This window comes from Trachurus trachurus, assembly GCF_905171665.1.
Source record: "Trachurus trachurus genome assembly, chromosome: 11".
NCBI lineage: Eukaryota > Metazoa > Chordata > Actinopteri > Carangiformes > Carangidae > Trachurus > Trachurus trachurus.
The window spans coordinates 2501196-2573284 of NC_139904.1; the positions used below are offsets into that span (position 1 = coordinate 2501196).

The 72089-nt window shown below is 43.4% G+C and overlaps 1 protein-coding gene across 1 annotated transcript; it reads right to left on the minus strand.

Moving 5' to 3' along the window:
- Positions 1-414: 414 nt before the first annotated feature.
- On the minus strand, positions 415-39977 carry atp1a3a (ATPase Na+/K+ transporting subunit alpha 3a). Its single transcript, XM_083982137.1, has 23 exons — positions 39908-39977; positions 23805-23918; positions 22988-23047; positions 22664-22867; positions 20240-20353; positions 19775-19909; positions 16766-16883; positions 15316-15404; positions 14375-14554; positions 10440-10638; positions 9436-9680; positions 7905-8097; positions 7647-7822; positions 6425-6561; positions 6138-6288; positions 4543-4711; positions 4290-4444; positions 2997-3120; positions 2754-2899; positions 1807-1937; positions 986-1087; positions 636-727; positions 415-537 (listed from the first exon to the last, which is right to left on the minus strand). The coding sequence occupies exons 1-23, from the start codon at positions 39911-39913 to the stop codon at positions 509-511; spliced, it is 3069 nt and encodes a 1022-aa protein (XP_083838263.1). The 5' UTR covers positions 39914-39977; the 3' UTR covers positions 415-508.
- Positions 39978-72089: the final 32112 nt, after the last annotated feature.

A 72089-nucleotide genomic window follows, 5' to 3' on the forward strand; every position in this document is an offset into this window, starting at 1 on the left:
GAGGAGGGAGAGGAGAGGGGGAGGAAGAGGAAGAGGAGGGAGGGAGGGACCTTCTTTTTTCTGAGAGTGTTTCAGTTTTTAACAGTGAGACTGATTCTTTATTAACAGGAAGAGGAGGAGGAAGAGAGGAGGAGGAAACGGCAGTAGAAGTCTGGCAGTGAGAAAATAGAAAGAGAGAGAAAGAGAGAGAGTAAAATGAGAGGAAATGGCAGTGATTAAAGAGCTGGGTCCGGTTTTTTTCTCTGGCAGGAAATAAAAAACCCAAACACACTGGCAGAGTGACGCTGTTTAGACTTTGGTCCGCTCGTTGTCTTGGCGTTTGATTTGTTTCTTTTAGGGATGAGGAAGAGGAAGAGGAGGAGGAGGAGTAAACATAGTTTTCTTGTACAGTTTGAGTGTGTTCAGAGGAGGAGGGGGGGGGGGGGGGGGGAGGGAGGAGAAGGAGGAGAGATAGAGAAGGAGGGATGAGTTCAGGAAATGACTGAGAAGGAAATGATGCTCTGATAATTTAATAGTAGGTTTCCTTTTCCACCCAACCTGCAGGAGAGAGAGAGAGAGAGTTAACAGAGGATTCTTCATCATCATGAGTGTGTGTGTGTGTGTGTGTGTGTGTGTGTGAGCGTGTGTTGTCGTACCTCCGGGGTTTCGGCGGAGGATGAGTTTTCGGATCTCATCATAAACAAAGATGAGGAAACTGTACGGGAACGCAATGAACCACCAGCTGGGCCTGAGGAAGAGGAGGAGGAGGAAGAAGAGGAGGAGGAGGAAGAGGAGGAGGAGGAGGAGGAGGAGGAGGAAGAGGAGGAGGAGGAGGAGGAGGAGGAGGAGGAGGAGGAGGAGGAGGAGGAAGAGGAAGAGGAGGAGGAGGAGGAAGGACAGATAGTTTTATAATTGTTAGTGATGTTTGATTTTGTTTCAGAGGAGGTAAAGATGAAGGAAATAAATATGAACTGTGTCTGTGTGTGTGTGTGTTAGTGTGACTCACTTGAGTGGATACATCCTTAGCGCCACGTCCATCCCAGGGCAGTAGGACAGGAAGGCAGCCAGAGCTGTTTCCTCAAACAGGCCGAAGATCAAAATCTTATTCCTGCAGGAGGGAAGGAGGGAAGGAAGGAAGGAAGGAAGGGAGGGAGGAAGTAGGGAAGAAAGAAGGAAGGAAGGAAGGAAGGAAGGAAGGTAGAAGAAGGAAGGAAGAAGAAAGAATGAAGGAAGGAAGGAAGGAAGGAAGGAAAGAAGAAAAGAAGGGCGGAAGGAAGAAGAAGGAAGGAAGAATGGGAGGAAATAAGGACAGAAGGAATGAAGAAGGAGGAAGGAAGGAGGGAGGGAAGAAAGGAAGGAAGAGAGGAAGGGGGAAAGAAGGATGGAAGGAAGGAAGGACAGAAGAAAGAAAGAAAGAAAGAAAGAAAGAAAGAAAGAAAGAAAGGAGGGAAGGAAGGAAAGGACAGAGTCAGTTCAGTAACAGGCTGTTTGTTCTTCATCACAGTGATGTCATCACAGAGCCGACCATAGATAAACACGTAGATTCCTCTGACTCTGACGCTGCTGCCCATTGGAACGGATCGTCGCTGCCGCCGCCATCTTGGGGGGGAGGTGAATGGGATTTTGTTATGTTTTGTTTGACCTCGTACATGCATGACGTCATCTATGGTTTTTACCATAGGAACTCCCCCCCAAGATGGCGGCCGCGACGGCGTTCCTGACAAGCCCGAATGCGGCATCTACGTGTTTATATCTATGAGAGCCGAGCAGCTCTTCATCACAGAGCTCTTCCTCCCCCTCCTCCCCCTCCTCCTCCTCAGTACTCACTTCATGCCCTGCTGGAACACTGAGTTGCGTCGTGTCTTACAGATGATGACGTCGGCCCACTGCACCACCACGATGCTGACGAAGAACGCCGTGTGACAGGTGAACTCCACGATCTTACGCTGCTCGTACGTCTACAGGGGGGAGGGGGGGGCAAGGGGGGGGGGGGGGGGGCAGAGAGAGAGAGAGAGGATCAGATCATCACAGCTCTAAACCCTAAATAACCCACATCTACATCTACATCTACACCTACATCGACCACAACAGTCTCTTCTTCCTACCATCACGGTCTCTGACCACCAGGGGGCAGCGTTCACTTAACCTCCTGTTGTCCTTCTCTTCCCTTCCTCCATCCTTCCCTCTTTCCTTCCTTTCTCCCTTCCTTCTTTCCACAATTCTTCCTTCCTTGACCTAATCTGTTCCCTCCCTCCATCTTTCTTTCCTTCCTTCCTTCCCTCCTTCTTTCCCTTTGTCCTTACTTCTTCCTTCCTTTTTGACCCAATCTGTTCCCTCCCTCCATCTATCTTTCCTTCATTTTCCCTTCCTTCTTTCCTTCCATCTTTCCCTTTTGTCCTTCCTTCCTTGACCCAGGAGGACAACAGAGAGGTGTCCACCTGAGGACACACACTGGCACTGGGTGGACTCTGTGTTGTATTGTGTGTGTGTGTGTGTGTGTGTGTGTGTGTGTGTGTGTGTGTGTGTGTGTGTGTGTGTCTGTGTCTGTGTCTCTGTGTGTGTGTGTGTGTGTGTGTGTGTGTGTCTCTGTGTGTGTGTGTGTGTGTGTGTGTGTGTGTGTGTGTGTGTGTGTGTGTGTCTGTGTCTGTGTCTCTGTGTGTGTGTGTGTGTGTGTGTGTGTGTCTGTCTCTGTGTGTGTGTGTGTGTGTGTGTGTGTGTGTGTGTGTGTGTGTGTGTGTGTGTGTGTGTGTGTGTCTCTGTGTGTGTGACCGTACCCATTGCTGTCCGTAGCTGTCCTCCAGGTCGTTGGTGGACCGGTCGTCCCAGTTGAGTCTGATGCCGACGAGCACCGACGGCAGGAAACCGTTTTCAGCCATGATGACGAAGTAGGCGAAGAATCCTCCCAGGGCCTGGATCATACCTACACACACACACACACACACACACACACACACACTGGTTAGGGTCTGATGGACGGCAGCGACATGTGACCTCAGTGAAGACAAGATGGCGCCTACCGATCTGTCCGTAGGCGATGCTGATGAGTCTCTCGTTGACCAGTTTGTCTCTGGCCGGGTTCCTGGGCTGACGCTTCATGATGTCGCTCTCTGCTGCTTCATAGGCCAGAGAGATGGCAGGGACCTGACACACACACACAGGACAGTTTTATTATTCATATCTCTCTCTGGTTTATTTTTTACTTTTACTACTTTTACTCTTAGATTTACAACATTATTAAACCTTATAATTTATTTTCTCCATGTGGACTCTCACACACTGAAACAGCTGATGGTGTGTGACATCTCTGGTCTTTGTCAGTGTGTTTGAGTGGTGGTTCCACGCTGCCACCTAGTGTCCTGTTTCTGTATCACATCCTCTCCCCAGTCAGACTCAGACTCTTCGACCTCGTGCTGCCTTCACTGAGTTCTTTTTGTTGTTCTGTTGTTGTTGTTGTGCGACGTAGAGCTGCAGCTTCAGATTTACGAGCAGAGGTTTTTTTAATTGCCTGTTTATTCGGTTTGGACGGCAGTGTTGGGAAAGTTCACTTTCTAGATGAACTAGTTCAAAGTTCATAGTTCATAATTCAAAATTTTGAACTAAGTTCACGTTTCCAAAACTGAACTAGTTCATAGTTTTTTTTTTTCAATATGTTGCTACAAGATATTATTATCAACATTATTGCCTCAGCCCATATAGAACCACAGACAGCTATTATTTTTGCAGTTTTAACCTCCTAGTTATAGTTACTACTTTACTTTCCCCAAAAAGTAACTGAGTTACAACGTGATGAAAGTAATTACCAGGAAAAGTTACTATTGCGTTACTATTTTATAAAATTCTCAAATATGTCAAATGACTTGGACTTCCCTCTCTAACCCCCGTTTATCTTTTACTAACCAAATGGAGGCTCTGCGACGCGCTGTATCACACCGCCTCTTCCAGCGCCGCTGATCCAAACAGCTGATAGCTGTTGCCACATTGGCTGGTCTTTCCGCTACATATTAACGCCTGTTTACAGTGTGTTTTAGCCACCTGCAACGAGGACTGTAGCCTCAACATGGGGCGGCAGCTCTACCAGATGAGCTAAACGCCGCCCAACGTTCGCCCAAAAATATGAACGTCATGAACGATCGTTTATTGAACGCGTTCAGGCACAACACTGTTGGGCGGCGTGCCTATGTGTTCCCACACTACACGCACAACTTGTTGCTTAATGTTACATAAGAGATTTGGTTGGAATGCCCTTTAGTGGACATGGGACGTATGATATAGGTGTATATGATGAGCGTGTGTGTGTGTGTTGTCCTCACCATGTCGGTTCCCAGGTCGATGCAGAGGATGGTGATGGTGCCCAGAGGCAGAGGGATGTTGACCAGGATGAAGAAGAGGAAGGGGGTGATCTCTGGGATGTTGCTGGTCAGCGTGTAGGCGATGGACTTCTTCAGGTTGTCGAAGATCAGACGACCTGAGACGAGACGAGGAAACAACAAACACACTCAATCAGCAGAGGCCGTGAAGCTTAAAAACAACATTTCCCCCCTCGTTTGATTCCCCCCCCCTCACCTTCTTCCACTCCCGTGACGATGGAGGCGAAGTTGTCGTCCAGCAGGATCATGTCTGCAGCCTGTTTGGACACGTCGGAGCCGGAGATTCCCATGGCAACACCGATGTCGGCCTTCTTCAGGGCCGGGGAGTCGTTCACACCGTCACCTGTCACGGCCACGATGGCTCCCTGACAGGAAACACAACGGGCTTTAGGACCGGACCACCGAGTCCACCTGTCTGACTGTCTGACCCCCAGTTTCCACTAACCATGTTTCCATCCACATGTTTTTATTCACATTAAGCAATATCGAATTAAAACTTCCTTATGGAAAATTCGATTAAATATCATGAATATCAATAAATCATCGGATTTTCTCTTGATCCATACAAAGTTACTGTGATAAATGCTGATAGAAACAGTTCTTTGCAGGAGAAATGTGAGCTGCCATCAGTTAATTCTGCTTCGTATTCCAGCTGTTCAATGACACGGTGGAATAAACAAAGAAATATGCAGGAGAACCGGCGACAGACTGGCTTCATGTGAACTGTCACCATCTCCTAGAACTGTTATTTAAGCGCTGCCGATCACAAACCGAAGGTGACAGGTAACTAGTATAAGAATATTTATTTATGTTGGCCGACGTGCGTATGGCTCAGTGGTTTCCAGGTAACGACTCCAGCAGCTTGGCCTGTGCGCAGCCCAACCTCCGATCGGTAAAGATGAAGGATGGACGTCCTTCTATTTAGCAATTTAGTACAAAAATGAATGGAAACTATGGAAAATAAATTGCAAGAAAACAATTCGACACACCAATATGATCGCAAAACAGCACATGACGCCATTACGCACGGCTTTATATTCGGTTTAAAGGTCTCAGATGGAAACGCACTTTATATTTTTATCAATATTTAGATAATTCGATCGCCAAGTGGATGGAAACAGGTTACTGACTCCTACGCCCCCTGGATGTGTTGTGTTGCCAATCCGTCTCTGGAGCTCAGAGCAGCTGGAGACCCGAGATCACAGGAGAACTACAAACCACCGTGATAACAGCTATATGTATAAAATCAGATTAAAATGTAATCAACAGATCACTTTTGTATTTTTTCTTTCTTTCAGTTTGTGTTCTAGTAGAACGGGTGTGTTGTGTCATAATATCTTGAGGTTTTCCACCTCCATGATAAATATTTTTGTATCCATGACGTCCTTTGAGCTTCAGGTCCCTCTGACTGATCGATGAGATGTTGCCTGTGCCAGCGAGTCAAACTAATCTTGACAAAGTGATGATTTACGATCGGAAAGTTTGTCGTTGTGTTTTATTTTGAAATTTACCGGACGCTCGGTGCGTTTGAATTCCAGTGTGGGGCGATCTAATCGACGTGGATTGATGCGATGCAAAGATAGACCTGCTGCATTTTCCTGCTGGATGTCAGAGCTGTGACAGACCAGATAAGCATCAAAGACGGACTGCGGTGCATGTGGTGGAAGTGCTTTGATTGACTTTAATGGGAGTGATTTTCTGCGGAGTTAGAACGGAGCGGAGATGAACCCATGGAAATCGGGGGGTGAATGTGTGAACGTGTGACTGTGTGACTGTGTGACGGCACCGTACCAGTCTCTGGCAGCCTTCTACGATGATGAGTTTCTGCTGCGGGGAGGTTCTGGCAAAGACGATCTCTGTGTGGTTCCTCAAAATATCGTCCATCTGGTCCTGACTGAGGTCTTTCAGGTCTGTGCCGTGGATCACACAGGCCTTCGCATCTCTACACAACACATACACAACACAGACGGAGCGAGTCAAGAGGGAGTGTGTCACAAAATAAAACAACAACCAACGTGTAAACACTTCTCAGGTGGCTCACTGAAGCTGTTGTAGTTGTAGTGTGTGGTCTGTCTCACCTGGGGTTGACCTGGCTGACAGGGATGTTGAGGCGTGCTGCGATGTCTTCTACTGTCTCGTTGCCCTCGGAGATGATGCCGACGCCTTTAGCGATGGCCTTGGCTGTGATTGGGTGGTCGCCTGTCACCATGATGACCTGAAGAATGAGGAGGAACAAGATGAAGAGGCGATGGGAGAGCAGGCTAACACAGGGACCGGTGCTCTGCTCTTTAAAGGAGAGGAGGAGATATTCTGCCCCTTGTTCACAAATTAAAACAGTTCCCAGGTGTCTTAAAGATACGTCTGTGACATGGTTCGGTCCAAATCCCCCAAGGATCAAACATCACAGCTCTTTTCATCCTCTCTAAACAGCCCTGTTCAGAACGGCTGGTTTCAGTGCCTGTCCCTTTAAATGCAAATGAACCACTGCTAGCCCCGCCCCCTTCTACTGGCACCAGGTAGGAGTGGGGTTATGCAAATTCAAAAACTAGTTGTCCAGATGTTTCCTCCGTTGTCCATTGTCAGACAACTGAGGGAACATCTCTTAAAACCACATGGATTTTAATCTAGGGAGTCTGAAAATTACAGATTTTTTTTATCACTTCTTATATTTTGGGGGCCGGGTACGACGGAGTATTAGAGCCACATCAACAGATAAAAAAATCACAAAATGTTATGACTTTTTTCTCGTAGGAAATGTAAGACTTTATTCTCGTAAATTTACGACTTTATCCTCGTAATTTACGACTTTATTCTCGTAATGTTATGACTTTTTTTCTTGTAGAAAATGTACGACTTTATTCTCGAAAATTTACAACTTTATTCTCGTAAAATGTCTACCCCCGTTGTTGGTTTCTCTGTAGGTATTTACAACCTAGAGCAATTAGTAAACAAGGTTGTACGTGGGTCATCCTAGTGTCCTTCCTCTGTTCCCAGGTTTATTATGGTCAGTTCACAAATATCTCCACTAATGGAGTTAACAGGAGTGCAAACAAGGTTTTACTACAACTACTACAAAGACTACGTTACTACTCATTACCAGGAAAATACTAATCATAGCAATTTTCCACCACAACTTTATTCTCGAAGTGTGTTGAAGTGTTTTGTTTTGTTTTGTTTTTTCTCAATGTGGCCCTAATACTCCGTTATAGCCGAGAGACAAAACAAACACCTAAATATGTTAAAGAGTCTTCAAAAAGTGATATTTCCATAATATGTCCACTCTCTCCACTCGCCCCCTACCTTGATGCCAGCGGAGCGGCATTTGCCCACGGCGTCGGGCACGGCGGCGCGGGGCGGGTCGATCATGGACATGAGGCCCACGAAGCAGAGGTTGTCCGTCTGGAAGTTGACGTCGTCGGTGTCGAAGGCGAAACCTTTGGGGTATTTCTCCTCCGACATGAAGCCGTGGCAGAAACCTGGAGGAGATCAGACAGGTAAGAACAACGACATCCAGACCGCGGCTGGTTTATACAACAACCGGTCCGGTCCGGTTCTCACCCAGGACTCTCTCTCCCAGGCCGCCCAGCTCCAGGTAGGCGTTCTGGAAAGCCTCCTTCATCTCCTCGTCCATGGGCTGCTCCTTGCCCTGCATCATGATGGTGGAGCAGCGGTCCAGGATTCTCTCCGGAGCGCCCTTCATCACCAGCAGGTACTGGTCGCTGTTCTCATCCTCCGTTTCGTGGATTGAGAGCTGATGGAAAAAAGATGGAAGGGTCAGCATCCTGGGTTTAGTTTATTAAGATCCCCATTAGCTTTTGCCACGCAGCAGCTATTCTTCCTGGGGTCTTTCATCTTCATCTTTATCTATTTTCTTTTCTTTTACTTTTTTATTCTTCTTTGCTCCTGTTTTTAACTCTGTGTTTTTTGTTTTTATGTTGTTTTCTGCTGTTCTTTTTTTAAAAATGTTTTGTCTTTATGTAAAGCACATTGAGTTGCCTTGGTATGAAATGCGCTATATAAATAAAGATGCCTTGCCTTGCCTTCATGAGTGACAAATACAAACCATCAACAAACAACACATACTTAATACATAAAAACAAAAATACATACAGAAAACACATACTTAATACATACATATACAAACAAAACATCCAAGACGAACACCAAACATAAACATTACCAGCTCCTACATTGAATCCCTACACAACATTTACTATGTATCCTGTCACACAAGGATGCCAAGACCCAATTTATACTAATCAATGGTCAAAATTACGATCCAAATAATAATCTCTTAGTTTCATTTTAAAACTAACCATGTTTCTTTATTATATTGAGCTATGAAGGAGTGGAATGCCCTTCCGAATTATGTTATCAGGGTTCCTACAGCTTAAGCCAAGTTAAATGTAAGACTTTTTAAGACTTTTTTAAAGCCACTTGAAATGAAATTTAAAACCGACTTCATAATAAACACAAATGCAGAAAAAAGAGAAAAAAAAACACCACATCAATTACATAGGGTTAGGGACAATTTTACCCACTTTCCTATGTGATCCAAGGTAAAGTGACTGCTACATGAACATTGGATTGTGTCTCTTTCCAGCTGTCCTTTCAAAATAAATAAAATAAAAATAAAAAGTCCGGAAAGAAAAAAAAAAACACTGACTCGGGAGCTGGTGGCGGTGAGAAATTTAGCATTGACGGCCGCCACTAACTTCTCTATGTCAGAATGTTACCAATTATTTTGAGATTTGAGACTAATTACAACCATAAAATACCACTTATCATGTGTTAACATTTTTAAGACTTTTGAAAACATTTTTCAGATTCATGAATTCAATGCCTTTTAAGACTTTTTAAGGATCCGTAAGAACCCTGGTTATACAACACTGTACATTGAGAAAGTGCCCTGGTGCAGCATGTCGAGTTGGGTAATTATGAATTATGTACGTCTGAACTGTCAGGCCTGGTGTGTGTGTGTGTGTGTGTGTGTGTGTGTGTGTGTGTGTGTGTGTGTGTGTGTGTGTGTGTGTGTGTGTGTGTGTGTGTGTGTGTGTGTGTGTGTGAGTGTGTGTGTGCAGCGACAGACCTGGTACTTGTTGGTGGAGTTGAAGGGGATCTCAGCCACCTTCTTGTACTTGTCCCTCATGGTCTTGACGCCGCCGCACGACAGCTCGATACATTTGAGCAGGGCCGACTCGGAGGCGTCCCCGGCCACGTCGCGCTTCAGGATGGGCAGAGCGTCCTGACCGGCCTTGAACACGGCGCGGTTGCACAGCGCGGCGACGCGGGCCAGAGACACCCAGGTGGTGGAGCTCTTGTCGAAGGATGAGCCTGGAGAGACAGAGACAGAGACTTATTCAGACGTGTCTCAGCTGATTCTGAGAGACTTTTCTGCTTCTGCTCGGTGGTTTCACATCGACAGGAAGCAGCAGCAGCCGGTTTGATGAGCGATGTCACGATTACAGATGTTCTTGGTACCATAATTGTCAGAGAAATAATCACAGTCTTACAATTATCAAGATTATTAAGTGTTGCTCGGCCGGAATCTCACGCGATTTGCGGAGCCGTGAACTGGGCGTCAGTGCAAATCACGCGAGATTTGCATTGACACAGGCAAAGCAGTGAACTGAGACACTGGGAGCTTCTGCTACAAACAAGCTTAAAATATAGACTAATTTCATTTTTTTCTGAACAATTTCTCATGTCGGGGCTTCAATACAAGAGGGACATTACAGACGAGCACTATGGAGGTATTTGGATGTTTTTTGGTGTGTCTTTTTGGACAAAGAAAAGTGAGCTCCGTTCTCAACCGTCATATGGACATGCAGTGCTGCACGGAGCCCCGCTGTAACTCAGAGAAGCCACGGAGGACTGTGAAACTTCTCCCAGCCCTTAGTCCACATGAGGGGGAGGAGATAATGAGAAATTTGGTTAACTGTGAAAATAAGAAATCCAGACATCCCTATGTTTGATGCTCATGTGTGCAATATTGAGGGAAGATAAACAACAGATATATTAGATATTCCTGTTGTCTGCTGCTGAGAAGAGAAACAGTCTTGATGCACGAGAAGGAGGCAGCTCTAGTCTCACCAGACTGGTCCTCGGTGGTGTCGGCCTCGTGGATCTGGTTGTCGAACCACATGTGGGCCACGGTCATCCTGTTCTGGGTCAGCGTGCCGGTCTTGTCGGAGCAGATGGTGGAGGTGGAGCCGAGCGTCTCCACGGCCTCCAGGTTCTTCACCAGACAGTTCTTACGGGCCATTCGCTTGGCGGTGAGCGTCAGACACACCTGAGACAGAGAGAGAGGGAGAGAGAAGCCAAAAGGAAAGGATGGAAACAAAGCAAAGAGAAAGAGAGAAAGTAATCAGCGTCTATGAAAGTAAAGAACCATGACAGATGAACATCTCCAGGCACCAAATCAGCTTCTGTCCGTGAGAAGACACGTTCGTTACAACAGAAGAACCTGGAGATGTTGATCCTCCTCATCATCATCATCATCATCATCATCATCACATAGACCAGAGCGGCATCTCTATGCAAATGAGAATGACTGATGCATCCTGGGTAATTTAGGGGCAGCACCCGGCCATTTTTAAATTGCACTCAGTGGCTTTTTGTGTTTTGATGGAGCGTAGACTAACTAACAATCAATTTGAATGTTTTAATTTTGTGTTTCTTTTGTAGCACTATGTCTCATAATTATTTTGACACCCTCTTTGAAACCCACCGTTCATGCTATCTTGAAAAATTGGTGTGAGATCTCGCGAGATTAAACGCGACGATATTTCTCGTTGCGTTAAAAAATCTGTCTCTTGAGATTTTTTTTTTTTTTTTTTTATGTTAAAAAATGTAAAGCAGGGTTTCCACTACTAGTTGCCATTACTTTGCACCCCTTTCCACACAGTTATAACTCTCACAGCTGAGTTCACTAGTTCGGGTAGTGAAATGGCACTGTGGGGGGGGTCGCTGCCACTTTAAAAAATCCTAGAGGAAACACTGCACATAATATTGTTTGCACTTGAAAAAAAGAAATAAATATTTAATTTTATTTAATTTATTTTAACTTTTATACATTTTAGTTTTAGTTTCAATTTGTGGAAGAAGAAATGTATTTAAAGGGACAGTATGGGACTTTATTGGCTTTTTATTGACAAAAATCAAATATCACTTTCATAAATACGTATTTCACTGAAGTGGAATCGCGCCCGCATACAAACGAGCGCTTTCTCGTACCTTAGAATGAGATGTTACAAGTCGTTACAAACATACAGGGGGGGGTTCACCGAACCTTCTCTGCCATGTTGAATCGCCATGTTTTACGTTCAGTGTCACCGTGGCTGTAAGTAACCTCAAACTCGGGCCGCCGGAGCTTCTCGGCTCGGGGAGAAAGTTTTCCAGACAGTGCCTGTTAAAACTGTCACCACCGTGTAGCTAGTGTGAGGAAGGACGGAGGCACTGGTGTTGCCTTCAGGTGCAGTCAGACACCTGAATGACGCCGTGAGTGACGCCGTCGGCAAACCGACTGGATGTTATTTTACTCGACGAGAGAAAGCCGGTAAAACGTGGGTCAGGTAAACAATACGACATCACCATGACAACATATTGTCACGCCTGTATTGTTTTGCCTCGTGCTGGCGGACCGTTTGTTTACATAGAGGCTTGTTTATCCTGATACATGCAGCGTGTGTTGTTTTTCTGACTTCTGCCCGAGTTTACGTAAACGCAACAGCAAGAATACGTGCCGACATGCAACCGCACCGCTAGATGGGGGTAAATCTCACATACTGTCCCTTTAAAGCTCATGCTTACATCATGCATGTAAATAGTTACAATAAAACAGTTCAAAATGCAACTCGGTTAAATAAAAGTCTGTTGGTCCAGTCATATATTTTGTCATTGTAGTTTTCTTAAAATCTCGTCTCGTCTCGTCTCGTGAGATGAGTGTATCGTCACACCCCTAAAAATTACAATTAATGAATCTAGCGGTATGCTCCTTTAGCCTCCCACAGTGATCAATGACCCCACACAGTGGCCAGAAATGTCTGACCCAGACATCTACACATATTTGGTGGAATCACCGGGGAGGTTTTGGCTAAGTGTTGTCTGTAAATAGCCTGTTAATAGCCAACTTTTTGTTAGTTAGTTTGTCAAGCCAGTTAGGCTGAACTTTTCAATGGAGGGATGCCGGGCGCTGCCCCTAAATTACCCAGGATGCATCAGTCATTCTCATTTGCATAAAGATGCCGCTCTGGTCTGTCATCTCCACCTCTATCTACAGTAGCACAATGCACTAAAATAAAATAAAAACCTCCAAACAGCCCAACGAGCGATGCAGAGAGAACATGAGTGAAGCGGTGAAGCAGAGCAGCGGTGCAACTATTATTAATGTCATCATCATCATCATCATCATCATGCCAAGTACGGCAAGAAACATGGGCCAAACAGAAAGAACGAGCCAAGGCCAAGCAGAGAAGAGAAGAGAAGAGAAGAGGCCGAATTCAGTTCATGGAGCTCGTTAGTCATTATTATTATTAGCCTAATGTCATTACATCAGCTAGACGTTGTCATGGCAGCCAGCACCGCGACCGGCCTGGAAGAGAGAGAGAGAGAGGGAGGAGAAGGAGGGAGATGGAGAGAAAGAGAAAGATACACAAACACATATGGGAAGGGAACGCTTTGGGAAAGAGAGAAGAGATGGAAAGTGATACACAAACTGACAATACACCACCTTCACCACACAAACTGGTACTGACACTGAGACAATGTTAAAGCACAGAAGTACACAAATACAAATACACACAGACACACACCTACACTACACATACACAGATGCACACAGCAACATCACAAACCGTAATAAACACACACACAGACACACACGGGCACAGAGAAAAGAGAAGCAGGGACAAAAACACAGTGAGACGACATCATCAGGCCAAAACACAAGACAACACACATCTACACAACTACACAAACACACATCACACAGAGGTGGAACATCTGACACTAGGAAAACGTATTATTATTATTAATAATAATAATGTTATAAAGTGCTGGAAAACAACAGAAGACAAAGAGAAAAGAGGAAACTTGGTGCAGATGTATAAAAAGTGTAGTTTGAAAACTAACTATAAATCATTAAAGGGTCAGTGACATGATGCAAGTGGTGTGTAACCAGTAGTTCTTCCATAAAAATCTGACTATATACAGGAACATAAATCTGGACTTAAATGTGGAATACATGTTATTCACTTTTACAATGCAACACAATGTTTCTTTACAAATTTTACCTCATTTGTCACATTATTTAGAAAAAAAGTTGTGTTTTTTGGATAAGTCCTGCCCAGTATTACCAAACTAATTCAAATTTGAGTATAGAAATACAGCAAAAAAACAAAACAAAACTATGTTAATGTAATGTTTTTAGAAGAAAGTATACAGTATAATTATTTATAAGTACACTTAAATCCACTGTAGGTGGATAAAATATTAAAAATGTATCATTCGTTTGTGGTTACACCATTTGACACTTTCATGGCGTTCAGTCTGACTTTTGTTAAAAATGGTTAAAATTTCCTTCCAAATGACGTAAAACCAACATGAATACAAAATGTACATTTTAACACGTATGATTTAAGTTTTTAAGACAATTTTCAAAGATATTTCTGAATTGCGCATCTTGCCAACCCTTATTTGTCACTGACCCTAAAACAGACCGAGTGTTGTGTTGTGTTTCACAGCAGGATAAGAGCTGATATGAGCTGTTTAGTGAAAACATCAGTGGGTGAAAAACAACATTTGACTGTGTGTTATATTAATGATATTAAGTCGACAAAAAAACAGAGAGACGGAGGACGATAAGAACACAAGGACCAAACAAGGGAAACAACAAGAGCTCGAGGGAATCACACAAACAAAAACAACCCTGTGGAACAGACACACACTAGAAAACCAACTTCTCTGTTCCTCGGGCTAATTTAAAACACCAAACCGAGCCTGGAGCTTCTCCTGACTCTCCGACTCACAGTGACTGTGGCCAGCAGCCCCTCGGGCACGTTGGCCACGATGATGCCGATGAGGAAGATGACGGCCTCCAGCCAGGAGTAGCCCAGGATGATGGACAGGACGAAGAAGGTCACGCCCAGGAACACGGCCACGCCCGTGATGATGTGGATGAAGTGCTCGATCTCCTTGGCGATGGGCGTCTGAGGAGGAGGAGGAGGAGGAGGAGGAGGAAGAGGAGATACTTGAGTTATTGTGTCTAAATAAATTAAAAAAAAAAAGAAAACTTCCTAACAAGTTCAGACAGGAAACACTTTAGATACAAAGCAGCTAATAACTTACTACCAAATAATATACAAGACGTCTTTAAGGGTCGAGATGGGGGTAAATTCAATTCAGGGAGTTAAATAACTTTAAAGTCATCAGTATACGCACAAATAAGAAAAGATTTAGCATTTCATTCAGTGGAGTAAAAATATAACAGGATGTGTGAAGAATTCAAACAATGTCCAAACATAAAACAGTTCAAAGTTGAGTTTAAAGAAAAACAAAGTCTTTATAAGATACAGGGATGAAATGGGGGTGTGACTATATGTGTGTGTGTGCTCATATATATATGTTATTCTAGATTATTAAATGTTTTATATAAACTGTATATATACTATTTTATAACTTATTATAGTATATATTGAATTATTAATAATTATTATTATAAGGGGTGGGGATTTAATAAGCTTCGGCTTCTTCCCACTCCTTCTGAACATAAAGATGTGTTAAGTTTCTTTCATCTAACTTCATTCATAAGCTCATAAGCTTCATTCATAATTATGATTTTTTTTGGCTCATTATATATATAATGAGCCAAAAAAACACGTAAGAAAGCATATTTCTGGTTAGCAGCCTCCATTATTTAGCTTCTAACAGACAAAGAGTGTGATCAGATATGAGTAACAGTGAGCGTCACCTTGCCGGTCTCCAGGCCTGAGGTGAGCGTGGCGATGCGTCCCATCACTGTGCGGTCACCGGTGCACACAACGATACCACGAGCTGTTCCTGCAGACGGAAGAAAAACAAGAATATGAGATGAGATGAAGTGATGGTTGGAGGACGAGTGCAGGATCAAAGTTCAAAGTTCAAAGTTCAAAATCATTTATTAGTCTCCCATGGGAGAAATGTCTCTGGGACAGAGAGCAGTGCTGCTTCACAACAAGACAAAAACAGTACAAAAGAGGAGCTGCAGTAAAGTACTAAAAACATACAGTAAAATCATTAAAGTGCAATATGCCTCAGAGAGTAGATAGTGGCAGATGTACAGACACACAAACATTCATACACATCATCACACAAGCTGCTCATTCATAAATTTAATGGACAGAGGGATGAAGGAGTTTTTGAGGCGGTTGTGCCTGCACAGAGGGACTCGGTATCTTCTACCTGAGTTTAAGAGCACATATTGAGGGAGAAGTGCGTGCATAGGATCTGCTAGAATAGAGTTTGCCAGCCTGATGGTGGCCTGTTCAAACAGATCTTGAGGTGTACGTGGGACAGGGGAACCCAAGATTTTGCTGTAGCCGTCTTAACCCAGGGTATATACAGGGATCTTGAAGTTAATTTTAATACCTTTTTAAGACTTTTTCAAGACCTTCTCGATATTTTTTAATACCTCACCGCCACTTCAAGCTGTAACCATTTACATCAGTGACACTTTTAACTCAACAGTTTTAGTTTGTGATAAAGACTATAGAACACTATGATACAACAGAATTCAAAATAGGCTAGGATAATAAATCAAAGGCAAAGTTTATCAAAAAACTAAACTTTTCTTTTCTTTTTTATGTACCGGTTCATCTTTGGTTATTAAAATTAATAAATTCACACACTTTTACAGTGTTTTTTAGGACTCAAACTCTTGGACAGCTAATTCAGAAAAAATACCTTAAGAATGTAATATACTTTTTAAGGGTCTTAATTTTCCCAAATTTGATTTATCACCTTTTAATACTTTTCAAGACCCCGCGGATACCCTGTAACCAGATTAAGTATTTGAGATTTGGCTTTTACTGTGAGATTATCCTGGTGTAATGACACAGTGAGTCCACGAGGGGGCAGCACATTTCACTCCATCTGATCCACCCAGTGTCAGCTCCTCCTGAACACACACACACACACACACACACACACACACCGGACCAGACTGCAACAGGAAGAGGAACAGGTTCAGGGTTTATATGAGGTCAGTGATGATGTCACAGATGCTGCGTCGCACCTGACGTTTCCATCATGGACGACACGGCGTCTTTGTTTGCACTTTGACGTCTGAGCGCTGGAGCAGAGCAATACAAACACACTGATGCAGCCGTATGAGTGAACACACACACACACACACACACACACGGTTTGGGTTTGGGCCTCACCCTCGACACAGTTGGTGGAGAAGAAGGCGATGTTGCGGGTTTCCAGGGGGTTGTCATGGGTACAGTCAGGTGACCTGGTCTGTGGCTCTGATTCACCGGTCAGGGAGGAGTTGTCCACCTGGACGCAGCAGAAGGATGAAGGTGAATGAGCAGAAACTGGTTCTCTATCTGATCACTTAGTTTTACTTTAATCAGATTATTTTGGTCTTTTTTTTTTTTAACTTGAAGAATCAAGTACATACAATAATAAACAACATTATATACAAAACAATAATTCACTTTTTTCCCTACAGTTTAAAAATCCAAAACATAACAAATGTAGCTTGACCTAAAAGGTGAAGGAGGCTGAGTCCCTTCTAACATTAACAGTTTCCATCAGCTCATTTTGGTTATTTAGAAAGAACAAAACATGTGTATATTATATTACATACTGTACATTCGGCATTTTACGAGCACACTGGTGTTCATAACTCAGTTTTATGTTTATTAATAGTATTATTTTTAAATACGTTTTTGAATCTATTATAGGGGAATTGTCGATTTTTACAATCTGGACCGTATTTCTAGCATAAAATACGATAATTTACTCACCCAGATAACTTTGGTGTCATTACAAGTCGTTCTGATGAAATTCCCTGGACTCAGAGGGGAATAGCACTAGCCTATCAGAACTAAATATTGGTGAAATGAAGGAGTTTCTCTGCAGATAATGTGTTATTTAGAGGCTGCATTCTGCTGCCCTGTAGACTCCATTATACGGATATACGCGGCTCTCGGCTGGAGCTCATTTCATCATAGTGTTGTCACGATACCAACATTTTGGTACCGGTATCGGTACCAACATGTTTTTCGATACTTTTCGGTACTTTTCCACATAAAAAGAGAACACAAAAAATGTCATTATTGGCTTTATTTTAATAGAAAAATTTTGGACCATAAAACAGGAAATCAGTAAACAGTTACTGCTGCTGCAGGATTAACATTCCATCTATATTAATCTGAACTCTTCCTAAATTAAAAAATGTCTGTTTAAAAATGAACATCAACTTGTTTTCTTTGCACTATTTGAGGTCTGAAAACACTGCATCTTTTTTTGTTATTTTGACCAGTTGTAATTTTTGGGAGAAATTGTCATCAGTAGTTTATAGAATGAAACACAAATGTTCATGTTACTCAAACATACACCTATTGTTTCCCATATGTAGACCAAATTGATTCTGTTCCCCCCACCCCCATCAACGCAATATCGTTCCGTTAATTCATCTCTGCGTAGCGCTGCTTCGCCGTGCTCACTCACTCACAGAGAGAGAGAGAGAGAGAGACAGAGAGAGAGAGAGAGAGAGAGAGAGAGCATGCAGCCAGTGGTGATCCGCGGTAAAAACAAAACTTATTAACGAGGCTGTGGCGGCCGTCTCTCTCGCGCGCGGCGCACACACACACAGACACACACACAAACACAGGCACATGGACAGGTGGCGCTGTAACGGTAATGATAAAAAGCACCTTGCTTCGTTTGTGACTCGCTCTCTCGCTCCTCGCGGCTCAAATTACAATGCGGCGACTAGGGGTTGCACAGACTAGTCGACTAATCGACTAGTCGACTTTACTACTCCACAATGACGTTTTGAGCTTGACGTCGACTAGTTGCTGATCATGTAACAGTAGGCTACAAGAGTAGCGGCTTGAAACAACAGCTGAGTGCGCTGAATGAAAAAAATACGAGCGCCGTCAAGCTGGATGGAACGAGCGCGTACCAGACAGGAAGTCGGGCACAGAAAAGGCGAGAGAATCCGGTCGATTTTCAAAATAAAATAAATGATGATTAAGTTTGCTTGTCCGCCTAGATATTTGTCAGTTGCGTCTGCACCCGAGACACACATCCATACACAGCGCTAGAGACAGACCTGTAGCCTACAGACGGGTCGATGTTTGACCGGAGCGGAGAGAGCAGGAGAAGCTGCTGCTTGGCTGGTGTCAGTGTGTCGGGCTGTCGGCAATTAAAAAAAAAACAAAAAAAACAACTCCGCTCATATCGACAGCTTTACGTCGCGCACGACAACCAACAACAGCAACAACCAACCAGAAAAAAAATGTGAGTGAAACTGTGAGTGAGCAGGACTGTGACGGTGACGAGGCCTGTGTGTCGTTTTCCTCCCTAATTGTTTAACGGACAGTAGCTACAGTATTATCTTTTGCACTTGTATAGGAGTGCATGTTACAGAAAAACAAACTGATTTACAGCTTGTTGTTTATAGGCTAAAGCTGCTGTTCTGTGGACAAATTTCTGTGCATGAGCGTCTGTCAGTGAATAATCTACATATTGTTGCCAAGCATTTCCCTCCTCCTGTAATTTATGATGGGAAAAATATGAATGACGTCATCAGCGACTAGTCGACGTCGACTCGACTTTCATAACATTAGAGTCGACTTTTAAAAATCTGAAATCGTGCAACCCCTAGCGGCGACTTCACGCGGCGACGTCACCGCTGCTGGCGGCGCAGAATGAAAGTACCGGTCCCATCTAAGCGCAGTATGGTACCGTTTTAAATGCGTTAGTACCCCGGTACCAATCTAGTACCGGTATACCGTACAACCCTATTTCATCACAACCACTTGTAATGACACCAAAGTTATCTGGGGGAGGAAATGATCGGATTTTATGCTAGAAATAAGGTCCAGATTGTAATAAACGGCAATTCCCCTTTAAGTGTCACATGTTTTCAGTTCTATTTCAATTCTATCTATTGCAGTTGATTCCATAGATTGACTCCTTTAGTTGATAAACATCTTTGTTTTACATTTGTTGGTGCCTTTGGGTTGATTATGGAAACCTGTCACTCTGGAGACTGAAGTGGAGTTCCTGTGTGTCTGTGGGGTGTGTGTAACTACTGGAGTTGAACCTGTGACTGTGTCTCTGTGGGGCCTGTGTAATTACTGGAGTGGTACCTGTTCCTGTGTCTCTGTGGGGTCTGTGTAATTACTGGAGTTGAACCTGTGACTGTGTCTCACCTTGCAGCCGTGGGAGGAGATGATGCGCAGGTCGGCGGGGATCCTGTCTCCTCCCTTCACCTCCACCAGGTCTCCTGCCACCACCTGCTCAGCGTTGATCTGCATCTTCTCTCCCTCACGGATCACCAGGGCTTGCTGCAAACACAACCACAGAGAGACACAGAGAGAGAAGAACAGAGAAAGGAGGAGAGAGACTTGTTTTAGGGGCAGTAGATATTTAAATAAATCTCTTTTGATCAAAATAAAAAAAGAACTGAAGCTTCTTGCCAGAAATAACACAAATAACTGTAAAGACTATTTTGAGAAAGGTCAGAAGAGTAAAACTGAAGTAATTGGAGGATGAATAGAGGAATCAGACTGTGACAGCATGTTACTGTCGGTTCCACTTAACAAACTCCTACATATTTACATTGAGCCTTACAGAGCTGCTTCCTCTTGGTGATAATCAGAAAGCGTGTCTCGTACCTGAGGGACCATGTTCTTGAAGGACTCCATGATCTTTGAGCTCTTGGCTTCCTGGAAGTAGGAGAAGCAGCCGGTGATGATGACGACGGCCGACAGCACGATTCCCAAATACAACTACAGAGACAGAGAGAGAGGGAGAGAGGAGGAGAGATGAGACTTTTAATATTTAATACAGACATTATTAATGAAGCGTCTTCACATTTATCTAAAAATGGGAGGAAGTGAAGAGAAAACAGAGACAGAGATCATCAGTCCTGACAACTAGGGATGTGGAGATTCACAGATTCATATTGTTGGTCCGATACAAACGTTTGCGATGCGACTGCACCGGTAGATTCAGGGTGCATCGGATATAATTTATGGTTGAATTTGCGATGCATCTCTTCTAGCTTGTCTTCATCAATAAATTCCATGGTTAAATCGCGGAAGCCGAAATGTCCCGTGCACAACAAAACATCTGTGACTTGTCTCTTTTATGTTGTTTTGTGAATATAAATAAAGTTATTATTATTAAAACATAGCAAAAAACCAAAATGCAGACTTACCACCAAACAGGACTAGAAGCCCATCGGTGATGATTAAGCTGGATTTCATTTGTGTAAGTCTAGCGTTTATTTTTGAGCAAAAACCTCTAGACTATACCTTTCAAATATGATTTATTGGTTTGCCCCATAAAAATTAACCAAATATAGGCTACATCCCTCAAATTGATAGAGTAAAGCAGAATAGTGGTATTGAGGTAAGAAACCTGATGTGGGTTTAAGAAACTCTCGTATCACAACTGTATCGAACTGGATACATCATATCGAACCAAATCTCTTTGTAATTAGATAGATAGATAGATAGATAGATAGATAGATAGATAGATAGATAGAAAGATAGATAGATAGATAGATACTTTATTCACATTAGTCAGGCAGCTAAAAACCTGTTAAGAAGTAAAGTCATATCGATATCAAATCACTTTTGAACCGCATCGCATCGCATCGTTTTGTGAACAGGAGTGAATTGTATCGCATCGCATCGACAGGAGCTTCATTGTATCGTTAATGTATCGCATCGGTGGCAGCGTATCGAGATGTGCATCGAGATATACATCCCATTCCCTACTGACAACACAACATCAGTGGCTCAGCGTGGACTCAGTGACCTGGAGGTTGGACATCTGTCTGCTGTCCACATCTGTTAGTGGCTTTATGACTGTGTTTTAAAGGATCACCATTAACTGTGTGACATCACTGCTGCAGGTTTATATCCGGCGGTGTGTGTGTGTGTGTGTGTGTGTGTGTGATAGATACAGTCTGGGTCACTGGTGGTGACTCATCATTGTTGTTCCTCCCGCTGGTCCTAGTGTTTAGTGTCAGATCGGTTCAGCCTCCCTCTGCTCTCTGACCCGTCAACGCCCTCCTCTTTACCCCACATCACTGATGCCACGAGTCATACCCCCCCCCGGGGTGGGAGCCAAACTGATGCCAACAGGACGCCGCCGCCTGTCACCCTGACGACGGGTCTGTTGCCATGATTTGGACAAACGGTTGACTCATCTTTTACCGCTGACACAGCATCTTCCCTCAGGGGCAGTGACTCAGCAGATATCTGTGTTCAGATTCTCACAGCTACAACTTCCCTCAGCGCTCATGCTGTTAAAGGGATAGTTCAACATTTTGCCAAATTCGCCCATTGCCGTAATATCTATAGACATAGCAGTAGGTTCATTACCTTTAATTGTCGGTGCAAGCTGTTTTCAGATCAGCGGGGCAGAGACGTGAGCTCTTTCCCTCATCAAACTCATCAAATACACAATCCAACAACTCCACAACGCTCTGGTGGACAAGTTGTGCAGCCTGAACTACATTCCAGACACGGCTGCTGGGCGGAGGGATTTCAAAAGTAGTTCAGAGTATTTGCTTCATGTGTCGTAATGTTACAATTATACGTTATTATCTCATAGTGTGGTGAATGTGCAGGTCACAACTCCACTCACAACTGTGGAGTTGTTGGATTGTGTATTTGATGAGTTTGATGAGGGAAAGTTGGAAATACCATACAGCTCACGTCTCTGCCCCGCCGATCTAAAAACAGCATGCACCGACAATTAAAGGTAACGAACCTACTGCTATGACTATAGGGATTATGGTGAGAGGGGAATTTGCCAAATTGTTGAACTATCCCTTTAAATGCAGAGCTGACCGAACAATCTTTTTTATTCTTTGACTTTGTTATCTATTCTGCTCTCTGCATTATTTTATTGCACTTTATTGGCAAATTACCACCACGCCACGGTGGACTGTAGGAACTGAATCTGTGTCTTACACCTACAGCTAACTGACTTTTGTTTATCAGGCTGGATGATCAACTCAACATCGAACCATGTCAGGATTTATTCCATCATCATCATCCAGTCACTAGTGAAGCAGCTCTTACGTTATCTCCGGCGGGCTCGTCCTCCGTGGCGGCCTGGATGGCGTAGGCCAGGAAGCAGAGGATGGCGCCGATCCACAGCAGGATGGAGAAGCCGCCGAACAGCTGGCGACAGAACTTGACCCACTCGGGGGTGGTGGGGGGCGGGGTCAGGGCGTTGGGGCCGTCCCGGGCCAGATACTCCGCTGCCTTGGCGTTGGTCAAACCCTGAGAGACGGAGAGGAGAGACGGGTCAAAGGAGAAGAAGGTGAGCCGAGGAAACACTTCACACTCTGCTGAGTCGTTCAGGAACAATGTGAAGTGATGATAAGAAACTACACAACTCACCTGGACAATATCAGTGTTGTATTTCCTGCAGACTTCCTCAACAGACATTTTATGTTCCGTCTACAAAAAAGTGAAAAGAGAAACTTAAAAACACAATAATCGAATCACTTCAGATTTTTTATTCAAGTTAAATGACTCAGACAATGTCAAACACTAAATACTGGTGGTCACTGGTGTTGATGCGTTTTATCAAATCGATTTTTTTTGTATTTTTCAATCGTCCCTGACAGAAGCGGTAGATTTTTCCACTATTGATCTCTGACACAATGGAGACGGTTGGTGTTGGTGTGGTTTGATATCAGAGGGATATCCTGTGGGTTTGGCTTCCTGCCCCGTGTGGGAGCAAATGGATTTCCACAACAGGATTAAATTGCTGCTGACATATTAGCTGGAGAAACAGCAGCAGCAGCAGCAGCAGCAGCAGCAGCAGCAGCAGCAGCAGCAGCAGCAGCAGGACTGTGCACTGTGCACCAGCTGCTCTGGAACAGACCCACTCCGTCTCTGTATTCACTTCTCAAACAGGGAGATTAGATTACAGCCTGATGCTGGAGTCGGGCCAGGATCGACTCTCTATGAACTCGGCGCTGCTCAGCTGGGACTGTGGGGTGTGTGTTGATTCTGTCTGTGAAGATGACTGGTTGTGTTTTGAATTTAAACGAGATGACGATGCCACCGACAGACAGAGTCCAGACCCAGGGAACACCCCACAGTGTCTGAGCCTGGTGTGCTGCTGCTGCTGCTGCTGTCTGCACTGAGGTCAAACTGTTCGGCTGCAGGAAGCATCGGTGAAGGTCAGTGAAGGAAACCGAGTACGTACGATGGGAACTTCCTTCTTCAGGTCGTCCATGTCCTTGCCTCCCTTCTTCTTGGGCGACTCCTTCTCATCCTTGTCCTGCGTGGTGGCCACGCGGTAGCTGTCTGACCGTCCGTACTGCAAAACACAAACACAAGATCACTCAGTTTCATCCTGTTGTGGATTTACGTAAGTAATATACAACACTAACATGACTGCAACGCAAGAGGACGACTTCGACAACTGCTGCACAATAATTTACAGACAGACAGACAGATACAGTAGATAACCTTTATTAAGGTGTCACTCCACAACACACAATACAAACAGACCGATACGGCTTTTTCAGTCCCAATACCACTGTTGAATTCATAAACTGTACACCAAGTTTCCCCAATTAATTAATTAATTAGTTCACCACGCTATGAGATAATAACACAACGTTACCAGACAGAGTTGTTTTAGAAGGAAATTCATGCAAAACCTGCTGATGCGCGTTGACTTCAGGAGCAGTTTTTCATCAACAGTCTCTGCATTTCCCTCTAAAACAACTCTGTGTGGTAACGTTGTGTTATTATCTCATAGTGTGGTGAATGTGCAGGTCACAACTTGTCCACCAGAGCGTTGTGGAGTTGTTGGATTGTGTATTTGATGAGTTTGATGAGGGAAACCAAGAAATCCCATGAGCCTCCGTAGCGTAGCTCTGAGCAGCTCACGGCTCTGCTCCGCCGTTCTAAAAACAGCTTGCACCGACAACTCGGTAATGAACCTACTGCTATGACTATAGAGGTTATGGTGAGAGGAGATTTTGCCAAATTGTTTAAATATCCCTTTAATATCGGATCGGTGCATCTCTACACAAGAGAACTTCTACACTCTAATTTACATCAACACAAGTCGGTCTTTTTCCAGGAGTCCTGTGACCGACCGTCCTGCTCAGAGCTGCAGCAACAGTCTGTCACTCAGGACGATCACTGATCAGTAACATATTAAACTCCTCCTCTGGTGTTTCTTCATTATTTAGACTCAAAGTCAAAACCCTGAGCCTGACATGCAGAGTTAGATGTTATCCTCCCGGTGTGACGAACGGGGCGGGTGGGGGGGACTTGACACTTCCTGATTAGATCTGGCATCATTAGAGCTCTGGCCCGTCTCAACAGCTCCACTTGATCTGCAATTTACACCAGCGCTGTTTAGGCTGCTGCTGTTCACACCACACAGAAAACTAAACACAACACTGCTGCTGTCTGTCTGAGAGGAGCAGGAGCAACACACACCACAGAGAAGACTGAGAACGAAGGCCTAAGAGGCAGAGAGAGGCTCATTCAGGACACGGGACGGAAAAGAGAGTAACTGTGACGTGCATCTTGGGATATTCATAAACCCCCGTGTCCTACATTAGTCTGTATGGATCTGTGTGTGTGAGAGCCTTTTTTAATCTATGCATGATGGAGCAGCTTCCTCCGGTTCTGACTTCACTGTGGAGCTACAACCACCGAGAGGAAACACATAAAGGGATGAACACTTATCGTTGACATAAAACAGTCAACAAGTTAAAAAACTGTGATTGCCTGCAGCTTCGAACCAAAACATGTACGATCACTGAACTATAGCAGCAGGTGTTACTAAATATTAGGGATGTGAATCTTTGGGTGGCTCACGATTCGATTCGATTCCGATTTTGAGGGTCACGATTCGATTCAAAATCGATTTTCGATTCAACCGATTCTTGATTTTATTTTTGCGATTTTTAGTTTGCTTTATTAACACCAGACCATGTGAAAAAGTTGAATGATGATGATATCTACAGACTATTATATCAGAAGCCATATTTCCCCCCAAAAAATGCACATCACATGTTTCATATTTACTCAGCAGCAATATATTTGAACCATTTTAAAGTAAACTGCTACATGAAGCTGATTTTATAGGCTACTCTCTTTTCAAAAGCCTGGACTGAAGGATGTGAATATTTGGGTGTCTATTCGATTCAAAATCAGTTCTCATGCACATGCACATAGACATGTACAGTATCACCTGTAACAAAGGCGCTGCTAAAAAAAAAAAAAAAAAAAAAAAAAAGACGGCACTCCGCTCTTACGCCAGCTCACTTGCAGCCTGTCTGCAGCGCCACAGAGGAGCTGTCAGAGGAGCTGCTGCTGCTGGTCCTCTCTCTTCAGCCTGCTGTTTGGCTGCACTTTGTATGAGTTTTAAAAAAGTGAAGATCTAACGTCACCTGAGCACCGATCAGCTGATCCAGAGCGCAGTGGATGTGGCTGCTCAGCTGGAGCGCGTGTGTGTTTAATGGCAAAAAAAAAAAAAAAACAGCGATCGTCCTCTCGCCTCAATAGAGCGTCGGGTTGCTGATGTACACAAGCCTAGTCACAGACATTCAATAGAGCATTTAAATCAGATCAGTTAACGTTTGTAGGCGGTTAACGAGCGTCTTTTAGCGCCATGGCGTGCTGCAGCGCTGTGTACGGCACAGTGAGGGCGCGTATTGAGACGGAGGAAAATTAATAAAAAATCGATTTTTGAAGATTATGAATCGATTCAGAATCTTAGAGAATAAGAATCTCGATTCTTACATGAATCGATTTTTTCCCCCACCCCTACTAAATATGAGTCAGTTTATTGTTGCAAAGCTTCAGGTGTCTGGAGTGAAGGTTAAATATAATTGTGGGGAACAGGTGTGTGTGTGTGAGTAGGTACGGGGGCGACACAGAGAGTCTGAGTATAATGAGGGTGAACATCGGCCTAAAAATAATACTATGCTGCTAAGCCTTCAAATAATCATATTGGTGTGACTGTGTGTGTGTGTGTGTGGTCCTTTCTTGCTTCATGCTCCTGGGGGATTAGTCCTGTCAGACTGTTACCCAGCATGCTCGGCTCCAGGATGAACATCCTGAGGGCTGCAGCAGAGAGGCTGAATGTCAGCAGCTGCTCCACACAAACAGAAACAGAACCAGGACCAGGAGTGTGTTGTGGGAGTGAAAGGCAGGAAGTGAAACTCCTGCTCAAAGTACAACTTGTTTTTATTTCTCTGAGCTTTCCTCATGTAAAACGTTCCTGTGTGATTTCCCATTTTTATTCTTCTCCCCCCAGAGGAGGAGTTTATCAGACTGAATGTTCTTCACTTCTGTTGGCCCAAAGCAAACCCAACAACACGCAGCAGAGAAGGTTATTTTCAGGCTTTACAGGTGGTCATTTTCAGGATTTTTGGGGCCGATCACAGATGAGTGAGTTTGAATAAACCGATAACCGATCACGATCCGATCACATGACAATGCAAGTACATTTTTTATCTACTTGTGCATGTGCAGGCTGTAATTTTGTCCCCCTTTTTTTAACACGGGTGAAACGTGGAACAGGCGACTCAAAGAATCTGTAATCTGTCATTTCAGGTGTCAGGCCAATATGTGTGAGCATCATGAATGAAAATGAAATGTGAATATTTGCCTTGCAAGTCGATTTACGGTGTGCGCTCCTCAAATGTTAAGTTACAGGCCACTGTGCTCCTAGTAACAAAAGTTAGTCAGCAATATGTCGATTTAAATAACTTGTTTGTCTGCAGTCTATGCAACGGGAGCATCAGCAAAACGTTTCAACACGACAACGACGTCATTGATGATCAGATCGGTGCATTAAGACATTACGCCCCATCTCACAAGCGGCATGAAATCCCATATAGCCGATCAAGTCTCGTTATTTTACTACAATATTAAGACTTGTCGAATCAGAACTGGGTGGATATGAAAATACATCACATCCAAATAAACAATCTGATGTCACAATAGTTTCCCTCAGGGTCACTGACTATGAACAGCTACAGAAAGATGCTAATAAATATACTGTATAAGGGAAGCTGTAACTACATCAACATGCTGTGAAGGTTTTACTCTGGTCAGTAAACAGGAACACAGGAAGTCGTGTATCGATCTGAACAGTGAAACCACAGAGGGACGTTTGTGGAATCACACACACATTAAGACAAAGTTATTAAATGATAATTAGGTTTAGGAAGCAAGTGAGTAGTGAAGGTAATGAAATGAATCCAGTGCAGAGTAGGGTTGCACGGTATACCGGTACTAGATTGGTACCGGGGTACTAACGCATTTAAAACGGTACCATACTGCGCTTAGATGGGACCGGTACTTTCATTCTGCGCCGCCAGCAGCGGTGACGTCGCCGCGTGAAGTCGCCGCATTGTAATTTGAGCCGCGAGGAGCGAGAGAGCGAGTCACAAACGAAGCAAGGTGCTTTTTATTATTACCGTTACAGCGCCACCTGTCCATGTGCCTGTGTTTGTGTCATAGACTGTAAAAAGAGTGTGCGCCGCGCGCGAGAGAGAGACGGGCCGCCACAGCCTCGTTAACAAGTTTTGTTTTTACCGCGGATCACCACTGGCTGCATGCTCTCTGTCTCTCTCTGTCTGTCTCTCTCTGTCTCTCTCTCTCTGTCTCTCTCTCTCTGTCTCTCTCTGTCTCTCTCTCTGTCTCTCTGTCTGTCTGTCTGTCTGTCTCTCTCTCTCTCTCTCTCTCTCTCTCTCTCTCTCTGTGAGTGAGTGAGCACGGCGAAGCAGCGCTACGCAGAGATGAATTAACGGAACGATATTGCGTTGATGGGGGTGGGATATATGGGAAACAATAGGTGTGTGTTTGAGTAACATGAACATTTGTGTTTCATTCTATAAACTACTGATAACAATTTCTCCCAAAAATTACAACTGGTCAAAATAACAAAAAAAGATGCAGTGCTTTCAGACCTCAAATATTGCAAAGAAAACAAGTTGATGTTCATTTTTAAACAGACATTTTTTAATTTAGGAAGAGTTCAGATTAATATAGATGGAATGTTAATCCTGCAGCAGCAGTAACTGTTTACTGATTTCCTGTTTTATGGTCCAAAATTTTTCTATTAAAATAAAGCCAATAATGACATTTTTTGTGTTCTCTTTTTATGTGGAAAAGTACCGAAAAGTATCGAAAAACATGTTGGTACCGATACCGGTACCAAAATGTTGGTATCGTGACAACACTAGTGCAGAGGGAAATCTCCTCCTCAAACAGCCTGTTTAACCTGAGGAGGACTCGGATCGTTTTACTTTTACTCTGAGTCTAAACGCAGACGGATCAGTTTCATGCGTCAACACTGTTCACCACCGTGCAGCTCTGTGGAAACACACGTAAAGATTCAGATTCAGTTCAACTCCAACACGCCTGATGAGACAAGAGGACTTATTTTGGCAAAGCTCTTATGTGGATTAGTTCAGACACTGATTTGATGGCTGTTTTATGATGGTTAGCGTCTGTTTGGGTTTTTTTCTTAGTGGATGAAAAGCTGAGTGACCACACAGACAGGTTTATACAGGTTTATATAGGATGTCAAACAGCTCTGTGTGCACTCATTTAATACAAACTGTTAATTACAGATGCCTCAAAACATAAGACTTTCACTAAGATCAAACATTGGGCCTCTGGTTCTTCTTAATAAACAATTTTAACTGGGTGAACCACAGCTTCTCTCTGTCTGTATTGGGTCAATATAAACTTCTACAGGCCTTAACTCAGTGTTTTTCAACCTTTGGGTCGGGGCCCCACATGGGGTCGCCTGAAACGTCTAGTATTGATAAAAAAATTTACTGATAAAAATAGAAGATGCAGAACATTTCGAGCCACTGGGAGCTGCTGCTACAACAAGGCTAAAAACAGAGATGACATTAATGTTTTCTGAACAACTTTTTCATGTGGCGGCTTCAGGACACTTGGGTCAGTACAGACGAGCAGTATGGAGGTATCCGGATGTTTCATAGTGTGTGTTTTGGACCATTCAAAAGTGAACTCTATCCACCGCCATTATATGAAAATCTGTTGCCAGCCGGACCCCCACTGGAACTCCTAAAGCGTTTTGATGACTCGGAAAATTGGTGAATTATCGATTTTGGGTGAAGTATCCCTTTAAAAAACTGTGTTCTATACTTTCACTTTCTCAAATATAAATCGAGTTCAAATAAAATGCATCATATAAAAATATCTCGGCTGGCGCATCTTGATTGACGTGCAATATAACAACGACTTGTCAAATTGTATTGGCATGACGACTAGTTTCTGTTGAAGTGTGTGACTATGACAACAGGAAGTGGTGACACTGTGGTGATACGACCGCCAGCATCGTGTCTGTTCATTACAGCTGTGACCTGACACCGTCTAAACGTCTGCTGGCATCAGACAACAAGTCAGTTTACTTACTGCTGGTGTGTGTGTGTGTGTGTGTGTGTGTGTGTGTGTGTGTGTGTGTGTGTGTGTGTGTGTGTGTGTGTGTGTGTGTGTGTGTGTGTGTGTGTGTGTGCTGCACATTAATGATGTGCGGATCACAGTTACACCCACAGGCCCAGTGGTTAGTCTGAGGACTGGGGAAGCTGTGGATGAGTTGTAGTTGAATAATATATGAGGAAGATATTTCATTTTCATTTTTCAAATAAGAGTCTCTAGTGATTTGTAATGAAGCGATCAAACATTATTCTACGTTTTTAAACAGTTTGTGATCAGGAAGTAGCGCTGACATCTAGGATTTCAGTTGAGCGTTCAGGTTGCCGTGGAAATACCTGTTAACTCTTATTCCATCTGTGCAGCTGTGCACATGTGTATTTTCTGCCTGACTGCAGTCCGCAGCATTTCAGCACGCTTTTGTGTGTAGTTGTGTAGCTGGATGCACTGTATGTTTATGTGTGTGTGTGTGTGTGTGTGTGTGTGTGTGTGTGTGTGTGTGTGTGTGTGTGTGTGTGTGTGTGTGTGTGTGCCCTCTGTTAGGAGGTGCAGTGGTTGTGTCCAGCGGGCCGTCAGATTACTGCTGTTTACTACACTGACAGATTAACCCAGTGAACAATAATAATCCCCTCCATCTCTCTCTCTCTCTCTCTCCCTCCATCTCTTCAACAGTCTTTCATTCATCCTAACTCATTCATTTAATTACAGTCAGGATTTCTCTGGTGTAAACGCACTGAATATGTTTGAATTGATTCAACGTAAGACTGGAGCGATGACCAACACCATGACATCACCTGACACCTGAACCCTGACGTCACCACTCATCACCGCCACAACGACAGCCAATCAAAACCAGGTTAAGACGAAGCTAAAAGCAACAAAAAACATTTCACTGTTGACAATCTGATTAAAAATCCATCTCAGCTGTCGTCTGTCAGAGCAGAACCATCACACCGTCCATTCAGGACGATGAGGAGACAAGACCGTCCAGTCAAACCCGTCAACAGACTGTCATGTAGGAAGTAGAGGTGGGTGATTTATCTATGTATATTCTATATCTATATTTTCTGTTAACAATAATCTGACAATATCCTTTAAAATGTTTTGCGTTTCAGAGCAACAGCTCCTGGTTATTTTCTATAAACTTCAGCGTTCAAGAGACTCAATTAAAGGGACAACGAGGAGTTTTGGAAAAGCGAAGTGTTTCCACACTACATTTATGAGCCTCCGCACCGTGAAATTCTTTGACCGGTGCAAGACAGACTCATGTTTTCTTTCATCAAGAATTAAAGTCAGAGGTTGGAAGACGATCACATACCGTCGTAGTTCCGACCGTAAACGGCGATTCGGCGGCGTTATTCTCATGACTCGCCACGAAACCGAAAGTAAGGAAACGCTGGTCGGCTCGCCCAGCATTTCCACCACCACTAATAATAACAAAATAACCATAGAGACAAAACCATAGATTTATCGAAAATGGGCCCATTAACACGTGTGGGTAGCGTAGATTCATCCACATTAATATGAGACTTTTTTATTGTCGCGGAATTTTTCGTTCTGCCGCTGGAGAAACTCCTCGTTGTCCCTTTAAACGCCAGTGTGGAGACGTTAGATGAGTAAATATTCAGGTTCTCCGCTCTGAGCCTCAAGCCGAGACTGCAGCTTGTTATCACCACATGACTGGATCCTGTGTGGACAAATTCAGTGAATGAGTTCTTCCATGCACCTCTCCTTCACCGTCTATACGCTTATCTGTTCATTTTCTTTTTGAGATAGTACTGTATAAATACTCCATTATGTAAAATTGCACATCGTCAAAACAGCAATAGCCCAACACAACAGGTTACAGGATTACGTTACTATACTATAACAGAGCTGTGTCCCTCTGGTTTTAATGAACAAAGGGAATGGCGTGCTCGACTCTAGTGTAAAGATAAAACTGGGTGCCGGCTCAAAAATCGAAACACTGAAAAAACTGGAATGGCAGCACTCACAAAATAAACTTGAAATATTTATTCAGCGTGAGGACGCACGCTTTCCTCACGCTGAAGAAAGCCAAGGGCTGAAACGCGTCCGTCAGGCACTGCTGTGCGTTAAATAAATATTTCAAGTTTATTTTGTGAGTGCTGCCATTCCAGTTTTTTCCTCTGGTTTTAATAACACTGACTAACAGTTCTTCAGTACTTTGTGTTAACATTTCTTCTTGTTACAGTTGTACCGACATCTTTTTCTGCTTCTGGCTACAAACTTCATTATTTCGACCTCTTTTGTTTTTTGTTCCTAAAATGCGCCGAGTCTCTGGGCTCCACTGAATCACTTCCACTCCACAGGGGACAACGTGTCACACCAGCCACGTAGAAATATTTGACAAATCGATGAAAGAAATATGAGCAGGGAAATGATCTAATTATCAAGGGCAACACACTCCCTCACCAATTTAGACTTTCCTGACATGAAATGACTGGGAGGGACGTTTCTGCCCCCGAGCGGGGCAAGAGCACAGCTGGCTGCAGCGACCTGAGACCGGCTGACACATCACATCCTGACATGTTGTTATCATGGGGCTGGTTTAATGAATCTAAGAGTTGTGTCCAGTCCATGCATACAGTATCTTTCTGTCTCATCCAGATGTTCCTGGCTGAGCTGCAGGACAGATTGAGGAGGCTGAACATGTGTATGTTGGATGCTGGATCTAGTCTGGCCTGCAGGGCCGGGGACCACCGGCCTTGGGCTGGATAAACCACTTTTTAATCTGATGAAATCACCGACCGATCAAATCTCAGAGATCAAACAGGGATATTTTATCAGAGCCTCCCAGTTGATACGAGGTGGGTTTGAATACATGAAGCCTGCATTAATTAAACGCTATAGATCAGGAGATAGATACATACATGTATCTTAGATGAAGAGGCATTCATTATTAACACAGGGTATATACGGTACAGGAATCTTGAAGTTAATTCTAATACCTTTTTAAGACTTTTTCAAGACCTTCTCAATATTTTTCAATACCTCACCGCCACTTCAAGCTGTAACCATTTACATCAGTGACACTTTTAACTCAACAGTTTTAGTTTGTGATAAAGACTTTAGACCACTATGATACAACAGAATTCAAAATAGGCTGGGATAAGGCAAAGTTTATCAAAAAAAAAAAAAAAAAAACATTGCTCCACTCTCAAAAAACAAAAACAACAATCTTCTTTTCTTTTCTTATGTACCGGTTCATCTTTGTTTTTTAAAAATGAATAAATTCACACACTTTTACAATGTTTTTTAGGACTCAAACTCTTGGACAGCTAGCCTAATTCTGAAAAAATACCTTCAATATTTAAGACTTTATAAAGTCGTGAAAAGACTTTTTAATACTTTTAAGGGTCTTAATTTTCCCCAAATTGATTTATCACCTTTTAATACTTTTCAAGACCCTGCGGACACCCTGTAACACCAGTGGCTCTGAGGGAGATTTCATTATTAATGTGTGTGTTAACGGCTTTTAATTTAGTTTATGTTGTTGGTCTTGGTACATAACAGTGTCAATGTGGAGGGTTGTGTTGTGATTGTTTTTGTCTACCTGGTTGTGTATGTGTATTTAAAGTGCTGAAAATTTGCAGCTCTGCCATTAATGTTTCTTTTTGTACTTGATTTTGATCTTGAAGTGAACTCCTAATTTTATATTTCCACTCTCTCTCTATACATTCATAACCAGTTGTATCGTATAGCCAGCTGCCTCCATACTGTAAGACCTCAGTGAAATATCCACCAGCTGACCCTGGACCAGTTGGTATTTATCATGTGGTATTTAGCCTATTTCATTTTTAATCTGATTATGTTCCAGTGACTAAAATGTCACATTTCTGAATGAAGCGTCTCAGTGAGTGAGTGTGTTTTCCTCCAGAGGAGTTCAGTATCTGTGGCGAAGCTACACACACACACACAAAGAAATGGATTATCATACAGATCAGTGGGCCGACCGACCTAGAAAATACTGATAGACTGGCTGTTGAACACACACACACACACACACACACACACACACACACACACACACACACACACACACACACACACACACACACACACACACACACACACACACACACACACACACACACACACACACACACACACACACACACACAGAGTGAGAGGGTTCCTCCATCATCCATCCCTCCCTTCTCCCTCCCACTTTGTTTACATTCTCCTCCCTCCAGGCTGTCCATCTGTTCCTCAGCTCTACTCATCTGCACCGGGGCTTTCATCACGAGGAGACGCTCTGTGCCTCGTTCACTCATGATGCTCACACACACACACACACACAGATCAGTTTGTTTGGGATCTGACTCTGAAATATGAGATATAGGCCTATGTTCTGTGGTTTATTAGAAACATGTGAAATATAACGTATTTGTGCAGTGGGAGGTGTTTTTTGAGGCCGATAGAAAATGGCAGTGGTTGACAGAATGAGATTGACAGCGACTGCTTCCAATGGGATGATAGATGGTGGGGGATGCAAGGTTTCCTAGCAACATCCAATCCACTAGGTCCATCTAAATAATTGAAGTGAACTGTGGAGGGACGGATGGAGGAAGGGAGGGAGGGAGAGTATTGGAATTTTCTAATGACGTCGCTTAATGTGAAGGTGTGTTATGTAATGCTGTCGTTTTTCTCTACGCTAGTGTTGGAAAAAAAAAAAAAAAAAACTCCAGCAGTAATAATCATCAGACAGGATGTGATGTCATCGTGACATCATGGTGCAGCTCCAAGCCAACCAGAACGAGTGGCGTGATCGTAGTGACGGATATCGACTGGAACGATTACGCAACAGAATCTATGAGCAACAGAACATGTGTGGTGTCGCTACAATAACACACGTAACATCAATGAACCGTGCAGCTCATTCAGTCCCGTCGCTACACTACTACACAACTACACATCTACTGTACAGACACACACAGCCTGTTGTTTTAAAGCTGATTTACAACTCTACAAAGCTACAAACACATCAACACCACAGCATCCAGAGCACCAGGGATTCAACCTAACATGATGTGTGTTGTGTTGTTCAGTTATAGACTTTGTTTATCTTCATGACTTGGTGCTCTTGTTCCCTCTTTTGCAAGTTTGTTTTGTCTATTTTTAAATACTACGGCCTAGGGACCTAGGGATGTCCCGATCCAATCACATGATCGGAAATCGAGGCCGATAAGGGGAAAGGAATGATAAGCTATTTTATTTTTGACCAAATGTTCTTGTTGTTGATTTATGGATAATGGAATTATTTTATACCGTGGAGCTACTGTAGCTACTATTATCATACAGTGAGAGTTTGATATCATGACATGCCTTATAATACTGAAACAAAAAATGTCATGGGCTTGTTACTGAGGTATTGCAATATTGCACGATTGTGATATTGTTACACCCCCAGTAGAGCACAAAGAACAGACAAATAGTGGGATGATACAGTTAATCTACAGCTTATTTTGGTTACTGCATTGCCAAAGTATTAGCCTAGAAATCTAGCTGCACCCTAGCGGCAGCAAATCTCTTTGCTCCGTAGGTGGGTCTAGAAATGAGCCATAGGAACTTTTTGAGTCTCGAACACCGTTTGTGTTGACCAATCACAGCGCTCTATCTGTTTAGAGAGTCGTTGGGCGGCTTAACGCGATGACGAGATACATTTTAATTGGCTTGTCGGGCTAACGTCATCCTGCTCTTTGCTCTGATTGGTCGTAGCGCTACCCTATTGGTGCAGAGGCAGTTTGAAAGACAGCCTTCATCCCGCCCCCTGGATTGAGCCCAGGTCTACCGGTCGTTGCCAGACTAGACATGTTAATGATATAGTCTGGATGGTCAGGCTACCAAAGTATTGGATCGGGACTCAATATTGGCAGATACTCCAAATCAATAACAGTGATCTGGACATCCCTCCCTACTATGGCCGTCATCTCATTTTCATCCTATTTCAACCATTTTAATATTGTTATCTTTTCGTCCGCTCATATCTGCCCAGGGATAACAGGTGGAAATGCTGCTGTAACCTGGATCAAGACATCTTTTCCTGTCCTACAGGATTAATGCTTATTTGTGCATTGTCCCTGTTTTAAATAAATAATTCCTATCCTATCCTATATCACGGCCGGCAGAAGCTTCCAGAGCTTCACAGTTTCTTAACTCGTTAAACATCTGGTCAGATCATGAGACAGGAGGACACAGATACAGGTCTGAACGTCACATTGCCACAAATCAGTGTCTTTTAATCCGCAGCCTTTCATGTGATCTACTGTTTCTTCTTGTCATGGTTAAACCACGTCAAAGATAATCGGCCTCAAGATTCGACCTACGATCCAACATCTGTATCTGCAGTGAGCCTGTCCTCCATCACATAACAACACGTTACTAAAACCAGATGAATTATGGTAATAAATGTGTTTTTTTCTCTTCTTACTGCAGCTTGAATCCTGAAGTGATAAAACTAATCCATACTACAGTAATTATCATGAGGTTAATGAAGGTTAATTAACTGTCAGTGTATGATAACCTGAGACTGTGGATGGTCACATGGTTTCCTCTACTGTATTGTTATTTTTAAAGTTATTCATGATGATGATGATTATTCTTATTATTTACAGTATGAAGTGTTTGATATTGAGATGCCTTCAGACTCTCACACGTTGCTGTTGTGTGATTATGTTGAACAGGTTTGAGTCAGTTACAGATAATTACAGAGCCACTACAGTGAAGAGATCTCATGGTGTGGAGAGCTGCTGCACACACACACACACACACACACACACACACACACACACACACACACACACACACACACACACACACACACACACACACACACACACACACACACACACACACACACACACACACACACTCACACACACACACGCCACGCAACATCCACCCTCCACAGCAATTGGCTCTCCTCTTGAAGTTTCCACACCCAGTGCATTGTGGGATATCCGCAGATGAAGTCATCCTTGTTGTATCGTTTCTTTTCCTCCTTTCTCCTTTGTCTCAATTGTTCATCATCATCATCATCATCATCTCTCCATCTTCTCGTCCCTCTCTCTCCCTCCTCCTCTTTTTTCCACCGCCACGGCACACGAGCAGCATCCCAGCATCCTCTCCTGCTCTCCTCCATCTTTCCCAGTGTTCACCCTTCTCAAGGTGACTCACCACAAAGGCATCTCTCTCTTTCTCTCTCTCTCTGTCTCTCTCTCCACCTCCATCACTGTAAATCAGCCTACAGGCTCTGACCTCTGCTTCATCTCTACCCCCTCCCCCCCCCCCCCCCCCCCCCCCCCCCCCAACAACAACAACCCAATCAGCAGCAACGTCCTCTAATCAATTGATCGGCTCTGATCAAATGGGCCCAACTCACTCACTGCCACTTCCTATTTCACCCGAATCTTCTCCTACTCCACCCATCGGGACGGCAAATCACATCCTGTAACATGATGGGAGTTTCCAACCCCCCCTCTCACACACACACACACACACACACACACACACACACACACACCCTCCTCCACTGTTTGACGCAGTAGTCGTCAGAGTTCTGTGCGGTTTTTCCCCTCCGGCGGTTTAGTGGACGGTCGGTGGCGTCACAAACCGTGACAGAGTGGCACCGTTTCCACAACTCGGCCTGAATGCGGTCTAATCCCAATCCCCCCACCCAACACACACACACACACACACACACACACACCCCCACCCCAAACCCGGATGTGGAGCAGAGGAGAATCCGCTGCCCATCATACATCACTGGCAGGGATGGAGCTACAGAAATGGAGCTGGGTGGCTGCAAAAAACACTTTATAACGTAACAATATCATATAAATATATAATAAATGAATGCTGCAGCTCATTATTACGCTCCATTGAGAAAACCAGAGCAGTTTCCCCTCACTACTACAGACTGTGGACACTGGATTATGACGTATATTATACAACAGGAGAGTGGCAGTGGTGGTTTTTTCAGTGGTTGTGACATCATGGAGTCTAAATTTAGTGTCTTGAACAGGACGTCCTTCATGACCCGACGGATCTCTGAGGTTCTGGGTGGAGGTGGAAGTGGAGGTGGAGGTGGAGGGGGCGAGGGCGAGAGCGAGACGCTGCAGGTGTTGGATGTGTCTGAGTATCTTCTTCCTCTGGGACCAATCCATCAATATTTTTTAAGGGTGGATGCTGAGAGAGGAGGAGGAGGAGGAGGAGGAGGAAGAGGATCATTGCTGAGGATGAGGAACCATTTTGACGCACTTGTCTGAGCCCAGACCTCAGCTGCCTCCACCTCCATCCTCCTCAGCACCGGGCAGTGACAGTTATGTAATGTCTGAATGAAAAATGCAACAAATTGTCACTGGGGGAAAAAAAGACAAAACATGAGAGACAAAAAAAAAATCCAAGCTCTTCCCTCCATCATGGTCCTGATTCCCAGCTCCTGTCTTCTGTGGATCTTTTCCACTTTGCACGCTCATAGGACACATGAAATTACAACATGCACGACTGGAATAATTAAGAAAACACATATCACGTATGTGCTGATGAGCAGCTGCTGCAGTCAGAGAGGTGTCAGGATATTCCGCAGTCCGGGCGGCGTTGCATTTTCCTTTTTTCCCCTTTTCTTTAACCCAGCAGCAGCAGCAGGTTTTATATTCTGGTGCGTAACTGTAACTGCGCCTCCTTCTTTCACCTGCACATTATCCACAAACCGTTTCAGCTCTGCCTGCATTCAGTCATTATTATGCAGCTCTGACTAAACTAAACCCCTCTGTGTGTGTGTGTGTGTGTGTGTGTGTGTGTGTGTGTGTGTGTGTGTGTGTGTGTGTGTTTAGGGAGCTGTGAATTTCCTCAATCCTCTGCAGCGGCTTCAGCAGCAGCTGGCGCCAGATGTTTCCACGGTGTAATCTCGTTTTGGGTTTTTTTTTTCTCTTTTGGATGCAGCAGCAGCAGCAGCAGTGCATCTCTCAGCCACTTACACACAAACACACACACGGGCACAAACACACACATGCACACACACATTAAGGCCTGTTAATTATATTTGTGTTCAGATTAAATGGCTGCTTCCCATTGAGATTAGATTTGACGTTACAATATGGAAACAGAGTATGTGTGTGTGTGTGTGCTGTGATTATAAATGATGGAAACCCACTCCACTGATGCTCATCCACAGGATTTTCGCCTTGTTCACTATGATTGACAGCACAGCATCATCATATATTAATATTAATCAATTTTAGGTTTAAATTGACTGGTGCTAACCGTTACGTTACTTGTAACGCGTGAATAGTTACCACCCTGCACCTGCTGGAAGTCTCACTCTGGATAAAAGGCGGGTCGACGCATTTTACACACAAAAAAAAAAGATAATAGACGAAGCCCGGTGGGTTTAAATTGGAAATAAACCCGTTAATCTCTGATTTTCGGTGACAGTTAATGACAGAGACCTGATGTGATGTGATTCTGACAGGAATCTCCTCCTGTCTGGTCTGGGTTTAGGTTTAAACACACACACATAGAAACACACATAGCAACAGGGTGTTTTTTGTCTGTTTTTTTAAAAATAGTTTTGTCCGTTAACGGTTTCAACGGTCAGTTAACGGTCAGAGTTTAAACATACACATATAACGGCTACATACACTGCTGCGTTCAATGTCATTCGAACATCATGCCTCCGTGTGCCATTAACCCTTTCCTCAACGGCAGCCGTTAACGTAAAGCTACAGCATGCACACTGACTTTAACAGACATATATTTTTTTAAACAAACACACAAAATGAATTACCGTAAAATAAATATAATAAGCAATAGTAAATCGAAAGAAATCCAGCGTCTTACCCCCATTTCGGCGCAGTCAGTCGGGTCTCCTCTGTTAGATGAATCGCTGCTCGGCTTGATTCAACCAGAATATCTGGCTTTAAGGCAGAGAGAGAGGAGGGAGGAGGAGGAGGAGGGAGGAGGGAGGAGGGGGAGACCACGGTGGGTGGGTCGGTGGGTTGGTGGTGGTTGGGCGGCAGAATAACGTTACAGACTCTGGTAACGAAAATAAAAATAAAAAATTCACCAATCAAAAACACCAGTAATTATATCCCTTTTCTAGAGGTGAACGGGCAGAAGGTGAGTTGTCAAGGCAACGATTCATCGAGCACCTCGTTCACACAGGAAGTCACTGGGTGGTTTGTTTTGTTTTTTAATTATTATTATTTTAACGGCTAAAAATCGTAGTTGCCGTTGGTGACACTTCACTTCACCAACCTTCTCCCTGTGAGACACAAACGATGCCGGTGGAAAGTAGTCCCGGGCTTCTTCTCCTTCCTTCGGATGCCGTCTCCCTCCGCGGCTGCGCTCAGGCTTGGCCGCCGCAGCACTCAGGGTTCCCCGAGTAGGCTATTACTCCGCGGATGATACGATCGAGGAGGACCATTATTAGAAGCGCTTCATCATAGACCGGTATACTGCGATCAAATAACAAAACAGAATGACTGATTATTGATCACTTCGGTTATCAAATGATGGATACTGATCAGAAACAAAGAAAGCAAATCATATTTTCCACGCTGAAGAGTGGTTGCTCTATTTTCATCAGAATTATTACCAGATAAAGAGAAGTAGGCCTAAAGGGACCTATGAAATATCTTGAAGAGCTGAATTTCTGATCTGGATGGTATATGTCTCTATTCTGTAAACTGTAAAAATTCTCATTAGCCTACAGTAAATCCAGTGTAACCAGTTCTCTGAAAATGGATTAATACACCTTGTGTCTGTAAAACACAAACCTAAGTTAAACCACAACGTTATCTACTGTAACGATGCTGGACTTTCCTACTTAAATGTTGCAGTTTAGTAGTTTAGTTGGGCATATTCCCATATAAATGTGCATTTAAGCTGCTGTCACGCGGTATTTGCATGAAGGGGAAGTTTTAGGCCCTGGAGAAGCTGCTTTCAAAAAAATCCTCCAAGTTTCATGTCCACAAAATGTGCAAAAAACACATGTGTGCACACAAATAAGGGATATAAATCTATCAATCTGGAGATTGAAACTCCTTGATGGATGAATTATGCATCTCCCTCCTGGATTTTTTTTGTTCAGTTTGCAGCAGCAGCTGCTCCGACTGCAGTTTTCCTGTCACTGTGAAAAAGACTAAAGCACGAACAAAGTGCACATCTGCATCATCAGTGGCATCAGGGGAGAAGCCTGTCGCACACAGTCTAGTCTGCAAATGCATTAGTAAGAGGGCATCCAGTGCAAAACATGGGATTTTTTCCTCTTTTTTTTTAGACACTGTGCTGCTGACAAGTAACAAGAGTAGAAACGAGAAGCTGAGGAGGAGATTAGAGAGGAGAGAAATGATCAGAGTGAAAACATGCAGAAGACAGAGAGAAATTGAAAGAGTTTAGGCATGAAAGAGACAAGAAATGGGCTGCAGTTTCACTGGCATCACAAGATGGCTTACACTGTGCTAACACAACCCCCGGCCAAGGAACACAGAACAAACTGAAAACAGAAATCACATGGAAACAATGTGATGTTCACGGTCGGTCAGAGCAGAGCTGTGGCTTCACATGCTTTATTTCTGTGTGCACCACCTGCTGCAGAAGATTAGACAATTATACTGTTGTTTTTAGAGCCTTCAAATGGAGCAAGAGGCTATGAATAGTGTAGCTCTCTCTCTCTCTCACACACACACACATGCTGAGGTGATTCAAACACTAACACTGAGTAAATGAATGCAGGGGGGAGAGTAGCCTACTATTTTCCAAACGAGACAGTGATCAACTAAGTGTGTGCTGTGCTAGTGATGAAGGCGTGTGTGTGTTGCTATGCAAATGTTTGTATTTGTGAATGCCAGTGAGACTATGCAGACTGCCTGGTATGTGTGTGTGTGTGTGTGTGTGTGTGTGTGTGTGTGTGTGTACTTTGAGGTGGCAGCTGTGTCCAGATGGGATCAATACTCGCCTCTATTATAATTGAAGTGTGGCCTGGTTTCCGTGCTGCTTTGTCATGCCTCCAGCATGCGCCATCAATCAGGGGTTATTTTTCTAACAAATTCAGAAAGTGAGCTGGAAAAAAAAAAAATCTGTGTCATTACTCAGATGTCTGAAAAGTAGGTGGAAAAAGAGTCTGGACGATCAAATAGAGCTACGACTGCACCTATATTTTAATAGGAAATAATGAGCCTACAATACTAGAAGTAGTAGTAGGCCACATTGCATTTGCACAATATTGATCTTATTTACTCATCTGCGTTGTGAGTTACTACACTGTCGTCAGAGGATTGTTATAGACATTGTGGTAGTAGAGGCTTGTGTTGTGATTTCTAGTTTAGGCTACAGGTAGGGATATCCTAGGTTTTTATTACGTGATGCGATCCATAACCTACCCCAAAATTCTCTGTTGTGATTAATATTTTTGTTTAACATAGTTTTCACACATACAAATAAATAAAAAGATTGAATCAGAACAGTTAGCATAAACATCTTTTAGAATCGTCTGTATAGTAGGCTACGCATCTTTTCAGAATCGGGGTCTACTCTCCACACCAGATAGTTGGACCAGTCCCAGCCTGGTCAGATGCGTTATGCGTAGCCTACATGAACTGATGAAGCCTCTTGGATGAGAGGTGAAACGTCTTCCTAGACAAATAACCAAGTCCAGTTGCTTTCGATTTGAAATATCAGTTGCAGATGTAGAACTAATAGTGAACGGACTGAACTTTATTTTCTACAAAGCGCTTTAATGCCTCTCACTTACCCATTCACATGAATATAGGGTTAGGGTTAGGGCTATGCTTAGGGTTATAGCCTACGAAACAGAAAGGCACCAAAATATCCTATAGATTCTCTGATGACTATAAATAAATGTTAGTTTAAGTGTAGAGTTAGTTAGCACATTTCAAAACAGTTAGCACAGTAATTATCTTTTAGTATCTTATAGTTTAAAGCAGAAGTAGGCTAAGCGATATTTTTGTGTTAATATAAGTCTTAAGTAGTTATATCTTCCGACAGCAATCACTTAGGTTAAATAGAGTGTTTGGACTGAAACACGGGTCTGTCAGTCACTCTGCTCTGCTCTGAGCCGAGGAGAAAACTTTTCTTGTATCCTACAACCTTTATCCAATGAGGAGAGAGAACGGCATAAAGGGGCGGTCCTCTCTGTGTGTGCAGCCAAGGGATGCGCCTGAATGTGGTGACGTAGGGACGAGGACCAATAGATCCATGACGAGGGCGGGGGCTGCTAACTCCATCGGCTGACAAGATATTATGGTGCGTTCAAGGCAACTCGTAACTCGTGTTTTTCCGACCTGTGAAGTCGTACCAGTTCAATCTGGTACGAGTTCACGGGTCGGAAGTTACGAGTGGCCGTTATAGTGACTTTCACAGGTAAAACAGGTCGGAGAAACACGAGTGGGTTGCCTGGAACGCTACAAAGTCGTAAGTTGTGACTTGAAGCTGTAATTTACGGTTTCAAAAGCCTGCCTGGAACGCAGAATTAGCCAAAACGACCGGATCGCTTACTTCTGCTTTAAGTGTAGAGTTAGTTAGCACATTTCAAAACAGTTAGCATATCTTTTAAGCCGTTTTCCCACTAAAATTAGCGGGTTGACGCGGGTTTTTTAAACGCGGGTCGACCCGCTAACAATCGGCATTTGGCCCCTTTCCCATTGACCAAAATGAGCCGAGTCTGACCCCCCGCTGAGGGATCAGACAGACCATAAACCAGTCGCCCCGCTCTCATCCGCGGTGCGAGAGACACACACAGTCATGCCACAGCCGCCCGCCGCGGAGTGTCCGTCCGCCGAGGCAGACTCTCTGGCTGGCTGACCTGGAGCACCAGGACCGCGGAGGACAGAGAGTCTGCTGCGGCTGGATGACGGACGTCTGCGGCACAACACGTCAGTTAAACAGACTGTCGCTTCTTTTCTTTTCTTTTTTTCTATCGTTTTTGGTCAGTGTTCTCTGATGTTTTGATCCCAGTCTCGAGTGAGAGCAGAGCGGAGCAGAGCTTTGTTTTGGTACGTGATATGAGACGCGACCGGCGCGATGACGTAGCGTCACGTAACGTTCAGTGTCATCACGTAAATTAGCGGGTTGACGCGGGTCTGGCGTTCCCACTGCAAGCCGTTCGGAGCCGAGCCGATTAAAGGCGATTTTAACCCGCGTCGCTTGCCGAGTCGTTTGACCCGCGTCGACGCGGGTCGACGCGGCTCGGTGCGCCTTTCCCACTGCCACCAAAAGCCGATTGTTAGCGGGTTTAAACGGGTTTTTTGGCCAGTGGGAAAGGGGTATTAGAATGAACAGTTAGCATAGTTAGCGTCTTTTAGGATGGTCAGTGTAGTTGGCGTCTTTTCATTTTTCTAAGCTAAATGTTGAGAAAAGAACATTGAGCATAGTTAGCATCTTTAATTTATTTGTGTTAGCCTGTGTAAGCTTGTAGGCTAATTGGCAGTTGTTGACAGTATCTGGTTGTGCTAATGCTAACTCTGGCCGTCATTGGGCTACAGTGTATTTTGCACTGCTCCCACACGTTGACAAGAACGGCACCAGGTTTGTGAGATGTAAAACTCTGGCTGTGTGAACCTGTGTTTATGAGACATGTCATTGGTTCAAGGTGGAAACACTCAGTCAAGGTGTTAAGTCTTATTGCCCTTGTGTCTTTGAAAGCTTGTGATTTACCATTTAAACAACATTACACACTGTATTTTCCCTCTATCTACCCCTCATCTTTCACCTTTTCCTCTCTTCTCCTCCCAGGCGTGTTAAGACAATGGGCTGATGGGGGGAAAAAAAGAGCAGCTGAAATGCTCCGGACATCTTTTCATAAAGGTTAAAAAACAAAGAGAGTGTTTTTAAGGTCAGACAGAGAAAAGCTGAGAAACAGCGAGCTAGGGGAGAGGATGAGACGACAGGATGGAATGGAACAAAAACATTTCAGAGACCTGGTCACCATAGCAACGGGTGTCAGGTAACCGTGGCTCGATCCAATCATCGAGCTGACACCGAAACAAAATTGAGGAAATTAGAAAGAGGATGAATGGATCGAGGCAGCAGAGCTCGGACGTATAGTAGTCGTCCTCTAATTGTCTCTAGTGTTGAACTGTTGCTGTTGATTATGATTCAATCACCTGCGCCAGGCGTAGCGTCGTCATGGTGACTGATGGACGTGGAAATGTGTTGTGAAAAAAAAATAAGAAAAATGCTTTGTCACTGTTCCCACCAGAGACTAATCACAGAGGATCTGAGAGGATTGATCTCTGAGTCCAGTCTGTCACACAGCAGGAGGACACACTGTGGCGGGTGACGAACACACACACACATAACTGCACATCTCAGGTAGCCTATGTATGTGAAAAACACCCACATATATGACCAGATATGTTCCTATATGATGAGTTGTGTTGCCAGGCAGCAGTGATGCAGCAGTCCAGCCTTCACCTTCAGGTGCAATGTCCTCCATGTTTATCATGGCTGACCTCAGTGTGTTAACCTGCTGACATAGAGAAGCTGCCACATTACAGGCAGCAACAATAATAACTCCTGTCTGTCTCTGACATGGATGATGGATGGATGTGTCTCTTTATTAAACAGCAGCGTGACATGACATACGCCTACTTTTAGAATCCAGAAGCAGGAGGAGAAGATGGATTCGGGAGTGCGTATGCAATATGTTGCCGGTGTAGGTATAGTGTGTCCAGGCTGCCAGATTTGTCCGGGGCCGCGATTTGCGATGACGTGACACATCGTGATCGGTTGTGGTGGCGTAATGCATTATGTTTACGTGGCTACGACCATGGGATAAAAGAGATGGATGCTACAGCGGATCGGCCGATAGTAAATATATTGACTCATTTGTCACAAGACACATCTCTTCTGAACAGTTTGACACGAAAATAGCAATTTTCAGACGGACACATCAGGAAAAAATGAACGTTCAAGACCTGTCTCTGTCTCAACAACACACTCTCGCGAGATTTGGCGCAGATCTCCTAGGCACGTCTGCGCTAATCATTTTCGTCACTGCTAGCTGTGTAAATGTTTAATGTTATCATAAGAAAATATAAATAGCTCACTTCCGTCCACCCACTACTTTTATAAATCCTCACGACCAATCACGATCGCAAGTTGCAGCCCCGGACAAATCTGGCATCCCGGACATTTGGTACCTACACCGGCGTAATATTTTGATTTTTAGTATGTCTAGCCTGGGTATAGCCTATCCATGCTGCCTTGCACACAAATCTATTCACTCTGCAAGTCATCCAGGAAACTAGGGATGGGTGATCCCACACTTTTGGGATTCGATGCGATACCGATACTTTTTCTTGCATTTTCATCGATACCGATACCGATACCAATAGGCTACTGATAATTTCTTACTGGCAATTTTTTTCATTCAAAATATTATTAGGCTACATTTAAAGCAGATATCAGTGGAATGTTTTTGTTAATATAAGTCCTAAATAGTCCTATTTTCCGTCAGCAATCACTTACATGAAGTATTTCAGCCTAAACACGAGTCTCTCCGTCACTCTGCTCTGCTGTAACCCGAGGAGAAAATTTTCCTTGTGGGATACAAGTGTTATCCAATGAGGAGAGAGAACGGCATGAAGGGCTGTGTGTGCAGCCAAGGGATGCGCCTGAATGTGGTGACGTAGCACGAGGACCAATTGATGCCTGACAAGGGCGGGGGCTGCTAACTCATGGTGCGTTCAAAGAAACTCGTACTTTGTGTTTTTCCTTCCTGTGAAGTCATACCAGTTCGATCTGGTACGAGTTCACGGGTCGGAAGTTACGAGTGGCCGTTATAGGGAACTTTCACAGACAACAGGATGGTAAAAACACGAGCTACGGGTTGCCTGGAACGCTACCAAGTCGTAGTTGTGACTTGAAGCTGTAACTTACGGTTTCAAAAGCCTGCCTTGAACGCAGCATTAGCCGAAACGGCCGTGAAGCTGATATCTGCTTTAATACAGCATGTATACAAAATGTATTATGGTCAACACATAGTAAAACTAAAATTAAAATATATGACATAAATAAATATGAATGAAATAAATTAAATATGATAATATAACAAAAATGTGCACATTTTCACTTTTCTTGTTCTTTTCTTGCACTTTTCTCGTCAAAAAAAGAAAAAGAAATACTGATCTTGGTGGAAAAAGGTAAAAAAAAAAAAAAGAGAAGGCACATAGTAATTGAAGTAAGCTATTTAAAGCAGAAGTGAGTGATATATTTGTGTTAATATAAGTCTTAAATAGTTATATCTTCCGACAGCAATCACTTACATAGAGTGTTTGGACCGAAACACGGGTCTCTCAGTCACTCTGCTCTGCTCTGAGCCGAGGAGAAAACATTTATCGTATCCTACAGTTTTTATCCAATGAGGAGAGAGAACGGCATGCAGGGCTGTGTGTGCAGCCAAGGAACGCCGTGAATGTGGTGACGTAGCGACGAGGACTGTTATGGTGCGTTCAAGGAAACTCGTATTTTTCCGACCGTGAAGTGGTACCAGTTCGATCTGGTACGAGTTCACCGGTCGGAAGTTACGAGTGGCCGTTATAGTGACTTTCACCGGTAAAACAGGTCGGAAAAACACGAGTGGGTTGCCTGAAACGCTACAAAGTCATAAGTTGTGACTTGAAGCTGTAATTTACAATTTCAAAAGCCTGCCTGGAACGCAGCATTAGCGAAAACGACCGGATCACTCACTTCTGCTTTAAAACAGCTGAAAGTTATGCATGCATCCCCAATTCTTATTTTGTTAGTATCGATATTTGTTTAAGGAAATAGATGCCAAATGAGTAGCATGTGAGTATCGATATATCGATACCACAGGATCGATACGACCATCCCTACTGGAAACCATGGACCCAATTTTTCCCTCAACGAGGGAGCCAATCACAGAACAGGGGAGGGGGCAGCAAGACAATGACGACACACCGAAGTGACTTTTTTTTTTGATAGCTTGTCGATCCAACATGGCGGCAGATGCTTTCAATGCAGCGTTAGAAAGTGTTTTAAATAGTTTAGACCCCAAGTTTATTTTGAAAAAAAAGCAAACAACAACGTTACCAGAACTAACACCAGACCCGGTACCAGAACTGGTACTGGTACTAAACTCAGTACCAGAACTAGTACCCAAACTGACACCAGAACCAGTACCAGAACTGGTACTGGTACTAAACTCAGTACCTGAGCTAGTACCCAAACTGACACCAGAATCAGTACCAGAATCGGACCAGAACAAGTACCGGTACCAAACCCGGTACCAGAACTAACACCAGAACCGGTACCAGAACCAGTACCGGTACCAAACCCAGTAGCAGAAGTAACACCAGAACTGGTACCAAAACCGACAGCAGAACCAGAACCATAACCCGTACCAGAACCGGTGCCAGAACAAGTACCGGTACCAGAACTAACACCAGAACCGGTATCAGAACTGGTACTAAACTCAGTAGCCTACCAGAACTAGTACCCAAACTGACACCAGAACCTGTACCAGTACCAGAACCAGTACCAGTACCAGAATCGTTACCAGAACTAGTACCGGTACCAAACCTGCCAGAAGTAACACCAGAACTGGTACCAAAACCAGTACCATTACCAAAGTGGGTACCAGAACCAGTACCAGCACCAGAACCAGCAGAAGTACCAGCACAAGAACCAACACCAAAGCTTCTGGTAGATCGTAATTATCAGTGAAACTGCTGTTTGAAACTCCCTGCCAGTCGTTGCTCTTGGTTTGTTCGAAATGCATTCTGGGATACCGTCAGCTCTGGCGAAGGTAACTAATGTGTTCATTTGGTATCAGTTTGTACTCATTAGTGTGTAGTGTGTAGTGTAGAGTAGCAGGCAGGATGTTAGTAGGCGGTCCTGAACGCATCCCAGGAGAAGATGCCTCTAATTGGAAGGACCTTAAACCTGTGGGTCGTTTCCATGGTGATCCACTTCCTGCTCCAAAATCTGCTCCAGTCTGTTCACTGTAAAAAAAAAAAAAAATTCACTTCACTTCAGTTTTCACACTCTCCTGATGGAAAAGCTCCGTCGTCACTAATTATGATATTTAACTCTCTCCTAAATTAATTACTGTGATTTAAGTGGTTGCGTGCTCAGACTCTCTCTCCCCGCTGCTGCCTAAGTGCCTTGCTCACGGGACCTGTGTGGTGTTCACTGAGGCAGTGTGTGGAGTGTGTATGTGTGTGTGTGGAGTGTGTGTGTGTGTGTGTGTAGAGATTCAGGTCACAGGCTCTGGCCTTTAGCTCTCACACACTCTGTAAATGCCACCGTGTCTAACAGCTCTGGTGCTGCATCACTTTCACTTTAACACCAATTCAGGCGCCAGGAGGAAAAACTGAAGAATTTTAACGAGCTTGAAACTATAACAGACACTGACACTGAAATATGAGCTTTATGTTTAATATTAACTCATTGGCTGCCAGCCATTTTCAGATCAGAGAGCCCCATACTGCCAGCCATTTTAGAGCATTTTGAACGATCTTATAAGACCCACAGAATATTGTGTTCTATGACTATATAAACACCGAAACTACCAAGAGAAAAGTAGACTCTCTTTGTTCAATAGGAAAAAAAAAGTTTGTTTCTACCTTTTTCCGTTCTTTTGTAAACAGCAGTAGAACATAGGCTGGTTTCGCCAAAAACAGCAGTTTTTGACCAAAACACTGAGAAAACGAGCTTTTTGTGGAAAGAAACATGTCAAGCAGAACAGTGACTTTGACGTTGATATTTTTTGCTTTAGTGACACCTCACACATCTGAACAGTGTTTTCCTTCTATAAAACAACAAAAACAACACTGAGAAAGGACTTTTGATGGCAAAATAATAATTTATTTACAAATATCAGTAAAAATGCATTAACTTTTTTGTACGTTTGTAGCTGTCACATGACCTCTGCCCCATGGTCGACCACTGCTCGATCCACCACCTGTAAATTATAGAAATATATAGAATTACCATAAAAATACATCTCTTAGATGTAGTCAAGTGTGATGTGGAGTTTTTTTTTTTTTTTTAACCTTTCCGATCAAAGCGATCCGCCCTTCTCTAAGCAGTAAAAGTTAGCTCGCTAGCAAGTTAGTTTATTTTATTATTTTTACCATTGATGTATTATATTATTACCTTCATGTCTTTCTGGAGCGTGGGGACGAGTCTCTGCTGCTCCTGGTTGATCCGGACGGAATCGCTCGGGTCACGTCCACCGAGCCGTCAGTTGAGCTGGGCTCTGGTCTGTGGTGACGCACCGTCAGCTGCTGCTCTCACCGGCCGCTCGGCCCGGCTTGATCGCCGGTGTCCAGCGTCGGTGTCGGTCGTCGGTGTCTTTTTCAATGATCTCCGTCATTTTCTCACGATCGCGACCCTCTTCCTCTCCGAACTACCGCGACACACACGGTACATAATGTGCCGACGTGCGGAACACATAGGCTCCGTGCATAAGTTTCTTTAGCATATCTCTTGTCATCTCGCTTCTTCTTCTCATACCGTAATACATGCTGATCTCTCATCCAAAGAGGGCACTGCTGCCCCCTACAGGCCGCTACACATCTTTACACTAGTTTACAAGCCTGATATTGATGGACAAGCTCCGCCAGACCTTCCTCCAGCCCTTCCCGTTGAAAAACGCAATTGACGTCTATCGACGTCAATGGCAGTGAACGGTTGTAATTAGATTGACGTCTATAGACGTCAATGGCAGCCAATGAGTTAAACATTCAAATGTGAAATATTGACTCTAAACTGAGTTACAAAGAACAGGATGTAAAGATGACAGAATATTTATGAGGCAGTGGAGCAGCGAAACAACATTATTGACGATATCTAATTCAATATTTTAATATTCTGACGGCAGATGTTTGGCTTTATAGATCTTTTATATCAATTTATGTGGTTTCCTCTCCACTAATCTGTCAAATGTGATTTATCTTTATGCACTCTTGTAGCCTAGTGGTGTTTACAGACTCTCTCTGCTCCACACAGTGACAACAGAAAAGAAGAAACAAAACGCACAATGAACAAATGGATCTGACATCATTATGTGTTCTCATGTGCAGAAAGTCTAACATTGTGACGATTCTAATTATGTCTTGTTTAGATCATTAAAGGGACATTGTGTAACTTCTCCTGTTATCCATTCACGAAAATCGATTATTTGGTTCAAAAGTCTGTTTTTCATTAACCAGTAATCCCCCCATCAACAAAGGGAAGTGTTCCTTTCAGCTCTGAATTAGCCGTTCATATCATTCATATATAGGAATGGAGCGTTACACTGATGCTGCATTCACCTGCAGTCGGGCAGACGGCCGTCGCTAACAAACCAGATGTCATTTTAGTCACAGAAGTCCAGAGAAAGACGGTAAAACGTGGGTCAGGTAAACAATACCACATCGCCATGACAACATATTGCCACGTGTATTGTTTTGCCTCGTGCTGACGGACCACTTGTTTATGCCGTTACCTGCAGTGGCTGTCGTCCGTCTGCCGTCTGCCCGATTTCACGTGAATGCAGCATGAAAAATACGATTGAGTTGCTTGAGATATACAACCGTTAGATGGGAGGAATTCCTACACAATGGACCTTTAAGTAGTTTAAAATGTGAACAGTTAAAGCAGAAGTAAGCGATCCGGTCGTTTTGGCTAATGCTGCGTTCCAGGCAGGCTTTTGAAACCGTAAATTACAGCTTCACGTCACGACTTACGACTTTGTAGCGTTTCAGGCAACCCACTCGTGTTTTTCTGACCTGTTTTACCTGTGAAAGTCACTATAACGGCCACTCGTAACTAAAACACGAGTTACGAGTTTCCTTGAACGCACCATAACAGTCCTCGTCCCTACGTCACCACATTCAGGCGCATCCCTTGGCTGCACACACAGCCTTCCATGCCGTTCTCTCTCCTCATTGGATAAAACTTGTAGGATACGAGAAAAGTTTTCTCCTCGGCTCAGAGCAGAGCAGAGTGACTGACAGACCCGTGTTTCAGACCAAACACTCTATAGAAGTGATTGCTGTCGGAAGATACAACTATTTAAGACTTATATTAACACAAATATATCACTTACTTCTGCTTTAATACATTGTACACTGTAAAAACATGAACGAGAAAACCATAAAAAAAATATCCTGCGAGCAATAAAGGAGAGGAGTCAGAGCCACATTCTGACTCTTTATGTTTGTTGTCAAATGAGGCAAAAGCAAGAAATGAATAGAAATGGTGTGTGTGTGTGTGTGTGTGTGTGTGGTACCTGGAAGTGGGCAGGATGCCATGCACGCTCTGATGAACATCATCACTGCATCACTGAGCTCAGACAGACCCTGCAGATACAGACATGGAAACACACACACAGATATACACACACATGAGAGATAAATGAGTGGACGCAGAGCCACACTAATATGACAGGTGTTTTCATGGTACAGGTGTTATTGATTGCACATAGTCAGTGACATACAGCTACTCACCACACACAAACACACACACACACCATGTGAGAATGAGGGCCCCTTCTGGTCCTCTTAGGCCTGAAGTAGCTGGTGAGTGTTATAACACACGGACGACACACACAGTCACAGCCACAGCCTATCTGCTACAGTGAATATAAAATATACATTATCTGACGATCTAATGAAAACAAAAACTCACATAAAATGTATTTTTTGTCAACAGTTAACGCCTGTATTTAAAGGGATAGTTCAACATTTTGGCAAATTGGCCCATTGCCATAATCCCTATAGTCATAGCAGTAGGTTTGTTACCTTTAATTGTCGGTGCAAGCTATTTTTAGAACGGTGGAGCAGAGCCGTGAGCTGCTAAGAGCTACGCTACGGAGGCTCATTATGGGATTTCTTGGTTTTTCCCTCATCAAACTCATCAAATACACAATCCAACAACTCCACAACAACGCTCTGGTGGACAAGTTGTGAGCTGCACATTCACCACGCTATGAGATAATAACACAACGTTACCACACAGAGTTGTTTTAGAGGGAAATACAGAGACTGTTGATGAAAAACTGTCCCTGAAGGCAACGTGCATCAGCTGTTTTGCATGAATTTGCCTCCAAAACAAGCTCGCGGCTCTGCTCCGCCGTTCTAAAAATAGCTTGCACCGACAATTAAAGGTAACGAACCTACTGCTATGACTATAGTGATTATGGCAATGGGCCAATTTGCCAAAAATGTTGAGCTATCTCTTTAACTCAGATCTGAATCACAGCCAGTGTTTCTCTGCAGCAGCTGCTCCAGGATCAGCACCACGGACAGCTCCTGTCAGTAAAAAACATCAAATACATTAAATTACACGTGAAACCAGAGGAAACATGTTTGATGATTCATGAGCAAACTCTCTCCTCTGCACCGTGGTTCTTGTTGTTGTTACCTCAGTGACATGAAGCAGGTTTCTGGGGAGAAGATGATGAACATGGAATAAAATCCCCGCCTGTGGTCGAACATCGAACAAAATAATCCTTTCCTTATCACTTTTCAGTCACCGAGTGGAGAGAAATTGACTCTCTACTCTATCAGGTTTTATAACTAACTTTATTTATAACATGAAGATAAATCAGTTCCTGTGTCGACCACAGAAACAAAGCAAACAGAACTGACACGTGAAACAATTCGACGTTTAAAGAGAAAGTTGAGCCGTCAAAATGAGGATTAAATAGAAATCATAATAAAATATGAATATTTAATATTAAAGGGAATAAATCTACATGTTGAATTGAGCTACAGTCGATCAGATGAGGAATTTTCATCAGCTGCTCTGTTGTTTTACTTTAAACGTTGCTGCAGCAGCAAGGAATTATGGGATGGCATTTCTCCTTTCCTTTCCTACAGGAAGGTCCCAGTGTTTCCTCTGCTGAAGGAGAGTAAAACAGGAAGTGGTGAAGCTCCGCCCCCTCTTCAGGTGGAGACCTGGATGGACCAGCTGTGAAGATTCATAAGGAAAAAGATCTTTTTGACCACATCTCTCTTTCTGCCTCTTTTAGCCGTCGTCATGGTGATCTGAGCAGCCAATAGGAGTGAGACTTACTCACTGGATGGAGCGACAACTCACAGCCAACAGGAGGATCAGAGCCTGAAGAGAGGAGGAGGAATTTATAGAAACAACATGAAGTTGAATCTCAGTTTAAAAACACAAAAATTCTACTTTTTTTTTCAACATTTGTTAAAATTAAATGTCTCAGTTTAAACTGAAAGAACGAGCTGAACCTCTCTCTATTAGTATCACACTTTTTGGAAGTGCTGCACTACTAAATAAATAATTCACAGGGCAGTTTCTATTTGTGTGTGTGTGTGTGTGTGTGTGTGTGTGTGTGTGTGTGTGTGTGTGTGTGTGTGTGTGTGTGTGTGTGTATGTGTCCCTCTCACTCCTGCTACACTGCTACTCTGCCTCTTATCTCAGAATAGAAACACAATCTAAGCAGCAGCAGCAGCAGCAGCAGCAGCAGGAGTGTGTTTCTCCACACAAACCACACAAACATTTCACACAATTAAAGGGATAGTGCAACATTTTGGCAAATTGGCCCATTGCCATAATCCCTATAGTCATAGCAGTAGGTTCGTTACCTTTAATTGTCGGTGCAAGCTATTTTTAGAACGGTGGAGCAGAGCCGGGAGCTGCTCAGAGCTTACGAGATGGAGTCCTTTTCGAGGTAAATACAGAGACTGATGAAAAACTGTCCCTGAAGGCAACGCGCATCAGCGGTTTTGCATGAATTTCCCTCTAAAACAACTCTGTCTGGTAACGTTGTGTTATTATCATAGACTGTAAAAAGAATGGACGTAGCGTCCGTGACGTCACCCATTGGTTTTGGGGAGTCGTTTTTGTGACTCCAACATGGCGGCCTGAACAGCGCCATGTTGGATTGGCCGGCCGAGAACCCACCCACTGGCCTCGAAGCAGCTGTCCACGGAGCTGCTCGGACCTGTCACTCAACGTTTCCGCGCCCTAATTGGCCAGAGTTTTAACCTAATAACAGTAAAACGGTAGAGTTTAAAAAAAATTCACCCCCCATAGTGTGTGCAGGGGTAGAAACTATCGATTGAGAAAAAAAAACGTTCTGACACCAGGCTTTTAACATGTTTACTGAGGATGTAAAATCGGCGATTTTAACATGGGGGTCTATGGGGAATGCTCCCTTCTGACACCAGCCCCCAGAGGAAGAAGAGGGGATTGCAGTTTTTTGAACGCGGAAGTGAGCTTCACTTCTCAGACCCACAACTGCCCCCTTGGTTATTATGTCATAGCGTGGTGAATGTGCAGCTCACAACTTGTCCACCAGAGCGTTGTGGAGTTGTTGGATTGTGTATTTCATGAGGGAAACCAAGAAATCCCATAATGAGCCTCCGTAGCGTAGCTCTGAGCAGCTCACGGCTCTGCTCCACCGTTCTAAAAACAGCTTGCACCGACAATTAAAGGTAACGAACCTACTGCTATGACTATTTGCCAAAATATTGAACTATCCCTTTAACTCAGAGACTCTCTAAACACATCCAGTATTTTATATCTGTATACTGTAGTTACACAACCCCACCCCTCCCAAAAAACGGTCCAAATATTGACTCTGCGAGGCTCTGTGGAGACCAACAGGTTAAAAGACGTATGGCTACATGAACCACAACATCGCAGGTTCGAATCCCGGTGGAAAAAACACCACTTGTTCTAACTTCCTCTCATTTGGACTGTGATCTCTCTCCAAAACAGCTGGAAAATTACGACTCAAAAATACTTTAAAAAGACAAACAGCAGCAGAATTACCAGCAGCTTTTTCTTTATTAATGTAGATCTCACACTGATGACATCGTTGTTTTCCTCTTGCATTTACGTCCCGTCTTCATGTGCTCAGTGCATCTTAGAAAATGTCCTCTGGGGACAAATAAAGTTTTTTTTACACCACATTACAATAAAAGAGCGACTAAAGGAGCATCTGCTGCACATTCAGTCTACTGAAACTCTTTTTTAACAACACTTTAGTTTCATTTTGTGCAATAAATGTTTCATAAATGATCTGTTTTCTGTTTGAAGGGAGTTAATGTTTCCTGTTGTTCAGTCTGCAGAATGAAAACAACCTTCATCAGCCTCCATTAAAGCTGCTGGGGCTCGTCGTCGTCCCACCACATCAGCTGGTCCCGAGTGTGACGTGTGTGTGTCGTCGTGTCTATAAATACACTGTGGTTCCAAACAACTGATCAATACCCGGCGGAGGGCACAGTGAAGTCACAGTGACCTTGTCTCTGCTCTCGGCTTCAAGCAGCTCAGGAGAAACTCTGCTCCACCTGCTCATCACTAAAACTTAAGGACGAAGACAAAGGAAAAAAGGGAATTTTTTGGAGGGAAAATCCAGGTGTGTGAGGCGGGAAAACTGTCAAACTCTGTCACGCCTACTCCTCCTCCTCCTCTTCCTCCTCCTCTTCCTCTCAGCTGGGGAGCTCTGCTGTGGCAAAGATGGCCGCCGCCCAGGCAGAAAAAAAAAGGACTACTACTATTACTACGCTGCTGTCTCTTTAAGGCCCTCGCTCTGCTGCGACAGCCAATCACAGGCCAGGAAACGTGGCTAGACCGTCCTTGTCGGTGACCTTGATGGAAGAGGAGTGAAGGAGCGGAGGATGAATGAAGGGAGAGGTTTATAAACCAGGGTAACTCTCTCCTCCTCCTCCTCCTCCTCCTCCTCTCATATACACTCTAATCTCTCCCTCCTTCTCCATCCATCCATCCAACCACCCCTTCATCCTTCCCATGTCATTCCTGGCTCCTGCAGAGTGTTGCATAATTCCCAGCGTGATGGAGGGATGGAGGGAGGTGAGGAAGGGCAGAGTGACTCACGATGCAACATGAGCTACAACCACAGCTGAAACCGTCACAGTTTAAATAAAAATAAATAAATAAATAAAACCACACATCAAACTTTTCACTAAACATGAATCTTGTTGCATCAACACTGAGAACTGAAGGTGACAGAGAATCTCTGAGCGGTGACGGGTCACGGATATGAGACGTCGATGAAACCACATTATCTTTACATTACTGATATTAAACCAGAGGCCACTGATCATCTGACTGTCCCACTGTGTCAATATGTCACAGACTATAGTGACAGGAACTGGACCAACAATCAATACTCTGATTATTAGGTTCAATTTTATTCATATCGACTTCCTATATACATATATGTCCCTATTTCTATAGCTGCTTTCATTTATGTTGTCTAATAAATTCATATATACACATCTTATGGTTGAATGACAACATACATGATAACATGAAACATTTGTTCTAAGTCTGTATATGTCCATTTATTAGAAGTGTCTATTGTATATAATGGTTTATATTTATATATGGTATAAGATGATATGATATTTATCTGTTTATATTTTTACATTTATGTACATCATTATCTGTCCATCTTATTATAGAAAAGTGATCATACATACATGTATTATTATATATATACCGACAGGCTTTAGGGTGATATACACTAATGTAACATACATGTAGCATGTAGCACACATGAAAATATACATTTGTATTGACTAGACTGATATATTTCACATATGTGCTTTTATTTTACATGTAGATAAATGTCATATAGAGAAGTTCAGTGTATGTACATATGAAAACATTCACTCAATTAAAGATGAAATTCCTTAAACTAGTATTTTACATTATTCTGCACATTGTGTATTAAGTTTATAAGAAAGGAGCTGGGGGATAGGATGTTGTGTTTGTTTATGGTCTTGATGTACTGTTTTGTTTATGTGTTCATGGCGCTTGGAGTCTCTGGTCTGTCCACAACGAATTTCTCCCAAGGGAGACAATAAAGACAAACTAACTAACTAACTAACTAACTAACTTTACCGACTGAGAGAAATGGAAGTACAGTAAGAAGCAAATTGATGGATCGTTAAAGTCATTATGTTGAGGAAATGCAGTGTAATGTGTTAATTAAAGTTTTGTTTTGTTCTGTTTTGTCACGACAGGTAAATGATCTTGGTGTAAAATGAATTGCAACCGAGGAGCTAATGGAACAACCTGAGTGAGTCGGTCTGCAGCTGTTTCATTTGAATTTAATTGAACAATTTATTTGTTAATGAATGAAAGAGGAGCAGATACATCAGATCACTCCTCTTTCTGCTCTTTTGTATTCAAGATTTGATGTTTGTGACAACATTTATATGAAATAAACTTATAAAAGAAACAACATATTAATGCTAAGCTTGATTATATGAATTCAACAGTTCATTCATACAGTATTTGTGTTAATATAAGTCTTAAATAGTTGTATCTTCCGACAGAAATCACTTACATAGAGTGTTTGGTCTGAAACACGGGTCTGTCAGTCACTCTGCTCTGCTCTGAGCCCAGGAGAAAACATTTATCGTATCCTACAGTTTTTATCCAATGAGGAGAGAGAACGGCATAAAGGGGCAGTCCTCTCTGTGTGTGCAGCCAAGGGACGCCGTGAATGTGGTGACGTAGGGACGAGGACCAATAGATCCATGACGAGGGCGGGGGCTGCTAACTCCATCGGCTGACAAGACGTTATGGTGCATTCAAGGCAACTCGTAACTCGTGTTTTTCCGACCTGTGAAGTCGTACCAGTTCGATCTGGTACGAGTTCACGGGTCAGAAGTTACGAGTGGCCGTTATAGTGACTTTCACCGGTAAAACAGGTCGGAGAAACACGAGTGGGTTGCCTGGAGCGCTACTAAGTCGTAAGCTGTCACAGCTGAAGCTGTAATTTACGGTTTCAAAAGCCTGCCTGGAACGCAGCATTAGCCAAAACGACCGGATCGCTTACTTCTGCTTTAACAGAAGAAACACAAATAAAAAGTATAACAGATCAGGTCAGGTTCAACCCATCTTTGAGCCCCGACTAAAAACAAAAACACACAGAGAATAAAAGAGGAATAAAAGGGAAAAGTAGAACAACCAACTGCCCGGTCGTTGTAAACCTCCTCCAACCAGTCAAGTCTGTCATCTGGGACCAGCTCCTCCCCCCATCATCACCTCCTCCCCCTCCTCCCCCATGCAGCTCTGAGATGAGACCATTTGTCCTGGTTTCTTGGACCAGCGTCGTCCAGCTCCTCATCCATCCATCTCTCTCTCTTTCTCCTTATCTTCTATGATGCTGATGTTTCATTTGGCCGACAAACAAATGCCACCTCTGTTTCCCTGGGAAGCTCTCTCACACACACACATGCACAAGCACACACACACGCACACACACGCACACACACACACACACACGGAGGAAGTGGATGTTTAGAAGCGTCACATTGACCTTGTAGAGGAAATCACAGCTCATTCATCATGTTACGGCTCCACTGGAGCAGATCTGATAAAACCTGCAGATAAAAACTGATCGACTTTCTGCTGCAGGGCCACACAGGGCCGAGGGCGGTGGGGGGGCCGGTGGGGGCGCTGAGGGGGGGCTGAGAGAGCTGCATGCATTAAACTATTTATGGTCCAGTATGGTGCATTACAGTACGTTAAGGAGCAATGTGCATTTCACTCTCTATTGCACTACACTTACAGTACATCATATGAAGTCCACAGTTACAGTAGATAAACAGCATCATGTTACATTAAACACATCATTACAGCTTAAAAGGCTCTTTAACTAAATATTAAGGCAAGATACTGTAAAATAAAACAACATTTTGTCAATTATTTCTCTATAGTCAGCAAAACATTTTCATTTGTGCATTTTAAATTGTGCATCTGTGTCATTTTTTTTTATATTTCTTTGAATCTATTTTATGTTTCGCATTTAGTGTCATTACACTAGGCCTATATAAAGCATCAGTGTGTGAGTGTGACTGTTAAATAAAGATCTGTAAATATTAATAAATGGATGTCTGATGATTTAATCTGAGAGAACGTGATTATGTTAATTTACAGAATCATTATCTATGAGTATTAGTCACCTTTATCACTTTCAGTGTCTATATATAGTCTGATATTAAATGTGTGATGCTTATACATGATTTATTTACAGTTTACACATTCATATTTTAAGACTCATTGACTATAGTTTTCTTTTTGATTGTTCAGACTTTTCATAACTATCAGCTGTTAGAGTAGTTTAACGTTATTGGTTCATTACATTCCACAGTCAACGCTGCATATTTAAAGCAGAAGTAAGTGATATATTTGTGTTAATCTAAGTCTTAAATAGTTGTATCTTCCGACAGCAATCACTTACATAGAGTGTTTGGTCTGAAACACGGGTCTGTCAGTCACTCTGCTCTGCTCTGAGCCCAGGAGAAAACTTTTCTCGTATCCTACAAGTTTTATCCAATGAGGAGAGAGAACGGCATAAAGGGGCAGTCCTCTCTGTGTGTGCAGCCAAGGGATGCGCCTGAATGTGGTGACGTAGGGACGAGGACCAATAGATCCATGACGAGGGCGGGGGCTGCTAACTCCATCGGCTGACAAGACGTTATGGTGCGTTCAGGGCAACCCGTAACTCATGTTTTTCCGACCTGTGAAGTCATACCAGTTCGATCTGGTACGAGTTCACGGGTCAGAAGTTACGAGTGGCCGTTATAGTGACTTTCACAGGTAAAACAGGTCGGAGAAACACGAGTGGGTTGCCTGGAACGCTACAAAGTCGTAAGTCGTGACTTGAAGCTGTAATTTACGGTTTCAAAAGCCTGCCTGGAACGCAGCATTAGCCAAAACGACCGGATCGCTTACTTCTGCTTTAATATAATGTATTATCTTTATTCCAAAGTAGTTTTTATCTTATTCTGTACTTTTTATACTGGTATGTGTGTTACATGCTCTGCTATCTTATCTTATGCCAATCTTTATCTAATCGTCTTCTTCACACCAGAGAGGATCTGTGGTGTTGAGGAGGAGGAGGAGGTGTGAAGAGACTGAACATCGTTGCACATACACTCAGTGTGTTTGTATATGAACATGTATTTACAGTAGTTACAGTTGATAAAGCTGCTGTTTGATGTGATTAATGATGATTAATGATGATTAATGATGGTTAATCGCTGCTCCACATGTTTCATGGTGACGGTGTGTGAGCAGCGTTTTCACTGAGGGAGCGTTAACTATTCATGTGGTCAGTGTGTTTATCAGCAGTTTATAATGGATTTACATGTGAGCGAGTCACTCAGAGCTGATGCAGGTTATTCATTATTAAACATCACAGAGGCTTTCACATAAAAACACTATACAGGCAGCAGCTTGGACGGGATTTAAACACAGTCTGTGGCTTCGGCCGCTTGACTCGACATCTCTGAATCAAAACAACAGGATAAGAAAAAGTTTGGTGACGTCAGGAAACATGAGGTCGTTAGGATTCCCAGTTTCAGAGTTTAGGAAATCAAAAAGATCTGATGATTAGAAGCATTTAAAACACTGAATGAAGCATTTTCACAGTTAAAGTTGTGTGGTTGAAGTTGATCCAGATGTTCTAGGTTCTTTAGTAGCAGCTGGATCGGCCCCAGATGAACCACCGAGGTGTAAAAACTGTCTGCGGCTTAAAAGCAGATCAAAGTCAACATCTGTGAGTCTTTGCCATGAAAATTAACTAAAGGAGAGAGGTTCAAGTGAAGTGAAGAAAGCTTCAGGGCGCCCAAGAAAGTCAGAGCACAGAGGCCCCAACTGAGCGCAACCAGAAAATGTAAGGGATCGTAAAACAACTGATTGGCTGCTGTAATCCCAGTGGTGATGCTGTATACAGAGAGACATGGCAGTGGACACCGACAAACTAGAGTCTGTTGAATTGTGCCAAACTGATGAGCGATTGAGGCTGAGCGATATAGCGATAACAAAGGGGCTATATGAGTGAATAAAAGGCTCAGTGTGAATGCACTCTCACAAAGCAAATATTCACATTTCCTTTTCATTTACGATCTTCTCACACATTGGTCGGTCACCTGTAACGACAGATAACAGGTTCTTTGAGTCGAGGCTTTCATGTTCCACCGGTGTGAAAAAATAAGACGGCAAATTTAATGGTTGCACGTGTACAAGTTTTGATGCGTATCCTAAAGTAGATCCAGCTGTGGGATCGGGGCTCCACCAGTGCAGATCTTAATGCTCAGGTGTGAGTTAATCTGCACGGTGCAGAGTGAGGAGAAGACTTCTGGAGGACAGCCAGGTGTCAAGGGCAGCAAAGAAGCCACTTCTCTGCAGGAAAAACATCAGGAACAGACTGATGTTCTCTAGAAGGTCCAGGGAGTGGACCGCCGAGGACTGTGGTCAAGTCTGGAGAAGAAACAGTAAGCGCCACCATCAGTCCTGTGGCAACAGTGAAGCATCCTGACACCGTTCGGCCGTGAAAAAAGAACGATACCAAAACATAATCTGAGAGCAACTTCTTCCAACCGTCCTAAAAAAAATTCAATAAACCTTTGACTCGTTGAAAACTTTATGAAAACCAAAACTTCTGGCATCAGTTTTAATGTGTGGATGTATTTGGATAAGTTTAAAGTTTTATTTTGATAAGTTTTACGAGTTTTGGAAAGTGAAGTGTTTTCATACTACATTTCCCATGAGCCTCCACACGCACGGTGAAATTCTTGGACCGGCGCAAAACGGGTGAAAGCGAAAACATTTTCCAAGAATGTTTTCATTGATCAAGAATGAAAGTCTGAGGTTTGAAGACGATCAGATACCGCCGTAGTTTCGACCATAAACGACGATTCAGCGGCGTTATTCCCATGACCTGCTGGGCAGCGTTCAGAAAACCAAAACTAGGAAACGCTGGACGAGTCGACCACTAAATAATAATAACAAAATAACGATAAAGACAAAACAATATATTTATCGAAAATGGAGCCATTAACAAGTGGTAACGTAGATTCATCCACATTAATATGAGACTCTTTTATGACCAAATACAAACTCCTGGTTGTCCCTTTAATAAATATGTGGCTTTTGATGAAGATGAGGTCACCTAAGGGAATTGAACCTGCGATGCCAACCTGTCAGCTGAGCAGTGCTGATGTGTCAGCGGCGGTTTAGCTCAGCGTGACCTTTCAGGGGTCAGTGGAGTGATGGAGGGCAGCAGCAGCGTTGGACGTGTCCTGTTAATGTCCCCGTTCATACGGACGCAGCGACTCTCTACAATTAAAGGTAATGGGCTGAAGCAGCTGCTCGGCTGGGGGCGGTGTGTCGCCGTGACGCCGGGATGCTGCGGCGGTGTGAAGGTGACAGAGTCAGAGACAGAGACCAAACATGAAGGGACAACAATGGAGCAACAGTAATTTTGAAAATGACAACGCTGACGCCGACGCTGTGACCCGGTGAAAAGCTGCTGTAATCAGCCCCGAGTGAACTGAGCTGTGAACAGAGCAAACAGTCACGACCACAAACGCTCATCAGCACGAAGAACAAAGACACCGGTCACACCTCAGTTCACTCTGCAGTCTAAACTCACTACCACATCCTGTTTCTATTCGCTCTGTAAGTTAGATCAGATTTCTACAAGATAAACAGTTATAATAATGATTAATAATAATGACATTTCACACGAGAGAGATCATTCAAAGTGCTTTGGAGAAACAAGAAAATCAAATAATGGCAATAATAGGACGACAGTAAGAGTGTAACTTACAAATACCAGAACTCAAAATATACCCATAAAATCCATATGTTGCTTTTAAAGTCCAACAGCATTGCTATAATTGCAAATATGTAGGCCTACTATAATTCTTATAAAATAACACCATAAACATTAAAGACACTTTTCCCAAAACAGTTTTTGGGAAATTTTTTTAAAAATTAATCGTCAACTATTTTGATAATCTAATAATCGGTTTGAACAGTTTTTTTAAAAGAAAAAAAGTCCAAATACTCTGATTTCAGCTTCTTCAATGTGAATATTTCTGTTTTCTTTGTTCATTTATGACGATAATCTGAGTCTCTCTTTGGTTTGTGGACAAAACAAGACATTTGAGGACGTCCTCTTGTGGTTTGAGAAACACTGATTGACATTTTTCAATATTTTTTAACAATTTATTGACAGAACCAACTAATCGATTAATCGTTTTCGACAGATTAATCGATAATGAAAATAATTGTTAGTTGCTGCCCATAGCTCATACATTGACAATATTTTCACAGTAAAAAGTTACAAGGTAAGTAAAGTAAAGGGTTTGTGCACGCAAAAGACGCTACATCTGAACGGCCCCCCATGCATGCACACGCTTTAACCAAGGCAGCGGCCAAACCCTTCCAGCCTGCGGACAGATTTTGCGGGAAAACCGCAGAACTGGCAACCCTGCCTCCGAGTTAACCTGCAGCCTGAACACTGTTATGTTCGAAGTCGGAAATTTCCGAGTTGGAGTTCTGACTTCTCGGTTTCCTCCGAGTTGTCTTGAATGCAGCATTAGTCTTATTTTTGTGACAGTAAATAAATCATTTAGCGATGTCATTGTGCAGCTTCTGTGTTGTTATTAGCTGGTGTTAGCGCACAATGCTAACAACAACAGTTATAGGCTCATTGAAGAGTTGATTTTCCCACTTGTCACCAGCTGTAACCGGTGAGATGAGCAGCTTCAGTTCATTACACAGAGCGACCACCTTTGACCTCCTCTTTCCCTGTGTCATTACATCTCTCTCTCCTTCCTACATCCCATCCTTCACTCCACCTGCCGCCCATCATCCTGTCATCCTGCTGCTTCCATCCATCCATCACGAGGACAGCTGTGGTTACAGTCTGACTGACGGCCTCTTCTCTTCTCTTCTCCTCTCTTCTCCATCCATTTTAACGCCGGCTCCTTCCTGCACGGCGCCGTCTAAAATGGTTTCTCTGGGACGGAGGAGAGGCTGAGTGCTGCTGTGACAGGAGCGTTGTTAACGGTAACGGTGGCGATGCAGCGCTGCATGCAGGAGCACGACGAGCTGCTCCGTCACTTTTCAACACTAATAATGAGACGTGTGCACTGCACGCACGGCCTTCAATATGATATTAATGTGCAAATATGCAGCTGCTGATGTATTAGGACTCGTGTTTGAATATGAAATGAATTCATCTGCATGGATTAGATAATATCTCACTCCCTCCCACACACACACATTCCTCCCTGTCAGCTCACCTCAGCCTCTCTCTCCTCCCTGCATCTATGAATGAATCTGCCAGAGGAAGGAGAAGAGAGGAGAGGGAGAGAGCGAGGGAGATGGATATAGGACACGACACAGAGAGAGAGAGAGAAGAGAGAAGAGAAGAGAAGAGGGGAGATCGCAAGTTTAATTTTAGACTCGACACGTAATTCCCCCTCTTTTGCTACGGCTTCTATAAATAAACCTCGTTCTCTCTCCCTCACATCACTGTTTGATGGAGAGAGAGAGAGAGGGAGGAAAGATGTGAGGGTGTTGCCTAGCAACCGTATCCTGGCTATAAGCACATCATGTGATGGTGGGGAGCTGACTGGTCCTGAATGTGGTAGTAACACACACACACATACACACATACACACACTGGTGGAATGTAACTAAAGTACTCAAATTAAAGGGATAGTTCCACATTTTGGCAAATTGGCCCATAATCCCTATATAGTATATTTGTTTTACATCAAAATCTCCTGTAAAGACATTAGGGCTGAAAAAGAAACAAATGATTTTCATATGTTCATGAATGTGCCATTACAAATAAACTGAAAAATGAAAATTAAAGGGATAGTTCAACATTTTTGGCAAATTGGCCCATTGCCATAATCCCTATAGTCATAGCAGTAGGTTTGTTACCTTTAATTGTCGGTGCAAGCTATTTTTTGAACGGCGAAGCAGAGCCGTGAGCTGCTCCGAGCTACGCTCTAGTTCTCGACTCTAGTTTTATCAATCAGCTCTTAAAAAAATATACATATTTCACTGGTTTACAAAACACTGTGCTCATAACAGTGCAGTGTATTTGAATTAAGTAACAGAAAATGTATTTCCAGCTGCTGCGATACTGGATTTGGTCTTTTTTTTAATGTGAAATACATTTTAAATGACATTTCCAGAGCCAAAATGTGAAGATTTTTCATCTTTTCTGAACTATTTAAGACAATAATTACGTGGCTGCTCTTTCTCACTAGTTTCTGATTTTTAAAAACAAAAACAAATAAACTTCTAGATACAACGATCAGATGAAACCATAAAAAGTTCTATATGAGTCAGTTCAACCAGCTGCAACATTAAAATCATGCTTTATATGAAAGTACCAGAGTTAAAGCAGAAGTAAGCGACCCGGTCGTTTTTGCTAATGCTGCGTTCGAGGCAGGCTTTTGAAATCGTAAATTACAGCGTCAAGTCACAACTTACGACTTTGTAGCGTTCCAGGCAACCCACTCGTGTTTTTCCGACCTGTTTTACCTGTGAAAGTCACTATAACGGCCACTCGTAACTTCTGACCCGTGAACTCGTACCAGATCGAACTGGTACGACTTCACAGGTCGGAAAAACACGAGTTACGGGTTGCCTTGAACGCACCATAACAGTCCTCGTCCCTACGTCACCACATTCACGGCGTTCCTTGGCTGCACACACAGCCCTGCATGCCGTTCTCTCTCCTCATTGGATAAAAACTGTAGGATACGATAAATGTTTTCTCTTCGGCTCAGAGCAGAGCAGAGTGACTGACAGACCCATGTTTCAGACCAAACACTCTATGTAAGTGATTGCTGTTGGAAGATATAACTATTTAAGACTTATATTAACACAAATATATCACTTACTTCTGCTTTAATTCTAATCTACTTCGATTAACAATAATATTTTAATGCAGCACTTTGACTCATCATGGAGGGTTTTTAGATTGTGCTATTTATACTTTCACTGCATGTGTAAAGGATTTCACACAAACACATAAACACACGAGACAGATAATGAACTACAGGCTGTAACGCTGTGATGAAGTCACTGATGAGTCACTGAGATGCAGCAGCAGCAGCAGCCGACTGACACAGAACTGACAGAGTCTGGACCTGGACTGACTGATGCTTCAGAGTCTGGTGTGACTGCAGCGTTATGTAACTAACATGGAGGGGGGGGGGAGTGGGGAGGACCTGAGGCTTTTAGGAGGAGGAGGATAATGGGTGTGCTGCTCCTTTAATGGACGTCTGTTCAGCACCTGAGCCTCCGAGCAAATCACTTCAGTAAAGAGAAAAAATACGCAGAGGAACTGAGTTTAAAAACAGACAAACCACCGAGTCCAGGACACGACACGAGACCTGAAAGCAGAATGAACCACGGGAGAAGACCAGAGTTATAAAACACTGATTTCAGCTTTTCTAAATCTTTGTGCATCATCTGCAGAGTTGCATCAACATGAAAGAACTGTTGACTCATGATATAACCTACTGTAACTCACAGTCTATGTGAAATAACACGTTACAAAGCCAGTACCAATTACAATAGCTCAAAGTGGTGAACGTTTGTTCTTAGAATCACAAACGTTTTGTTAATGTGTTCTTGTGACTCGCAGCAGAATGAGTTAAAATGTTGATTCACTGAGTTGTGTAAACTGCAGAAACATGTCTGGTTCCTAAGCCGGTGCATCTGGAAAGCAACTGGACTTAGTTATTTGTCTAGGAAGACGTTTCACCTTCATCCAAGAGGCTTCATCAGTTCATGTACGCATCTGACCAGGCTGGGACTGGTCCAACTATCTGGTGTGGAGACTCACTATTTAACCTCTTGTGTGGGCGTTTCACAAGGGTGATGATGTCACTGGTTCCCTTTTGTGCTCCAAGTGCCAACGACCGTCGTTTAAATGACTATCTTTGATGGAAGGTTGGTTTAGACTTCGTTAGTGCCCTATTGTGTTCTAACGACAGTCGTTGGAGTCACTTGCCACTTGTGAACAGTGGTTGTTCTTTGAGGCTAGATTGTTGAGTCTCCTGGGAAGGGATGAAAGGGCAGCATTGTAAATTGGAGATAGGTGGTGTCTCAGACCTCCTCCCCTGTTGAGGGATGGTTTCTCTATTTTTACAAAAATGGCTTCTTTAACTCCTCTTTCAAACCATCTGTCCTCTCTGTCTAGGATTTGGACATTGCTGTCCTCAAAGGAGTGGGCTTTCTCCTTGAGATGTAGCCTAAATGAACAGCAGAGTCCAGTCCTGAGGAGTTTGCTCTCCTGTGTTGGGCCATGCGTGGCCTCACATCTCAAATATGCATTATGCATCTACGGCATTAAATCTGACTTTTTAAAATAAAAAAATCTAACATAATATCTAACATCAATATTTTTCATTTATAATCAAACACTAATCTTGTAATTTTAAGTCGAATTCACTCTGCAACTGTTAATTATTTCGTTTATTTGGGCAAACAGTTTATTATGGTTAACAATTAGGCTATATTAACTGGTAAAGGAGCTTAGAGCTTCACGTTTTACCTACACTACAACTAGACTAATGTTAGCATTAGCAGCATTAGCTTTAACCACTGCTGTTTACAATTATTTTAATTGGTGAGTTAGGAGCTCGGAGATTCACGTTTTCAGCTACGTAGCTAACGTTAGCATTAGCAGCATTAGCCTCAGCCATTGTTGTTTATAAGACAACAGTAAGGATGCGATACGTGACGTCCTCTGAGCTCAGGCTGCAGCGACTCGGTATCGGAAAGTGTTGACGCGGGCCGGGGCTAGCTGGTTAGCATGCTAACTTCATCAGGGAAGCAGACAGTAGCCTAGTCTAAGCAGCTGCTAATGTATAGGCTACAATAGTAAAACTTGTAAAAAGGGACGTTGTAATGAAAACAAACTGCAGAGTTGAGCCCAGATTCTCAGTTTACAATCACATTAATAAAACATCCTGTGTTTTATAGCAGGTTTTTTCCCCCCGTCACTCCCGTCTCCTCAACGACGGTGTAATAACTCCTCCTTCCTCCTCCTCGTCTGCTAATTGGTCATTCTGATTGATCGTCTAGCCTATATCTTTTGTTCCCAAGATGTTTAATCAATTGCCTCCCTCAGAAGTGACAGCTCCTTCAACTCTGGACAAAGTTTCATGATAATAAGACGTCAGTTTCCCCTCTGACATTTTACTAATTGGCCACGTTTTTTAGCCTCATTATGTATTGATCCCAGAATTTCACGGTGAGAAATGACAAACTGTCAAAGTTTTGTCTCTTTCTGCTGGATATTTGTATAACGGCATGAAAAACATGTGAATTAACACTTTAACTGATCTTTATCTCAGTATTAAACCATGTTGTTCCACACACTGGTCTGTGATCAGTGGTTTCAAACAATAAAACTGTTTGTCTGATCTGACATGGCAAAAAAACAACTTGTTTACCAGGGCCTGAAGTTAACTTTTTTGGCCACCAACTACTGTGGCAGGTAGATTTTGAAATCCACCTGCCACAGTGGTTTTTTACCAGCCAAAATTTTTGGTGCCTAAAATAAAGGTGAACAACTCAGAAAATGCATAAGAATGGTTCCTGAACTTGTACAGAATACACATATAGGCCTACAGTATTTATAAACCGTCTTTGCTTTTATTCTTTAAGTAGTTCAGTGGTTCCCAAACTTTCTCTGCTGGGCCCCCCTTTGGCTGATGAGAAGAAGTGCGGAGATGGAGACGCGCCTACGCCAGGGACACACCGGCCGCAGAAGCGCCGCGAGTAGCCGCGAAGCACCGAGAAGCGGAGCCCTTTGATGTTAACGATTGTGTTGAGCGATCCCGTCAAGCTAGGCAGGAAGTCGCACAAAGAAACAGCGAGAGAATCCGGTTAATTTTCTAAATAAAACACAGCAATTGAATGCAATTATGTGAACGGAAGGGCTCCGGCTCGCACATGATTTCCGTTGCTCGGCACTTCGCAGCGATTCCGCAGCCGGGTTTACCACGTGTATAATGTCCGCATCAGTCAGAGGAGTCGACACGGTCTGCCGAGGGCAAGGACAAGGAAAAAAAGGCAGGTGTACGTAGGCTAGGCCTACCTGATTGGTCAACAACACAACACTTGCTCAGTGTGTTGTCTTATTGGCTACACGCCAATGTGGCGGGTAGATTGACAGTTTCATCCGCCAATCGCAAAAGTTACTCGCATTTGGCGTGTTGGCGGGTGCCAATTTCATGCCCTGTTGTTTACTCTGAGCTACTTAGGATAAAACAGAACTAACCTTTCTCCAAAACAAACCAAACCTCTAAAACAACTCTGTGTGGTAACGTTGTGTTATTATCTCATAGCGTGGTGAATGTGCAGGTCACAACTTGTCCACCAGAGCGTTGTGGAGTTGTTGGATTGTGTATTTGATGAGTTTGATGAGGGAAACCAAGAAATCCCATAATGAGCCTCCGTAGTGTAGCTCTGAGCAGCTCACGGCTCTTTTCTGTTTATTTGTAATGGCACATTCATGAACATATGAAAATCATTTGTTTCTTTTTCAGCCCTAATGTCTCTACAAACCTAATTTAGTTGCATTTGGACTCGATTTAGTTGCACTGAGTGAAGCTGTGTTGCTTAAAGCTGCAGATGAGGAGCCCGTGCACTGTCGTCATGGCAACAATTAAAAGCTCCTGGTTACGGTCACAGAACGACGAACTCAAACAGAGATTAATGTAATTATTAATTCAGTTATAAAAACACATTCATTCATGCGCTAAAACACCGGTCGGTCGGTCTACTCTACGATCCATCCAGCCTGAGGTCACATTGTTCACCACGACGACGGTGTAATTGGTGAAATTCTTATAGTAGATGTGGTTTCTAGGAGACGGTGTTGCCGTGCAACAACACGACGACGAGGAGGGGAGGCTGGAAATGATTCATGAAAAGGCAGAATCCAGAGAGTCCAATACAAAACCACTTGCCTGTGGTTTAATCAGAGGCTTGTGGTTGGACACACTACACACACACTACACACACTACACTACACACACATGCACACACACTTAACTTTAAACACACACCACACACACACACAGCCAGACAGATTGAACAGGATTCAATGAGGCCAGAATAAAGTCTCAGCAGCTCTAATATGGATCATCCATCTTGTTAAGTGGCTGCTGGTGCAACTATTTACCCGTTAATAAAGACTTTTCTTTTTTTTTTAATGTCTAACCTTCAACCCCCCCCCCCCTAACAGAAATTTTAATTTAGTAACAGAAAATGTATTTCCAGCCACTGCGATGCTGGATTTTGTCATTTTCTAATGTGAAATACATTTTAAAAAGCTGCAAATACAGCCTAACAATTTATATTCATACTGTATACTTGACATTTCCAGAGCCAAAATGTGAAGATTTTTCATCTTTTCTGAACTATTTAAGACGATAATTAGGCCTATGTGGCTGCTCTTTCTCACTATAGTTTCTGATTTTTAAAAACAAAAACAAATCAACTTCTAGATACAACGATCAGCAGATGAATCCATAAAAAGTTCTATATGAGTCCAGTTCAACCAGCTGCAACATTAAAATCCTGCTTTATATGAAAGTACCAGAGTTAATTCTAATCTACTTCGATTAACAAAATTCCCCCCCCCCTTTAACAGAAAACTCCACCTGCACTTTTCATTCACAAACAGAAACACCTCTCTCTCTTCCTCCGTCCAACCAGGAAGTGCACGAGTCGTAGCGATGAGCGTTCACCTTGACGGGCCCATCCCAACCCCGACCCCCCCTCAACAGCTCCCATTGGACGAAGGATGGAGCCACACCGCGCTCTGATTGGCTGCCGAGAGCCCGCCTGTTGCTGGGCTGTTTCCATGGAGATCACTATCATCGTCTTCCCTCTCTCTTTTTCTCTCTCTTCCTCATCCTTAGAGACGCAGAGAGAAATGATGACAATGAAAAGGGAGAGTGATTAGATTAGGGAGTGAGGGTGTAATATGAGAGATAGGTGTGTGTGTAGGGGTGTGTGTGTGTGTGTGTGTGTGTGTCAGTGTGTGTGTGTAGGTGTAGGTGTGTGTGTGTGTGTGTAGTCAGTGAAGCGCAGGACAACTGAAGAAGAGACAGAGAGGGATTCTGGGATGCAGCCGCTACAATAAGATGGCGGTTTTCCTGTTTTCCTCTGAGATGATGTCTCAGTCACTACTGTACGT

Bases quoted from the DNA above. Each gene is read 5' to 3' on its own strand.
- atp1a3a (XM_083982137.1), bottom strand. The intron at 22,868-22,987 runs GTGAGTTGTGTA...TCCGTCTCTCAG, and splicing joins ACAACACTGATATTGTCCAG to GGTTTGACCAACGCCAAGGC. The intron at 1,938-2,753 runs GTACGGTCACAC...TCCCCCCTGTAG, and splicing joins ACAGCTACGGACAGCAATGG to ACGTACGAGCAGCGTAAGAT.